General features: G+C 45.5%; 1 protein-coding gene and 2 pseudogenes across 1 annotated transcript; all 3 read left to right on the forward strand.

Annotated features, from left to right (window-relative positions):
• The first annotated feature begins 8,083 nt into the window (after positions 1-8,083).
• On the forward strand, positions 8,084-8,581 carry LOC136489347 (uncharacterized). Its single transcript, XM_066486012.1, has one exon. The coding sequence runs from the start codon at positions 8,084-8,086 to the stop codon at positions 8,579-8,581; it is 498 nt and encodes a 165-aa protein (XP_066342109.1).
• Positions 8,582-31,241: 22,660 nt separating this feature from the next.
• LOC136485721 (uncharacterized) lies at positions 31,242-34,811 on the forward strand (annotated as a pseudogene).
• Positions 34,812-37,394: 2,583 nt separating this feature from the next.
• LOC136485392 (uncharacterized) lies at positions 37,395-40,172 on the forward strand (annotated as a pseudogene).
• Positions 40,173-72,089: the final 31,917 nt, after the last annotated feature.

Genomic DNA, 72,089 nt, shown 5'->3' on the forward strand with positions numbered 1-72,089 from the left:
CGCGTCACCGGAGCGCCGCGGTGCTCCCGTCCTCGTCAGATGCGACACCGGATCGGGCGCTGCCGTCCTCGCCAGGCGCGGCGCGCGTGCCGTTGGTGCATGCGGTCGTTTCCTCTGAGCCGTTGCAGGCACCAGACCTGCGCGGCGGCTCCGTACTCGTCAGTCGCGTTACCGGAGCGGCGCTGCCCTTCCGTCCTCGAACTGTGCGGCACCGAACCGGCAGTGCCGCCCTCGCCAAGCGTGGCGCGCACGCCGTTGGTGTCGGCGCTCCACTCCCCGCTACCACGACAAGCCTCGTCGCCGAGGAGGCTGCCGGGCCGTGTCTGGTGTCTGGTCTCGTCGACATCGTTCCTCACCGCACCGGCGTTTACCTCCCCGGCCCACCGCGACGCTCAGCGAGTCAGCGTAGTGGCCGCTGCCGCCCCATGGCCTATACGTGCGGCGCCGTGCTGATATTGGGCAGAAGCCCAGCGAGCAAAGTAGGGGCAGCGCACATGCTCCTGGAGTCATTTGTCTCCGTTGGATACCCGTGAACAGCCAGATATCCAGCGACTGCAGTCTGCAGAGACAAGTCACTCTGGCCAACTGCAGAGGATCTGGCCGAAGTCCGGGAGGGGCTGGAACGAGGGGGCGCCCCCATAACATTTTTTATTTGAGCCCATGAAAAAAGTCCCACTCTCCAGTGCAGGCTGCAGCACATAGAAATAGTGAACTGCAACTGGGTTGTGCCATCTTTCCCTCAAAAAAAAAAGTGGGTTGTGCCAATATAGGTGAAAATAAAGAGTCATTTCATAGCTGTTTCAAGGGATTGGATCTAGTAGTTGTTTCAAACAAAAAGCTCGTAACTTCTCTAAAAACACATAGCTCGCGGTGGCTTTTTTATAGCTCAGAGCAAACTTTTTAATGGCTCTTAGCTAAACCAAACATACCGAGTTAGCATCACAGCAATAATTGATGGCAGCAGGCCAGGTCCCTGTTGTACGCGAGACGAATAAAACTCGCCAACGTGTAGAACATGAACATCCGGTGGCCCTCCGACATGGTGGCGTTCGGGCCCAGACTGAGTTGAATCTATTGGGCCAGGACCTCTAAGTCAGCTCCTAGGAGGGTAGCAGAGGGTACTACGCTGGGGAGTCCCTGTCCCCCAACGAAGTCTCCTCAAGAGGGCGAAGTTTGCAGCTACGGTCGGCGACATAGTCCAAGCTCCCAAAGCTAAGAACTTGGCCAGGGTGAAGGAGCCGCCTGTGGTGATGATTTCGCCAGAGAAGCGCACGCCACCCTCGGGGACGGCGTCTCCGACTCCGACGGCAAAGCAGGTGGTTCTGGCCACCGCACAGTGCTGGTCACACACGACACACTCCGCTACCTGGTGTGCTAGCTGTGCCCGGGTTCAGAACTACGGCAAACATCAAGTTTGTTCGTCGGAGGTCGATGTGTGGGTCTCCGGTGCCTCGATCACACAACACACGCAAGGGACACAATATGTTTATCCTAGTTTGGAATTCTGAGACCTATGTCCAGCAGTGTGATGTTCTTTGTGTTAATAATGCTCAATTGAGGGTTTACAACATAGCATTGATGAGATAGAGTTTGGTAGGGGATTGCATGGTGCTATCCTAGGGTTCTTCATTTCTTCCTCAGGCTAATCTTTCAGTCATTCGGGTGTCAATGGTTTCGATTGATCTCTCCTTATATAGGAGCCCATGCCTCACCTTATATACCGAGGAGGCCATGGGGCGTACAAATATGATTGGTTCTAACCTATGGCGTCTCCCATAGGTGCTTGTCGTTACTTTGTCTTAGGCGTAGTCTGGTCCTTCTTTGTCATCTTTGGGGCCAACAATGTTGCAACCACTCCCTGACATTGCTGCCATAGTCTGGCGCTACCACCAGGTGCTGCCTATCATTCCGACGCCTCCCCCGATGAGCCGTTCTCAAGGCTTCCTTGGTCCCTAGGGTGCCTCCCCTGCCTAGAGGGGCAGACGAACGGGCCTAGAGCCCTCAGCCCCTAGGGCTTGGGAAGTCCCTTGTCCGGATGCGTATCGCCCCTTGTGTGACCCTACCGATGGAGTGTCCGATAGTGCCTCACACCTGTGGAACGTCTAGATGGTCCAGCACCTCAGCATCTGTCAACCTCTAGGCACCTGACAGATTCTTGAGTCGGCTTCAGATTCTTGAGTCGGCTTTCGGTTCTGGCTCAGGACGTCAATTGGCATCCTGGCGAAAAGCCTGGGCAGCAGCCAGGGTGGAGGTGTGGCTTGGACTCCTAGGGCCATGGCCGAGCCTCTAGGTCCCAAGCGATAGGGAAGGGTGTGCTCAGGTTCGTCCTGGCTCCACCAGAGGGTACGCGCGAGGGTACCCGATGGGTATAGCGCCCGAATGACTCACAGAGTTGGTCAAGGGTTCTGTCAATCTACTATCTCCTTCTTGGGGACTTAATATACTCCTAAGTTGGACTCTTATCACATGGTTTATTATCAATGTTGAGTTGTAGTCCAAGCAGCAACACACTACGCCAAAACAGCACAAAGGAGACACCTTAACCAGTGATGCAGAATTGAAATGTGTCACTAATATTGGATCAGTGATGTCGGTAAACAGAACATGTCACTGAGCCCATGGCCACTAAACAAAACCATCACTAATGGCTAGTTATCAAAGACTCTTGACGCGTCAATTATAAGACGAGTTGTTATCAGTGACTCATTTGGATGAAACAAGTCACTTGTATATGACCTCGGACCCCAAAATTTTATTAAGATTAGTTAAAGCAACAGTACATTGTCCAAGCATTTCTCTATTTTGTTAGTGATGGAACATAGGTATCAAAAGGATAGAGATTCTGGATTGAGATACTAAATTAGCATATATGCAACCTTTTGCTGCAGTGACGGTCCTCGCATTCTCTAATTGACAAAATAATTAGAGGATCAAATTGATTAGACCATTCCAATTTAAAAAGTCAAATCAACATCAATTCACAATCTCAAATCAACATTTAGTGACAGCACATTTTTAGAAAAGGGAATATATTAATATCCCAGCTTCTGCATCGACTAATGCATATGGTTGTTTATTATTACAAGCAAGCGTCACACAATCCAAGGAATCTCAAAAATGAAGTTTCGAGCCATCAAGAAGACAAAGTTTTCACAAGGAAAAACTAAAGAGCAATTCTATTGCTAAATCTCCAGCCGTGTTTTGCAAACACCTCCATCGTGGTTGACTCAATAGTCTTGCAAGTTGCGTTCATCAAATGGCGATCCTCCTCCTCCTTTGAAGTAAGGTCCAGGACCTAGTCCAGTACGTCCTCTTGAAAATAACCTACAAATAATATGGTGCTATGACCTTGTCAAACACAACTTCATTCCGTGTTAACCAAAGTGCCCAGCAAATGGCACTTGCACCCACTAGAATTTGAGACTTCATTTTCCTGTTTAGCCCTTCCAATCAACTTGTAAACAAATTATGTACACTAGTTGGGGGGTTTTAGGTTAAAGAAAACATGAACAATTCTCCAAATCAATTTAGCATAATGACAGTCAAAGAGTAAATGTTGTAAGGTAAAGCCGGTACTCCTAACAAAGCTCTGTACATGAAATTGACTGAAAATAATCCGTTCTGATGCAGCCCCCACACAAATCGATCTCTTTGGTTTCTTTAATTGTACGTTCACCACCATGGCCACGACATTGTGCCATGCTTGCAAGTTAACTCCCATAAGAGATCTCCTGAAAGCTACATTTAACGGTATCGTAGACATCACCGACCTAACAGATGCACCTCTCTTTCTCACAATATTGTACAATGACGGGAAGAGCGTTTTGAGAACATTTAGTGACAGCACTAGCAACTTCTTGTGCGGACATTGGGTCTGTTAGTGACAGCATTCTCTAATTGACACAATAATTAGAGGGTCAAATTGATTAAACCATTCAATTTAAAAAGTCAAAAAAACATCATTTCACAACTTCAAATCAGCATTTAGTGACAACACTAGCAACTTCTAGTGCGTACATTGGCTCTGTTAGTGACAGCACTAGCAACTTCCATATTATATATGCCAGGATCAAACAGCATCAGCATGCTGAGCTCCTTCATGACGTCCATTTTTTTTGTTCTACTTTAAATAGATCTTATCTGTTTTCATGCCGAATAGAGATAAAAATGTCATTCCATTTACTGAATGACTGAATACCTGTTTTCTACTTCCTCCATTCCAAATTATAAGTTATTTCAAATTTCTTGGAGAGTTAAAGAATCTCAAGTTTGACCCAAATTATGGAGGGAAATACAAAGGTTTATATATGACATCAAATAGATATACTATGAAAATACAATTAATAAAGAATCTAATGATATTTATTTGGTATCATAAATTTTATTATTTTTATTCTATAAATTTGGTTAAAATTGAGATTATTTGAGTCTACAAGAAAGTTGGAATGACTTATAATTTAGAATGGAGCGACTAGCTTAATGTATGACTGAATGCACCATGTATTGAATGATCTGTTTTGTATCAATTAGCAACATAATGATATATACAAATGATATTTCATGATTCATCATGATTACATTCAAGCATTAAATAAGTTGTATACAGCCAAATAGACAGTTTCTGTCTATTGATTGTATGAGCTGTCTATTTAGGTGTCTATGTTGTAAAATATAAGAACTTGCAGACAGACTCTGTCTGTGGGCTGTACATGCCCTAGCGCATCAGGTCACCAGAATTAAATTGTATGGCTTGTCTTTTCTAGCTTGTGTAAGGTCGTCAATACTCACTATCTAGGTACAGAGAACGAATCATTTATCAGGGTCATTGTCATCTTGTCTTCATCTTAATCTTCAATTTTCCACATTTAAGCCTTAAATCCTAAACTCTTCTCCGCTTCGTATCAGTTTGCCAGCGCCGAGAGGAGCAGTGCCGTCGCTCAGCGGCCGCCGGCGATGAGCCTCCACGGAAGCCAGCGGCCCTACCGGCGAGGCGGCGAGCTCTTCTTCCTTCTCCCCCGACGGGACAACGCTTCTCCACCGACGGGACAGCGCATGGATCTGGCGACCTTTGCGCTCCGGCGAGGCGGCGACGGCGAGTCGTGACTACTGATAGGTGCGTCCATGGACAATGGTTCCCCTCCCTCCACTCTTGGGCTGACGAGGCCGATGAGGAGCTTCCCTCCCTGAGATCCCTGGGCGCGGGGTCGCCAGGCCTTCTCTCGGATGTGGCCGCGCTCATTGGGAGCCCTCCACCTCCTTCCAGGGGGAACGTGTGTCATTCATAGACTCGGAGAGCTACTTTGACTCGGAGCCCCCTTCACCGCCGCCTCCGGGAGGGGACAATGACGTCGCGGGTGCTTCCGGTCGCCGTCGGCGCGCACGTCGCCGGCGTCGTCGCCCCAGGGTGGTCGATGGGTTCATGGCGGTGGCCAGGCGCACATACCCTCCAGCCACCTCGATGGCCGTCTCTCCGCCTACCTCGCCGCGTCATCGCACTTATCCATCTGCGCACCCCGCTCGTGCCCTCGTGGTGCCGGATGCGGATGGCTTCTACGAGGTTCACAGCCGACGCCGGTGGCGTCGTCGCTCACCGCTGAGGGAGTCGCGGCCGGTCCTCGTTGAGCTACAGGGGCTTTGCTTCAACTGTCTTGCTGCCAATCATGTCAAGCGGGATTGCGTCTTCCCAGCGCGGTGCTTCAATTGCCACCAGGAGGTCCATCGCTCGTTTGCCTGCCCCCATCCGCCGGGCCAAGGCAAGCGGGCCCGCTCGCCGCCACGTGCGGGTCACAGTCGGAGGGTCGCTGCACGCCGACCTGCCCAGCGACATCGGCGTGCGGGGTCCGTGGGCACGACACATCCGCACATTCGGTCTTGATTGGCCGCTCCCCGTCCGTGCCTAGGTGCTGCGCCCCACCGACTCCCTCCCTCGGCCCCCGGTTGAGTCCCCGCCCCCCCTGGGGGGCGGCATGCCCCTGGTAGCCACTGCGGGGGAGCCTCCTGGTGACCGCCCAGGTCACCTACGTCGCACTGAGTTCGTCGTCATCTCACGGTCTGCGGAGTTGCAGGCGGCTGAGGACGCACTCGTCCTTGCCCTCGTCGCTGTTGTCGGTGGCACTAGGCCCGTGCTGTCACCCGCCATGGTCAGTCGCTACCTCCTCGAGCAGTTTGACCTGACAATGTATGACACAGAGGTTAGTCACCATGACCCAGAGGATTTCGTCGTTCGCTTCCGGCGTCGGGGGGACAAGGACCGTGTCCTTGCCGCCCCAGTGATGGGTGCCCCACTTCCTCTAGTCTGGCGGCCATGGAGGCGTACCTTGATGGCCAGTGCGAGCTCCTTCCGATTCACTGTGCTAGTCGGCATGACTCGTGTCCCCCTCCATGCGAGGAGAACCTCCACCGCGCAGACGATCCTCGGCCCTTCTTGCGCGGATGTCGAGGTTATCCGTACGGCGGATGTGCCAGGCAATGATGACCATGAGTTCTTCATCTTAGCTTGGTGCTTGCACCCTCGGTTTATCCCGGACGAGAAAATTATCTTCGTCCCAGAGCCGTGCGTCCACAACCCTGTCGAGGGCGCACCGGAGGAGCTCCCAGGCTTGCGATATCTAGTGCGCATCCGAGTGATCGCATTCAAAGAATGGAACCCCCTGCCGCCGCCACCGGACATGGAGGGGCCGGAGCCTGATGATGACGATGACAACGGCTCCCCTGATAGCAACATCAATCGTTACCACCCAGGCCTAGACGATCGGTCATGGAGGTCCCCTACTGGCGACGGTGATAGCCCCACCGATGATGATGGCAGCTCGTGGGACAGCAATTGCAACCGTTTCCACCCGGGGATGGACTGCTGTCGCGGCGTCGGTTCGCCGTCGGTTCGCGAAGTTGTGCCACGGCTAGGGTCTAACGTCGGTGGCCCTATCCTGGCGCCACTCGTTGGGCCTGCTCGTAAGTCACTCATGTCGCTGATTGTGGGATCCGTCCCCTGTCTGTTGCCGGGGAGCGGACTCGTGGGTACTGGGCCCAAGTACTACACACGTGGTGTGAGTTCGGTGGCCGTGTGTTGCGAGATTCAGGACGTCTCGTCGGGCTCTAACCCTGCACCTGCTCGCACGCCTGTACATGCCGAAAGTCACTTGACACCCTTTTCAGACAGATGGGTCCCTCAGGGGGCGTTGGAGTCCATGCCACGTGTTGGCTCTCCGGTGCCCACCCCGCCGCGCGGGGACCCCATGGAGCTAGAGACGGAATTGGGGGCGCAAACCCCATGCTGGGCTCAGTGTCGGGTATCTGATCTACGTTCCCCCATTCTCGGCCCGTTTCATCTTTCTTGGCTGAGCAGCCCACGTTCGGTGAAGGCCATCATGGACGCAAGCCCAGGTATGAGGGGGGATCGGGCGCTCCTAAGGCCCATCTGCGAGTTGGACCAGACATTATTTGGCAATGCGGCTGCTTCTAACTATGGTGGGCCTGACAGATGGGACGTTATGGCGCTAGAGTTTGCCGGGCCTGGCAATGCGCACGGTCCCAACCCACCGGTGATGCTTCTGAATCTGCCGTTCGACGACGTGCTATGTTCTGGGGAGGCGACGCCAGCTAGGCGCAACCCGCCCCCCGGGCTCTATCGCTGGTGCACACGGCACGTCACAGCCGATTACCAGTCAGTCGCAGGTGGAGCCCGCTGTGACCCTGCCTGACTTCATCAGCTCCCTCCGACTGCCGCTACTGGAGCCTCTTGCGAACTCCACCCCAATCTGCCGCATCTCCTGCCGGGCCAGCCCGACGGTCCCACGGCGGAGCGTCCGCCTCGCGTCCCTCACACACTGCCAGGACCCAAAGCCGGAGGTCCAGGCGAAGCGGGTGTTGTTGAGAAAATGGACGCCTACGGTGGAGCCGCCATCGCCTAAGGTGCCAGATAACTCATACTTCAGGAGGTTCCGCCAAGCCTTCAGAGAACCGCTGACTGCCTCCAAGCGGTCGGCAATGTGGGAGCTGTACCCGGGGCATCGTCGGCGACGGTCCGCAGCGTCGGCCTCTGAGGTCTAGACCCGGGGTCTCCCTAGTCGCGCCATTGTTCTTTATGAGTGGAGAACAATTTCTTATTTGGAACGCCCGTGGCCTCAATAGCCAGGCTCGTCGCATTGCTGTTAGAGATGTCATTGTCTTGGAGCGTGTCTCCGTGGTCTGTCTCCTGGAAACTAAGGTGGCTGTATTCTCTGTAAACATGATCAATGAACTGCTAGGTCCGGATTTTGACTACTCCTATTTGCCTTTGGTGGGGTCTCTGGGGGTGTTCTGGTTGGATGGTGGCAGGGACAAATGGCAGACCTCGCAGGTTGCTTTTGACGTATTCTCTATCACGTTGTGCCTCGCTACGGTGGATCAGAATGGCGATTATATTTGCTGGCTCACAGTTGTGTACGGGCCAATAGATCACGCCCTCAAGGAGGGATTCCTTTCAGAGCTCGAGGGTCTGGCCGCAACCTACACTGGGCCATGGCTTATCTGCGGCGATTTCAACCTAATCTACCAGGCGCAAGACAAGAACAATGCTAAATTGAACCGTCATCTCATGTAGAGCTTCCGGCGGACAATTGATGTGTTACAGCTCGCCGAGCTGCACCTATATGGCCACCTCTACACATGGAGTAATGAACGGACCAGGCCGACGCTGGAGCACATTGACCGGGTATTCGCCACGGTGCCATGGCTAGAGAGTCATGTTAGGATCGATATGAGTACCTCTATGTGTAACCCGTAGATCCGTAGTTAGGCTCCTCGACCTTGCGGAGCTTCACCGCAGCGGCAGCGTGGACGTCGATGCCGCCATGGATGCAGCCTCGCGGACGCCAGTGCTCGGCGTGGTGGTGAGGCAGTGGGGGCGTCTGAGAACCTGCATAGGCGACGGCAGTGGTGGTGACGGGTTCATCCCGTCGCTGGCAGCACGCTTTAGGATCGGATTAGAGTATCTCTGTAGGTGGGTGGCGGCTCCGTTGAACCTCGTAGCCCGAGCCCTCACCCCCACCTTCCTTTTATATGTGTTGTGCGACAGAGGCCTACCAACCGGATTAGGGTTGAGCTCCCCCGATCAGGGAGCAGAGATAAGGGCCCAATAGGCCGTTGGGCCTATTGGTGGAGATCAACTAACATTCTCCCCCCTTGATCTCATTCCATCTTTCACTTTCATATCATTTACTTTTGTTCATTCCATTACAGATTAGCTCATAGAGCATGTCTCATCGTCACGGTCCATTGCCGATAGACTTAACAGCTACAACTCACTACTCTGTTCTGAAATAGATACTTATCTTTGGGCCTTCTTTTGTCCAGGAATATTTTAGGCTTTCCCTTAAACCCAAGCTAGCTACATGTTCTCTGAACACCATGTTCTCTGAACATGTTGGGTGGTAAGCCTTTTGTAAGCAAATCCGCGAGCATCCTTTCTGTTCTTATATGCTCAAGACTTATGACTTGATCCCGGACTTTATCTTTCACAACATAATACTCTATGTCAATGTGTTTGGCAGCACCACTTGACTTATGTTGTGAGCATCCTTACTGCCAGATTATAATCGCAGTATAACTTTAGTGGTCTATAGATGTCGTCAACCACCTTCAAACCGGGTATGAATTTCGTTAGTTAGTTCACCTGCCCATTGCCTCATAGCACGCTACAAACTGTCATACATTGTGGACGATGTAGTGACAGTTTGCTTTGAGCTTTTTCATGAAATAGCTCCCCTTTGCGAGATGATAGAAAATCCACGTCTGGATATGCATTCACTCTCGCATAATCAGAATCTGAATATCCCACCTTGTGGAGTGGATCAGATCTTCTATATGTCGTCATGAGGCCTTTCGTTCCTTGCAAATAATGCAAGACTTTCTTTACTAATTTTAGTGTTCTATTCCAGAATTGCTCTGGAATCTGCCAAGTAAAACCCGGTAACAAATGCCAAGTCAGGGCGCGTACATACTTGAGCATGTTGCAAGCTTCCGACAGCTGAAGCATATGGAACCACTTTCACTTTATCGATTGAGCTCATATTGGTTCCTGGGGCATTTAAAATCCCCATATCTGTCGCCCTTGACTATAGGAGCAGGTGAGGGACTACATTTATGCATACTGAATTTCTTTAAGATCTTTTCCATGTATGCCTTTTGTGATAGTCCTTATACCCTTTTTCTTCTATCTCGGTGAATCTCGATTCCTAGACCGAACGAAGGTTCACCAAGATCTTTCATATCAAATTTTGAGGACAAAACTTCTTTGTCTCCTGTAGTAGATTGACATCACTACTAGCAAGTAAGATATCATCCACTTACAGGACAAGGAAGATAAACTTCATATTCTTAAATTTTGCATAGACACAATTATCCTCTACATTTTCTTTAAATTGTATAGACACAATTGTCCTCTACATTCTCTTTAAAACCCAAAATTCTTTATTGTCTGATCAAACTTCAAGTACCACTGTCTTGAAGCTTCCATAAATGGATTTCTTTAGGCGGCATCACATTCGTTCTTTTCCTTCCATGACAAAACCTTTCGGTTGTGCCATGTAAACATTTTCCTCCAAGTCTCTGTTGAGAAATGCCGTCTTTACATCCATATGATGTAATTCTTAATCGTAATGTGCCACTAATGCCATTATGATTCTGAAGGAAACCTTACATGAGACTGGAGAAAAGGTCTCATTGTAATCAATCCCTTCTCTTTGCATAAATCCTTTTGCCACAAGTCACGCTTTATATGTTTCTATATTCCCTTGAGAGTCAAGTTTGTTCTGTAGACCCATTTACAGCCTACTGTATTGGCTCCTTCAGGAATTATTTTCAAATCCCAAACTCTATAGGCATTCATCGATTTCCAATTCATCTTCCATGGTCTCAAGCCACTTTGATGAATGATCACTTCTCATGGCTTCTTTAAATGAGGTGGGATCATCCTCCATTTGAAAATCCTTAGTGTTATACACTTCATAATCAGCAGAAATAGCTGATTTTCTAACTCTTTGAGACCTTCTAGGGGCCTCCACATTTGGCACAACTTCTGTTTGAGGCTATTGTTGCTCCCCCTCATGTGTGGCAATAGGTTCTATAGGATCCTGAGGAACAGATTCCTCATCGTTATTCATTGTTGCCACAGCTGGGATAACAACAGGTGCTGGCACCACAGTATCTAGCACTGTCGGTGCAGCTATAGCAGGTAGTGAGAAAAATGGCTCATGAATCATTGGAGTAGACGCATACACCCGCTCCACTTCAAGGACAATTTCTCGAGCTACCATGCTCCCCCTCATCTTTTCATCCTCTAGGAAAACAGCGTGTCTCGTTTCCGCAAACTTTGTATGTCTCTCTGGACAGTGGAAAACGAAAACCTTTTGACTTTTCTGTGTTGCCAATGAAATGACACCTTACTGTTTTGGGATCTAACTTCCCAATGTTTGGGTTAAATCCTTTAGCCTCAGCAGGGCTCCCCCACACACACGCAAGTGGTTTAGTGAGGGTATACTTTCTGTCCACAACTCATACGGTGTTTTGGGCACCGATTTACTTGGTACTCTTTTGAGAATATGAATGAGGTTTTTAACGCCTTCATCCACAGGCTCAACTGTAAGGTGGAGTAACTTATCATACTGCCCACCATATCCTTCAGGGTACGATTGATTCTTTTAGCTACTCTATTCTGCTGAGGTTCACCCGGTATAGAATACTGGGCTACTATGCCATTCTTTTAGGGTATGCCGACCGTAATACTCCTCCACGGTCAGACCTAACTATCTTAATCTTTAATATCTAAATTTATCCAATACATCTTTCTTTCTTTGATTGGATAAATATAGCCATAATGGGAGTAATCATCAGGAATGTTATGAATGAATCATTACCATCCACACTCTTTACAGGAAACTGATCACAGATGTTTGTGTGAATAATCTGTAGAATTCCTGCGCTTCGTTTGTTATCTTTTCTTAATTCTTTTTACATACTTTCCTTTGTTCTAAAACTGAGAGCTCTAATAGAGGAAGAATATCATTCTTAACTTGTCTTTCCATTCTCCCCCTCGAAATATGGCCTGAACGATAGTGCCATAATTTCGACAACGCATCGTGAGCTCTCTTATGCCACTATTTTCAGAGTAACACTCTGTCACCAGCTGCTTTATCAGCTGAGTAGCATATGTCTTTGAAGTGTCAGTGAACTGACTTTTTATTCTATCGAGGTACTCGGTGACCGTGTCACATTCTAGGATTAAGCCCACAATTGCGGGTTCAATCATGTTCTTTATCACAGCCAAACATTTCTTGTTGGCAGTGACCCACTTTCAAAAAACATCATTTCACAACTTCAAATCAGCATTTAGTGACAACACTAGCAACTTCTAGTGCGTACATGGCTCTGTTAGTGACAGCACTAGCAACTTCCATAGTATATATGCCAGGATCAAACAGCATCAGCATGCGAGCTCCTTCATGACGTCCATTTTTTTTGTTCTACTTTAAATAGATCTTATCTGTTTTCATGCCGAATAGAGATAAAAATGTCATTCCATTTACTGAATGACTGAATACCTGTTTTCTACTTCCTCCATTCCAAATTATAAGTTATTTCAAATTTCTTGGAGAGTTAAAGAATCTCAAGTTTGACCCAAATTATGGAGGGAAATACAAAGGTTTATATATGACATCAAATAGATATACTATGAAAATACAATTAATAAAGAATCTAATGATATTTATTTGGTATCATAAATTTTATTATTTTTATTCTATAAATTTGGTTAAAATTGAGATTATTTGAGTCTACAAGAAAGTTGGAATGACTTATAATTTAGAATGGAGCGACTAGCTTAATGTATGACTGAATGCACCATGTATTGAATGATCTGTTTTGTATCAATTAGCAACATAATGATATATACAAATGATATTTCATGATTCATCATGATTACATTCAAGCATTAAATAAGTTGTATACAGCCAAATAGACAGTTTCTGTCTATTGATTGTATGAGCTGTCTATTTAGGTGTCTATGTTGTAAAATATAAGAACTTGCAGACAGACTCTGTCTGTGGGCTGTACATGCCCTAGCGCATCAGGTCACCAGAATTAAATTGTATGGCTTGTCTTTTCTAGCTTGTGTAAGGTCGTCAATACTCACTATCTAGGTACAGAGAACGAATCATTTATCAGGGTCATTGTCATCTTGTCTTCATCTTAATCTTCAATTTTCCACATTTAAGCCTTAAATCCTAAACTCTTCTCCGCTTCGTATCAGTTTGCCAGCGCCGAGAGGAGCAGTGCCGTCGCTCAGCGGCCGCCGGCGATGAGCCTCCACGGAAGCCAGCGGCCCTACCGGCGAGGCGGCGAGCTCTTCTTCCTTCTCCCCCGACGGGACAACGCTTCTCCACCGACGGGACAGCGCATGGATCTGGCGACCTTTGCGCTCCGGCGAGGCGGCGACGGCGAGTCGTGACTACTGATAGGTGCGTCCATGGACAATGGTTCCCCTCCCTCCACTCTTGGGCTGACGAGGCCGATGAGGAGCTTCCCTCCCTGAGATCCCTGGCGCGGGTCGCCAGGCCTTCTCTCGGATGTGGCCGCGCTCATTGGGAGCCCTCCACCTCCTTCCAGGGGGAACGTGTGTCATTCATAGACTCGGAGAGCTACTTTGACTCGGAGCCCCCTTCACCGCCGCCTCCGGGAGGGGACAATGACGTCGCGGGTGCTTCCGGTCGCCGTCGGCGCGCACGTCGCCGGCGTCGTCGCCCCAGGGTGGTCGATGGGTTCATGGCGGTGGCCAGGCGCACATACCCTCCAGCCACCTCGATGGCCGTCTCTCGCCTACCTCGCCGCGTCATCGCACTTATCCATCTGCGCACCCCGCTCGTGCCCTCGTGGTGCCGGATGCGGATGGCTTCTACGAGGTTCACAGCCGACGCCGGTGGCGTCGTCGCTCACCGCTGAGGGAGTCGCGGCCGGTCCTCGTTGAGCTACAGGGGCTTTGCTTCAACTGTCTTGCTGCCAATCATGTCAAGCGGGATTGCGTCTTCCCAGCGCGGTGCTTCAATTGCCACCAGGAGGGTCCATCGCTCGTTTGCCTGCCCCCATCCGCCGGGCCAAGGCAAGCGGGCCCGCTCGCCGCCACGTGCGGGTCACAGTCGGAGGGTCGCTGCACGCCGACCTGCCCAGCGACATCGGCGTGCGGGGTCCGTGGGCACGACACATCCGCACATTCGGTCTTGATTGGCCGCTCCCCGTCCGTGCCTAGGTGCTGCGCCCCACCGACTCCCTCCCTCGGCCCCCGGTTGAGTCCCCCGCCCCCCTGGGGGGCGGCATGCCCCTGGTAGCCACTGCGGGGGAGCCTCCTGGTGACCGCCCAGGTCACCTACGTCGCACTGAGTTCGTCGTCATCTCACGGTCTGCGGAGTTGCAGGCGGCTGAGGACGCACTCGTCCTTGCCCTCGTCGCTGTTGTCGGTGGCACTAGGCCCGTGCTGTCACCCGCCATGGTCAGTCGCTACCTCCTCGAGCAGTTTGACCTGACAATGTATGACACAGAGGTTAGTCACCATGACCCAGAGGATTTCGTCGTTCGCTTCCGGCGTCGGGGGGACAAGGACCGTGTCCTTGCCGCCCCAGTGATGGGTGCCCCACTTCCTCTAGTCTGGCGGCCATGGAGGCGTACCTTGATGGCCAGTGCGAGCTCCTTCCGATTCACTGTGCTAGTCGGCATGACTCGTGTCCCCCTCCATGCGAGGAGAACCTCCACCGCGCAGACGATCCTCGGCCCTTCTTGCGCGGATGTCGAGGTTATCCGTACGGCGGATGTGCCAGGCAATGATGACCATGAGTTCTTCATCTTAGCTTGGTGCTTGCACCCTCGGTTTATCCCGGACGAGAAAATTATCTTCGTCCCAGAGCCGTGCGTCCACAACCCTGTCGAGGGCGCACCGGAGGAGCTCCCAGGCTTGCGATATCTAGTGCGCATCCGAGTGATCGCATTCAAAGAATGGAACCCCCTGCCGCCGCCACCGGACATGGAGGGGCCGGAGCCTGATGATGACGATGACAACGGCTCCCCTGATAGCAACATCAATCGTTACCACCCAGGCCTAGACGATCGGTCATGGAGGTCCCCTACTGGCGACGGTGATAGCCCCACCGATGATGATGGCAGCTCGTGGGACAGCAATTGCAACCGTTTCCACCCGGGGATGGACTGCTGTCGCGGCGTCGGTTCGCCGTCGGTTCGCGAAGTTGTGCCACGGCTAGGGTCTAACGTCGGTGGCCCTATCCTGGCGCCACTCGTTGGGCCTGCTCGTAAGTCACTCATGTCGCTGATTGTGGGATCCGTCCCCTGTCTGTTGCCGGGGAGCGGACTCGTGGGTACTGGGCCCAAGTACTACACACGTGGTGTGAGTTCGGTGGCCGTGTGTTGCGAGATTCAGGACGTCTCGTCGGGCTCTAACCCTGCACCTGCTCGCACGCCTGTACATGCCGAAAGTCACTTGACACCCTTTTCAGACAGATGGGTCCCTCAGGGGGCGTTGGAGTCCATGCCACGTGTTGGCTCTCCGGTGCCCACCCCGCCGCGCGGGGACCCCATGGAGCTAGAGACGGAATTGGGGGCGCAAACCCCATGCTGGGCTCAGTGTCGGGTATCTGATCTACGTTCCCCCATTCTCGGCCCGTTTCATCTTTCTTGGCTGAGCAGCCCACGTTCGGTGAAGGCCATCATGGACGCAAGCCCAGGTATGAGGGGGGATCGGGCGCTCCTAAGGCCCATCTGCGAGTTGGACCAGACATTATTTGGCAATGCGGCTGCTTCTAACTATGGTGGGCCTGACAGATGGGACGTTATGGCGCTAGAGTTTGCCGGGCCTGGCAATGCGCACGGTCCCAACCCACCGGTGATGCTTCTGAATCTGCCGTTCGACGACGTGCTATGTTCTGGGGAGGCGACGCCAGCTAGGCGCAACCCGCCCCCCGGGCTCTATCGCTGGTGCACACGGCACGTCACAGCCGATTACCAGTCAGTCGCAGGTGGAGCCCGCTGTGACCCTGCCTGACTTCATCAGCTCCCTCCGACTGCCGCTACTGGAGCCTCTTGCGAACTCCACCCCAATCTGCCGCATCTCCTGCCGGGCCAGCCCGACGGTCCCACGGCGGAGCGTCCGCCTCGCGTCCCTCACACACTGCCAGGACCCAAAGCCGGAGGTCCAGGCGAAGCGGGTGTTGTTGAGAAAATGGACGCCTACGGTGGAGCCGCCATCGCCTAAGGTGCCAGATAACTCATACTTCAGGAGGTTCCGCCAAGCCTTCAGAGAACCGCTGACTGCCTCCAAGCGGTCGGCAATGTGGGAGCTGTACCCGGGGCATCGTCGGCGACGGTCCGCAGCGTCGGCCTCTGAGGTCTAGACCCGGGGTCTCCCTAGTCGCGCCATTGTTCTTTATGAGTGGAGAACAATTTCTTATTTGGAACGCCCGTGGCCTCAATAGCCAGGCTCGTCGCATTGCTGTTAGAGATGTCATTGTCTTGGAGCGTGTCTCCGTGGTCTGTCTCCTGGAAACTAAGGTGGCTGTATTCTCTGTAAACATGATCAATGAACTGCTAGGTCCGGATTTTGACTACTCCTATTTGCCTTTGGTGGGGTCTCTGGGGGTGTTCTGGTTGGATGGTGCAGGGACAAATGGCAGACCTCGCAGGTTGCTTTTGACGTATTCTCTATCACGTTGTGCCTCGCTACGGTGGATCAGAATGGCGATTATATTTGCTGGCTCACAGTTGTGTACGGGCCAATAGATCACGCCCTCAAGGAGGGATTCCTTTCAGAGCTCGAGGGTCTGGCCGCAACCTACACTGGGCCATGGCTTATCTGCGGCGATTTCAACCTAATCTACCAGGCGCAAGACAAGAACAATGCTAAATTGAACCGTCATCTCATGTAGAGCTTCCGGCGGACAATTGATGTGTTACAGCTCGCCGAGCTGCACCTATATGGCCACCTCTACACATGGAGTAATGAACGGACCAGGCCGACGCTGGAGCACATTGACCGGGTATTCGCCACGGTGCCATGGCTAGAGAGTCATGTTAGGATCGATATGAGTACCTCTATGTGTAACCCGTAGATCCGTAGTTAGGCTCCTCGACCTTGCGGAGCTTCACCGCAGCGGCAGCGTGGACGTCGATGCCGCCATGGATGCAGCCTCGCGGACGCCAGTGCTCGGCGTGGTGGTGAGGCAGTGGGGCGTCTGAGAACCTGCATAGGCGACGGCAGTGGTGGTGACGGGTTCATCCCGTCGCTGGCAGCACGCTTTAGGATCGGATTAGAGTATCTCTGTAGGTGGGTGGCGGCTCCGTTGAACCTCGTAGCCCGAGCCCTCACCCCCACCTTCCTTTTATATGTGTTGTGCGACAGAGGCCTACCAACCGGATTAGGGTTGAGCTCCCCCGATCAGGGAGCAGAGATAAGGGCCCAATAGGCCGTTGGGCCTATTGGTGGAGATCAACTAACATTCTCCCCCTTGATCTCATTCCATCTTTCACTTTCATATCATTTACTTTTGTTCATTCCATTACAGATTAGCTCATAGAGCATGTCTCATCGTCACGGTCCATTGCCGATAGACTTAACAGCTACAACTCACTACTCTGTTCTGAAATAGATACTTATCTTTGGGCCTTCTTTTGTCCAGGAATATTTTAGGCTTTCCCTTAAACCCAAGCTAGCTACATGTTCTCTGAACACCATGTTCTCTGAACATGTTGGGTGGTAAGCCTTTTGTAAGCAGATCCGCGAGCATCCTTTCTGTTCTTATATGCTCAAGACTTATGACTTGATCCCGGACTTTATCTTTCACAACATAATACTCTATGTCAATGTGTTTGGCAGCACCACTTGACTTATGTTGTGAGCATCCTTTACTGCCAGATTATAATCGCAGTATAACTTTAGTGGTCTATAGATGTCGTCAACCACCTTCAAACCGGGTATGAATTTCGTTAGTTAGTTCACCTGCCCATTGCCTCATAAGCACGCTACAAACTGTCATACATTGTGGACGATGTAGTGACAGTTTGCTTTGAGCTTTTCATGAAATAGCTCCCCTTTGCGAGATGATAGAAAATCCACGTCTGGATATGCATTCACTCTCGCATAATCAGAATCTGAATATCCCACCTTGTGGAGTGGATCAGATCTTCTATATGTCGTCATGAGGCCTTTCGTTCCTTGCAAATAATGCAAGACTTTCTTTACTAATTTTAGTGTTCTATTCCAGAATTGCTCTGGAATCTGCCAAGTAAAACCCGGTAACAAATGCCAAGTCAGGGCGCGTACATACTTGAGCATGTTGCAAGCTTCCGACAGCTGAAGCATATGGAACCACTTTCACTTTATCGATTGAGCTCATATTGGTTCCTGGGGCATTTAAAATCCCCATATCTGTCGCCCTTGACTATAGGAGCAGGTGAGGGACTACATTTATGCATACTGAATTTCTTTAAGATCTTTTCCATGTATGCCTTTTGTGATAGTCCTTATACCCTTTTTCTTCTATCTCGGTGAATCTCGATTCCTAGACCGAACGAAGGTTCACCAAGATCTTTCATATCAAATTTTGAGGACAAAACTTCTTTGTCTCCTGTAGTAGATTGACATCACTACTAGCAAGTAAGATATCATCCACTTACAGGACAAGGAAGATAAACTTCATATTCTTAAATTTTGCATAGACACAATTATCCTCTACATTTTCTTTAAATTGTATAGACACAATTGTCCTCTACATTCTCTTTAAAACCCAAAATTCTTTATTGTCTGATCAAACTTCAAGTACCACTGTCTTGAAGCTTCCATAAATGGATTTCTTTAGGCGGCATCACATTCGTTCTTTTCCTTCCATGACAAAACCTTTCGGTTGTGCCATGTAAACATTTTCCTCCAAGTCTCTGTTGAGAAATGCCGTCTTTACATCCATATGATGTAATTCTTAATCGTAATGTGCCACTAATGCCATTATGATTCTGAAGGAAACCTTACATGAGACTGGAGAAAAGGTCTCATTGTAATCAATCCCTTCTCTTTGCATAAATCCTTTTGCCACAAGTCACGCTTTATATGTTTCTATATTCCCTTGAGAGTCAAGTTTTGTTCTGTAGACCCATTTACAGCCTACTGTATTGGCTCCTTCAGGAATTATTTTCAAATCCCAAACTCTATAGGCATTCATCGATTTCCAATTCATCTTCCATGGTCTCAAGCCACTTTGATGAATGATCACTTCTCATGGCTTCTTTAAATGAGGTGGGATCATCCTCCATTTGAAAATCCTTAGTGTTATACACTTCATAATCAGCAGAAATAGCTGATTTTCTAACTCTTTGAGACCTTCTAGGGGCCTCCACATTTGGCACAACTTCTGTTTGAGGCTATTGTTGCTCCCCCTCATGTGTGGCAATAGGTTCTATAGGATCCTGAGGAACAGATTCCTCATCGTTATTCATTGTTGCCACAGCTGGGATAACAACAGGTGCTGGCACCACAGTATCTAGCACTGTCGGTGCAGCTATAGCAGGTAGTGAGAAAAATGGCTCATGAATCATTGGAGTAGACGCATACACCCGCTCCACTTCAAGGACAATTTCTCGAGCTACCATGCTCCCCCTCATCTTTTCATCCTCTAGGAAAACAGCGTGTCTCGTTTCCGCAAACTTTGTATGTCTCTCTGGACAGTGGAAAACGAAAACCTTTTGACTTTTCTGTGTTGCCAATGAAATGACACCTTACTGTTTTGGGATCTAACTTCCCAATGTTTGGGTTAAATCCTTTAGCCTCAGCAGGGCTCCCCCACACACACGCAAGTGGTTTAGTGAGGGTATACTTTCTGTCCACAACTCATACGGTGTTTTGGGCACCGATTTACTTGGTACTCTTTTGAGAATATGAATGAGGTTTTTAACGCCTTCATCCACAGGCTCAACTGTAAGGTGGAGTAACTTATCATACTGCCCACCATATCCTTCAGGGTACGATTGATTCTTTTAGCTACTCTATTCTGCTGAGGTTCACCCGGTATAGAATACTGGGCTACTATGCCATTCTTTTAGGGTATGCCGACCGTAATACTCCTCCACGGTCAGACCTAACTATCTTAATCTTTAATATCTTAAATTTATCCAATACATCTTTTCTTTCTTTGATTGGATAAATATAGCCATAATGGGAGTAATCATCAGGAATGTTATGAATGAATCATTACCATCCACACTCTTTACAGGAAACTGATCACAGATGTTTGTGTGAATAATCTGTAGAATTCCTGCGCTTCGTTTGTTATCTTTTCTTAATTCTTTTTACATACTTTCCTTTGTTCTAAAACTGAGAGCTCTAATAGAGGAAGAATATCATTCTTAACTTGTCTTTCCATTCTCCCCCTCGAAATATGGCCTGAACGATAGTGCCATAATTTCGACAACGCATCGTGAGCTCTCTTATGCCACTATTTTCAGAGTAACACTCTGTCACCAGCTGCTTTATCAGCTGAGTAGCATATGTCTTTGAAGTGTCAGTGAACTGACTTTTTATTCTATCGAGGTACTCGGTGACCGTGTCACATTCTAGGATTAAGCCCACAATTGCGGGTTCAATCATGTTCTTTATCACAGCCAAACATTTCTTGTTGGCAGTGACCCACTTTCTATGCTCAAAAGCCATAGGATATCTTTTGGGATTCAAAATCCCTTTCTTTAATTGCCCAAGTGGCATCATTCTCTTTTGTCTCCCTCGTCGGTGCCACAATCTCAGTGCAACACGGTGAGGTGACTACTCAGTCCACCTTAGACAGGATGAAAACCAGATCATAACTTTTCTTAACATAAAATTAACACCATTTGCATGCCTTGATTCCAATGTTGGTCAAAATCAAAACATACAACTATTCTTATACACTAATTCTACATCACCGTTGGGCAGAAATAGAATTAATGCATAAATCATTAACTTTCACAATTGTTCTTACACACTAATTCTACATCACCGTTGGGCAGAAATAGAATTAATGCATAAATTATTTACTGTTACAACTGTTCTCATACACTAATTCTACATCACCGTTGGGCAGAAGTAGAATCAATGAATAAATCATTAACATTACGATATTGTTATTAACAACGTTGGTCAGAAAATAACAACATCATAATCCATGACAAATCTCTTTTTCTCCAATTAAATACCACTTTGGTTCAAAATAACTAGAGAATCAATAATTTCTTTAGCTGTGGAAAAACTCTCTTTTTCTTGAGTTTTACTCACAGGGAAAATTGATTTTCCTATTTTCTTTAATCTATTAATCATTTTCTAGGAAATAAACATTTACTGGAAAAACTTTCTTTTTCTCCAGTTAAATACCATGTCGGTTCAAAAACACTGGAGAACTTACTTTTCTTTAGCAGCGGAAAAAAACTTTCATTCAATTTCTTGAATTTTACCCACAGGTAAAATCACTTTTCATATTTTCTTTGATATATTTTTCATTTTCCAGAAATTAGCAATTACTAGAAAAGAAAAAAACTGATCTTGATTCTTTCCCTTTTTTCGGCCCAACCGGTAAAACCAGCTCGGCCCGCCTCTCTCCGCGCGCGCAGGCCGCACCCAGGCCGCAACCTGGGCCTGGGCCGGCAAACTGCCGCGGCGCGCTCCCCCTGCCTGGGCCGCTCGCGGGCCCGTGCATCCGGCGCCGTTGGATCTGATCCGACGGTCGTCCGATTGTTTCGGCCGAATAAAAAACGACTCCGGCCGCGGGCCCCGAAACCCTAGTCTCATTCGGCACTTGCCCTTCTCTCTCTTCGCTCGCCGCTCTCTCTTCTCTCTACCTCAGTGCAGCCGCGAGCGACCGACGACGAGCGAGCGGGCGGTGGAGCGAGCCTTGGCGCCGTCGCCGGCCCCTTCGCCGGCGCGCGTGCTCCCCAACGGGTGAGCACGCCGCCGTCGAGCGGCCTGGCCACGGCGCCCCCGGCTCGGCTCTTCTCCTACACCGGCGAAAGGCTGTCCCGGCTCTTCTTTTCCCGCACCGGTGAGGGTGGATCCGTCCCCTTCCCTTTCTCCTTTCCTACCCCCTTCTTTTCGATTTGGATCTCGCTTTCCTCTTATTCGAACCGAACCGAAGGAGGGGATTAGGGTTAGGGTTTCTTTGATTCCTTTCTTTTCTTTTCTTTGATTTCTTTTGTTTCTTCTCGGATTCAACCGGTTAGGGATGATGATCCGTCTAGGGTTAGGTTTAGGGTTCGTATGCCGACCCTGTTCTTTTCCCCTTTCTTTTCTGTTTTTCCTTTCTTTTCTTTGACATCCGAATGGATCTAGGGTTAGGTTCTGTTTTCTTTTATTTCTTTTCTTTTCCCTTGTTTACCCGAACAGATTATCCCCGTTCTAGGGTTAGGGTTTTGGCTCTGTGAGCCTAGGGCCCTATTTCTTCTCTGATCCGAAAGGATCTGTTCTTTTCTTTACTTTTGCCGTGCGCCGTCGAACGGTGCGGCTCCTTTCCCCCACGCGCGGTGGCGGTGATGACCGGTAGACCGTGAGCCGGTCTCTCTTTCTTTTGCTTTTACCCGGTTAGGGTTAGGGATACATAGGAATACACAGAGGTAACCTGCTCTGGTACCATTGTTAGGATCGATGTGAGTACCTCTGTGTGTAACCCGTAGATCCGTAGTTAGGCTCCTCGACCTTGCGGAGCTTCACCACAGCGGCAGCGTGGACGTCGATGCCGCCATGGATGTAGCCTCGCGGACGCCAGTGCTCGGCGTGGTGGTGAGGCAGTGGGGCGTCGGAGAACCTGCATAGGCGACGACAGTGGTGGTGATGGGCTCATCCCGTCGCTGGCAGCACGCTTTAGGATCGGATTAGAGTATCTCTGTAGGTGGGTGGCGGCTCCGTTGAACCTCGTAGCCCGAGCCCTCACCCCCACCTTCCTTTTATGTGTGTTGTGTGACAGGGGCCCACCAACTGGATTAGGGTTGAGCTCCCCCGATCAGGGAGCAGAGATGAGGGCCCAATAGGCCGTTGGGCCTATTGGTGGAGATCAACTAAGAAGTCACCCATTCCACCACTTGCACTGTCGCTCCACCGAATGCTCCAACCACGCGCCGCTGCTGCTCATGTTGTGCATGGAGCCTTGGGCGTTGCCCCGGTTCCACTTTGAGGCCTTCTAGCCATCTGGCCAAGGCTTTGCCAAGGTGGTCACGGGCGCCTGGACCTGTCCGCCTAGGCTTGACGCCTGCAGGTCCATCGACTACAAGCTGCGCAACGGGGCCAAAGCTTTGAAAGCATGGAGCGCACAGAGGATCGGGAGTGTACGGTTTCAGTTGGTTGCGGCTCGGGTCATCATTTTCGAACTCAATGTCGCATAGGAGACCAGACAGCTCTCGCCGAAGGAGCTCGACCTGCGCCCTGATCTCAAGGAAGCCATGCTGGGCTTATCATCACTATCTAGGACCATCGCGCAACGGCGGTCGTGGCACCGCTACCTAAAGGATGGGGACGCAAACACCAAATTCTTCCATCTCCAAGCCTGCCATCGAAAGTAGAAGAACTATATTCCCACGTTGGTGTATGAGGGCCACACCTTCACCTCTAAGGAGGCTAAGTCTAAGGCGGTGTTCAACTATTACAACGCCCTTCTAGGTACGCGTTTTCGTCGCAGTCAACGGATCGACCTGGAATGCCTCAACCTACCAAGACTCGACTTACAGGCGCTGGCCGAACCATTCTCGGAGGCTGAGGTCACCACGATCGTCCTAGAGTCCCCACCAGACCATGCGCCTGGCTAGGACGGGTTCACCGGCAGATTCTATCGGGCTGCATGGGCTATCATCAAGGATGATATTTGCAATGCCTTTAACTGCATTTGGCAGCAGGAATGGAGGAGCTTCTACCTCCTCAATGATGCGTCTATGGTTCTACTGAGGAAGAACGATGGGACGAACAGATTGAGGGACTATCGGCCCATTAGCCGGATCCATAGCTTCATCAAGCTGGTATCCAAGGGCCTGGTGCTGCGCCTAGCTCTGTTTATGGGCTTGCTGGTCCGGCCGAACCAGACGACATTCATCAAGGGGAGGCGAATCCACGACCACTTCCGCTCTGTGCAACTCTACTGCCGCTGGCTGCATGTTAAGCGCCACTCCTGCATCTTATTAAAAGTTGATATTGCCAAGGCATTTGACTCGGTGGCCTGGCCTTTCCTCTTGGAGGTCTTGGAGCATATGGGTTTCCCATAGTCTTGGCAAGACTAGACAGCAATGATTCTATCATTGGCAAGCACGAAGGTGCTCGTCAACGGGCGCCTCGGCTGGAGGATCTGTCATGCACGGGGCTTGCGTCTGGGCGACCTGCTTTCCCCGTTACTGTTTGTGCTCAATATGGAGGTACTCAAAGCCATGGTTGTAGAGGCAGACCAGCGGGGTTTGCTACCCCCCCTACCTGGGAGCCACTTTGGCCAACGTATGTCGCTCTACGCGGATGACTTGGTGCTGTTCCAAGCCCCTACACTGTCTCATCTTGCCAATCCGGTGCTCCGAGGAGGACATCGCACTCATTCATCAGGCGTTCCCCTATCAGCTTTCGCCCCTACCCTGCCGCTACCTGGGCGCGCCCCTCTGCGTCAGGAGGCTGCGGCGCTCGAATGAGCAGAAGCTAGTGGACGCCATCGCTAGCCGTATCCATACCTAGAAGGGCAAGCTGCTGAATGTGGCAGGAAGGACGATGCTGACCCGCGCCACACTATCTACCATACCAGTGCACCTGTCCATCATGTGCTCCCTTTCGGCGTGGGCAATCAGGCAGATCGACAGGCGTCGGCATGCCTTCCTTTGGAGCGGCACTGATGCGGTCTCCGATGGAAGCTACAAGGTGGCTTGGCCGGTGGTGTGTACCCCCAAATGCTATGGTGGGCTGGGGGTCCCGGACCTTCAAATTCTCGGGTTTGCACTCTGCACTACCAGAGACTGTGTAGTTACCGAGTGCCCCGACAATTACCGAGTGTCAAAAGTCGGGGCAGTTTTCCGAGTGCCAACACTCGGAAAACAGTACTTACCGAGTGCCAACACTCGGAAAACATAAACACCCGGTAGTCGACCGCTTTACCGAGTCAGCACACTCGGTAACTTCAGACACTCGGTAAAACTACAAGTTTACCGAAGGGGCGCACTCGGTAAAAACAGTCACTCGGTATTGAGGTGCCACGTCACCTAGGATAGCAACCGTGCGCCAAACGGCGTCACGGCATGACATGTTTACCGAGTGTTATGAGCATACACTCGGCAAACATCACGGTAACAACAGCTCCGCCCATCAAGCGCTCATAGCAAATAAAAAAGACCGAAAATGTTTACCGAGTGTCACACTCGGTAGAAGTATTTGCACTCGGTAATAATAAAGTTTTACCGAGTGTAAGTGCACAACACTCGGTAAACACTATCTTTTGCCGAGTGTATTGGCGCGACACTCGGTGACCAAATTTCTTGTTTTTCCCTTCATTCTTTTTCCTCTATCCACATATGATATTTAGTACTCCATTCCAAAATATGGTGTTTATTTCGATTTATTTACTATATTTCACAAAATTTTCATTCTTTATGAAAATTAGGTACATATCGTGTAAATTTAATTGTAATAATTAAAATCGAACTCGATAAATCACGAGATTGGAAGAATTAACATTGAAGCATACATCTATGTTATAGAAAAATTTTCATAACGTTTTGGAAGTATTTTTACATTCGTCGCTGCCGAACTGGTACATCTCCCAAAGAGACGCTAAACATTCACAATGACGAGTAGGATTTCTATTAAGAGTGAAATTCAACATTATGATTTGAACTTGGAATTTTTTAGATAGTAAATAGATGACATGAAATAGTTCATGTGAAAGTTTGGTGAATTTTAGGATTAAATTGGCATTTTTTCTTTTTTATTTTGCATGAAATAATGGATACTTTTACCGAGTGTGACCTCAAACACTTGGTAAAGGTTAGCCACGGCCCACCTGTCTGCCACAGTGGGCTGCCATGCTTCTGTTTACCGAGTGCCGTAGATCTGGGCACTCGGTAAACATGTACCAGGCCCATATGTCATTGGGCTGCGGTGCTTCTGTTTACCGAGTGCCGTAGATCTGGGCACTCGGTAAACATGTACTAGGCCCACATGTCATTGGGCTGCGGTGCTTCTGTTTACCGAGTGCCGTAGATCTGCGCACTCGGTAAACATGTACCAGGCCTACATGTCATTGGGCTGCGGTGCTTGAGTTTACCGAGTGCCGTACATCTAGGCACTCGGTAAACAGAAGCATTCAACACTTAGCCGTTTCTCCCTCCAATCGTGCACAGACACACACACACACACCGCACACGCCCGCGCATCCCTGCCGCACCGCCGCCATCCCCCGCGCCGGTGCCTCCCGCCGTCCCCCGCACTTGCGCCCGCGCCTCCCCGCGCCCGCGCCCGCGCCCCGCGCGCTCCCCGCCATCGCCCGCTCCTCGGCCTCACCCACCGACGCGGGCCACCTCCTCCCCTCCACGGCCATCGCCAGCGCCCTCCCCGCTTGTCGCCGGCGCCTCCCCACCGCCGCGGCCGCGTCCTCCCCTCCACCCACCGCCCGCCACCGGGCGGTCCCCCACAGCCGTCCGCCCACCGGGGGAGGCGCGGTCACCCGCCGCACACCGTGGGACTGCCGCCGCCGCGGCCGCCTCCTCCCCTCCACCACCGCCGCCACCGGGCGGTCCTCCACCGCCGCCGCCACCGGTAAATGCCCTAAGCCACTGGAACTTCATGCATACACTCTTTCATGAGTTTGGTTGTGACAATACATGAAGTTTCATGTAGCATCATTGTTTGTTCAGCTCAAATATTAAAATGAGTTGATGACTTTCATGTTTAGAGTTGATGACTTTAGTTGTGAAAGATGAGAAAATGACTAGACGTGAGTAAGGATGAGCGTTCTCTATATTGTTAGCCCTATGTTTCTATAAAGATTTAGATTCTTGTGGTATGGCTCGTGGATTGTATATGGATGGTTGTGGTTTGGAAATTTTAGCAAGCACAATTTCTTTATGTTATATGTTATACTTATGTTTTAATTTTACAATATCACATCTAAGTCAAGATAAGAAAATAAAGTAGTCTCTCATACTGAAATTTCTAACAAAACAATGGCCATATATATTGTTGTTTTCCTTGATTCAAACTTTATGCCTTTTTGCTTTAATTAAAAAGAGTTTTATTTTGGTAGTGAGCTTGTTGAAATTATTGGTAAATGACGAATGTGAGAACAACGTATAGTTAGGATTGCAGTATTTTAGTCATCCTCATGTTGCTGCATATGTATATGTGTTGTGATAATAATTTTCATAAGCATACATGTTTATATATTGGTTGCCTTTCTGTCCAAAATATATGGAAATTATCCAATCTTTTGTTAATTTTTTTCCACATGATCCAGTCCAAGTTTCTCATGCTATCAACAAGTATGTACCTATCTCATCAACATGTATTCCACTTGCTAAATATATCACTCTTGTTGTCCAAAATCTTTGAACAATCTATTCATTAGTAACTAGGGCTTGTCATCGGTGATTTGTTTGTGGTAGTGTCATGCCATGTGACCTATAGTGCTGCGACAGAACCTAGTGCCCCTTTGTGTGCTAGCCACATGGTTGTGCTGCTAGGCGCGCGCTGGTGCTCGGGTATATGGTTGAGACACGCTACAAAACCTGCTGATGCTCTACCTCAATCTTCGATAAATCTTGCTAGTGATGTTTGTGGCTACAAAAAAATTGGTTCCATGTATTCCTCCATCTACAAGTGACATAGCGGCCTTTCAACCTTAGGTAAAATCTCATCATCCAATCTAGCAAACATCTTCTATGTGAATCGACAAAGAACATGAATGTCTCTTTATCATCTCATATGGTTTTTCTCTAGCACTACTACTCTATTGCTCTAAACTGCAATATCGTCTATATGTTAGGATGGATGACCGTCAGTGGATGTACACAGGCTATCAGAAGAGGGGTCAATACACAAATGAATGGATTGAGAAGGCCAATGATTTCATGACGAAGGCATTTGCAAACGGACGACGACATGCCTGGTGTCCCTGTAGGAAGTGTAAGAACAAGGCAATGAAAACATATGAGGAGATGACTAAAGATCTTGTCAACAATGGATTTGTAGAGAACTATACCCGGTGGACCATGCATGGTGAACGCCATCGTGCGAGAGAAGAGGTCGTGAGACAACGGATCGAGGAGTTTGATTCTGAAGCCGGGGTGGCAGAAATGTTAAATGACCATGACATGGCTTTCGATGAAGGAAGTGCAGAGCAGGAGCCAGAGCAAACTGCAAAGGCGTTTTACGCCATGTTGGATGCGGCACAACAACCCCTTCACGGGCGCACCAATGTTTCTAAACTGGATGCCATTGCACGTCTAATGGCTGTGAAGTCCCAGTTTAGCTGGAGTAGAGAATCCTTCGATCAACTGTTGACAGTAGTTGGCACCCTACTTCCGGATGATCATGTTCTGCCAAAGAACACGTATGAGTCAAATAAAATCCTTCGTGCACTCAAGATGTCGTACGAGCAGATACATGCTTGTCCGAACGGATGCATCTTATTCAGGGGAGAACATGCTGACGATAAGTATTGTCCGAAGTGTAAGGCATCTAGGTACATTGAGTTAGAATCTGGTGATGGTCGGAAGACGCAAACAAAAGTCGGCGCAAAGATCCTGAGGTACCTTCCTTTCATACCGAGGATCCAACGGCTTTTCATGAGCGAGGAATCCGCAAAACAGATGACGTGGCACAAAACTGGACGCCGATACACTGACAAGATGATACATCCGTCCGATGGTGAATCATGGAAAAGCTTCGATCGGAAGCATACCGACAAAGCTGACGAGGCTCGTAATGTACGCATTGCACTGGCAACTGATGGGTTCAATCCTTATGGAATGGGTTCTTCACCATACACATGTTGGCCCATATTCGTCATCCCTCTCAACCTCCCACCTGGCGTCGCCTTTCAACGGCAAAATATTTTCTTGTCACTTATAATTCCAGGACACCCGGGGGCTAATATGAGTGTGTACATGGAGCCTTTGATAGACGATTTGGTCCGTGCATGGGACGAAGGGGTAGTGACATACGACCGATTCACAAAGACAAACTTCAGAATGCATATTTGGTACCATTATTCCATGCATGACTTCCTGGCTTATGGGTTATTTTGTGGCCGGTGTGTTCACACGAAGATGCCATGCCCGATATGCAAGTCAGCTGTGGAGTTCTTTCGGTTGGAGAAGGGGGGCAAGTTTTCTTCGTTTGACAAACATCGACAATTCCTCCCTCTTGACCACCCATTCAGGAGAGACAAGAAGAACTTTTGAAAAGGTGTCACAGTGGAAGACTCTGCACTGGAAATGATGACAGGTGCCCAGGTTCTTGAGATGTTAGATGGTCTTGTGGTCGACAATAAAAAGGGGGCTTCGTGGGATACGGAAAAGAGCATGCCTGGACACACAAGTCGTGCTTGTGGAAGCTTCCTTACTTTAAGGACCTCCTTCTTCCACATAACATTGATGTAATGCACACTGAAAAGAATTTCGCCGAGGCGGTCCTTCACACAATCATGGACTGGGAAAAGTCAAAGGGCAATGTCAAGGCTAGATTGGATCAAGCAACGCTGTGCGATAGACCAAAGCTAAACATGTTGCCTCCCTTACGCGGGAAGTCATGGAAGAAGCCTACTACAAGAAACTTGTTAATCCGTGACGATTTCTTGCTGATGGATTTACAAACCGTCACTGACAGCCACTGACAGACGTAATCGGTGATGATATTCATTTTTTCGTCATGGATGAGCCCACTGGATATTCCCAGCCCGTTAACTCGTGACGGTTTTATCAGGATCGTCACAGTGTATGATTTTGAATTCGTCATACGCTAGTTAGCCCAAGACAGTTGGCCCGCTATCAATATTTAGTGTAAAGAAAAGTAGAAAATGTGATTGCAAAAAAGTATCAAACCCAAAAGACAATTTGTTAAATTATTTGAACAAAATAATTTTGTTACTTTGTTACATGTTTTTTTTTGGCAAAATTAAAAATGTTCTCCATTTATTGTGGATGGGAACAAAAAACTTTACACCTATAACTATATATATGGGATTTGAACACAAGACTTGCAAAAAAATAGAAACATGTCTTACCATTTGAGGTACTTACACTACGTGTCTAAATGTGCACTTAAGTATTTTTATTTATTTACCGGCCCAGCATCACAGTAGGCCTGGGTCATTCACTCGCCTGGGTCATTCCCGCACACGGCGTGGCAAAATGACAAAAAAAGGAATCTCCAGGAATTGAACCCAGATGCTAGGTGTTGAAAACAATATGCCTTACCATTGCGCTAGCTGCTCCAGTGTGACAGAACATGATTCTATTAGCCTTTTGTTGGCGGGAGTGGCCCAACATTAGGTAAATAGGGAAAATAGAAAAAAAGAGTGGAGTCCGTGGGAATCGATCCCACAACCTGCGAGTTGACAACAGTCCGCCTCACCACTGTGCTAGCAACTTGTGTGTGACCGAGTACAATTCTGTTTCTTTTTGTTGATGAATGTAGGAGTAAGTTTCCCCTTTCCTCAATTCCTTCACGGACTCAGTTAGACACCAGCCGCGATTCAGAGACTCAGCCACCGCCGCTGGACTCAAACACTGCCGCCGATGGCGAGATTAGGCAAGAGCCGCGCCGTTGCCCACCGCCGCCGCGCCGTCCAGCACCGTCGCCTCCTCGTTTGCCGCGTCCTCCCGCATCACCACTGCACACCAGCAACATCTCGCATCACCGCCGCCCTTCAAGGCTCCAACCCTATCTTGTAGCTCCGCAGCGCCGCTGCCCTCCATTGCCGCACCAATGAGAGATGCCGAGTGCGGCCATGCATCCACCTGGTGACAAATCCAACTATTGAGTGGACTCCTACGGCCTCGAGCACGCCTGAAATCGTCAAACGCTAAGCAGCTACCTCCTCTCCGAGGGGATCCCCATCTGCCTCACCTGAACACCTACTGACAGCCAAGGTATATATCTCTTCTCTTTTTTTTTGTTGATTTTGTTGGATGTAGCATTTGAATTATAGCAGTTAGCTCATTGTGGTTTATCTACGACGTTTGATTAGATGGATAGAAGTTGGGTGCATAGCAAACTATTTTCCCCTGAATACATTGACGGTGTGAAAGAATTTATGAATTTCATTCAGGGAAAATTCAATGAGAATGTTGAAATTCTATGCCCCTGTAGCAGATGCCTTAATCAGAAGTACCGAAAACAGGATGTTGTGAGGAAGCATATACTGATGAATGGCATGGAAACTACTTATACTCAGTGGATTCATCACGGAGAGAGCTTAGATGTCAATGTTATTGAGCATCCTATTGATATGCATGAAGATGATGATGGTTCCACACATGGGGTCGGTGTGACAGAGGATGACAACTATGGTGATCATTTGGAAGGGATTTTAGGAGACCTACAGAATGCAGTGGCACAGGCAAGGCTGGATGTAGAAAATGAAGTTGGTGCTGAAGAACCTTGTGATAAAGAGTCATTTTTGAAAACTGTCATGAGAGAGGCAAAGCGCCAACTTTATCTTGGATGTTCCAAATTTTCAAGATTCTCTTTGGTGGTAAGGCTTCTACATATGAAGTCATTATATAGAATTAGCAATTCTGCTTTTACTGCACACATGAAGGTATTGGCTGATGCTTTCCCAGAACACAATACACTCCCAAAATCATATGATGAAGCAAAGGGTATTCTAAAGGAACTAGGTCTAGGGTATGAATCAATACATGTGTGCTACAATAATTGTGTGTTGTTCAGAAAGGAATATGACAAGCATGACAATTGCCCGGTTTGTGGTCTCTCGAGATGGAAAGATGCAGAAAGAAAGAAGATTCCACAAAAAGTGTTGCGGCATTTTCCATTGGCACCTAGGCTAAAGAGGATGTTTTCGACCAAAGAAGCATCAGAAGCGGCACAATGGCACAAGTTAAAGCGGCAGCCCAATGAGAAGAATATGAGCCACCCAGCTGATGGTGAGGCATGGCAAGATTTCGACCTCGAATATCTAGATTTTGCAAAGGATCCAAGAAACCTTAGACTTGGCCTAGCTACTGATGGGTTCAATCCTTTTTCAGAAAAGAACACAAAATATAGCATGTGGCCTGTGCTTGTTGTGCCATACAACCTAGCACCGTGGGAGTGCATGGAGGAATCAAACTTTATGATGGCTTTGCTTATTCCAGGTCCGAAATCACCCGGGAAGGACTTCGATGTATTTCTACAGCCTCTTGTAGAGGATTTACTTGAGCTTTGGACAGGTGTCGATACTTATGATGCTATTACTGGCAAATCATTTAAACTTCGTGCTGCAGTTTTGTGGTGCATCCATGATTACCCAGCGTTGAGCACTCTCTCAGGGCGTACAACAAAGGGCTATTTTGCTTGTCTCCATTGTGACAAGCATCCTCTTTCATATGCCCTAAGAAGCAAAATTGGTTATTTTGGGCACTTCCATTTCCTTCCAAAGGAACATTCTTTGAGGAGAAACAATGAGTTTATCGGACTTCATGAAAGCAACGATCCACCGGGTAAATTCTGTACGGAAGAGCTACTTGCTGAATTGGAGAGAGTTAAAGACGTCAGACCTGGGAAGCCACAAGGAACTGGGAAAAGGAAGCGTTCCAACTCTGAAGGCGGTCATGTGGAAATTTGGAGCCGGATGGTTAGTTTTTGGAAGTTACCATATTGGAAAAAGCTAAAGGTGAGACATAATCTTGATGTGATGCACATTGAAAAAAACATATGTGAGAACCTAATTGGGACAATTCTCAATGTAAAGGGCAAGACAAAAGACACAGCTAAAGCTAGGCTTGATTTGAAAGATTTGGGTATTAAAAAGGAGCTGCAATTTAGAGAGGATGGAGAGATGCCTCATGCTAGATATACCTTGTCCACTGAACAGAAGAAGGCTTTCTGTGCTTTTTTACAGGAGGTAAAGTTTCCAGATGGATTTGCGTCCAACATCTCAAGATGTTTAAATGCTGAGGGAACAACGGTACAAGGGCTAAAAACACATGATTGTCACATTCTTTTGCAAAGAATTTTGCCAGCTGCCATGAGAGGATTTCTGGACAGGGATATTTATGAAGCAATAGCTGAGTTAGGGAGGTTTTTTAGGGAATTGTGCAGCAGAACGCTTAACAAGGATGTGCTAGTTCAAATGAAGAAAGAAATCCCTATAATTTTGGTGAAGCTTGAGAAAATTTTCCCTCCAGCTTTCTTTGATGTGATGATACACCTTGCTGTACATTTACCTGTGAGGCATTGCTCAGGGGTCCTGTGCAATATGGGTGGATGTACCCAATTGAAAGGCGGCTATATACTTTGAAGCGATATGTGAGGAATAGGTCACGACCAGAAGGTTCAATTGCCGAGGCATATATTGCTGATGAGTGTCTGACATTTTGCTCTAAATACATGGACGATGTTGAAACAAGATTTAATCGGGAGCCAAGAAATAAAGGTTTCTCCAATGAAGAAGCTTATGGTGTTGATGTTTTTGGGCATGGAGTTAATTTTACTTCTACACCTGAATATGTATATGATGAAAATGGCATTGATCAAATGGTGTGGTTTGTGCTGAACAACTGTGCCCAAGTTGAGGATTACGTCAAGTATGTTCTATAAACTTACTTCTAGACATCTATATGATACTTTTGTGTTGTACAGTAATTTATAATTTTTCTGCAGTCTGTTCAGAGAAGAGTTAGAGACACAGGGGGTGCCTAACATTGAAAGAATGCTTCGACAAGGATTTCAGACCTGGTTTAGGAACCATGTTAGTGTTCATTGTCAAGTTATATATTGCATAATTTAACTTCTATTTTTCTAATATATGTGTGTTGCATGCATGTGGCAGATTTTGAAGAAGTATAGTACAAATCCAGAAGAGGTGGATGTTGATATCTTCTCCTTGGCATGCGGTCCTGATTTGAGAGTTAGAAAATACTCCTCGTGCATAGTGAATGGTGTGCGGTTTAACACTGTTAACCGAGACAAGAACAAGAAGACACAAAACAGTGGAGTAATGTCACAAGCTACACATAATGGACAGATAATTGATTTTTTTGGAAACATAAAACAGATAATTCAGTTGGACTATAACTTAGAGGAGAGGTCCGTAGTTTTGTTTAAGTGTGACTGGTTCAAACTAGATGGGAAGAGGACTGCACTTAAAGATGATGGCTTTTTTAGAAGCATCAATGTTGGAAGTCTGTGGTACAAGAATGATTGTTTTATATTGGCCACTCATTCTACAAAGGTTTTCTATTTGCCAGATACAAGGCTGGGTGAAAATTGGCAAGTTGTACAGACATTTGACCATAGGCATCTTTACAATGTAAGTCAGACTGAGGTTAATGCTGCTGCATATCAAGAGGACGAGTGCTATGATGAGGAGGGTCCGCGACAACCGGTTTCTAACATTATATATGATAAGCCTTTAAATAGAGAGGATGAGCCAGGCCCTGTTTTTGAAGCTGCTGAAATTGCCCGGTTGATGAAAGCGTCCAGCAAAGAAGTGAATGTCGTCATTGGTGATGAAGATGAAGAAGACGACACACTTATGGAGTATTTTAACGAAGAAGACGACACACTTATGGAGGTCGACAGTGACGATGAATAGTTGTTCTGCTGCAAGGCTCTGTTGGAATTTTATGTTTTAATATTCTGTTGTAAGGCACAATTTGTATTTGAGACCCCAATTAGTATTTGAGACCATGTTTTAATATTCTTGAAAATAGTGAGAAGTGTTTGCTGGCTGGCGCCCGTGGTTTTTACCTTCCGCATTGGGAGGGTTTTCCACGTTAAATCTTGTGTCTCGCTGTGGTTTGATTTTGCGTTCTTCCTCGTTTGATCGTCGTCATTCACAACATTATGAACCCTTATAGTTTTATCAATTATTATTTTACATAATAGCAAATCTCAAATATAGCCTTCCTATGAAACATATACTTATGTAGAAGGTTCCAAATATAAAAGGCAATGTTCAGCTTCAGGAAAAAAGAAAGTTCCCGCGCGCCCAAGCGGCTCAGCGCGCCTTGAAGTGAAATGTGCGCCAGCCCCAAATGTTTTGTGGTTCGAATTGACCTTACTACCCTAAGTTGTATACAGATTAAAAATATATAGGCAATGCTATTACAGATTTTATCAGGGGTACCTTGGCCTTCCCAATTCCACTCCCCACCCACATATATGTGTCGACACTCTCTTGCTCCAAAACCTAATTCCCAGCTGCCACCCACCTCCAGCCGCCACCCACCCTCCAGGAGCAGGAGGCCGCCACCCACCTCAGTTCGGCCTCCAGCCACCTCCAGGAGCAAGAGCAGGAGGCCGCCACACACCTCCAGGAGCAGGGTGCCTGGGTTCGGCCTCCAAGTCACATCCTGCCGGCCACCTGCTGGAGCAGCCGTTCCTGGATGGCCGCAGGCGCCCCGGGAGATCCACTGCCATCATCATCTTCAAGCCCCGCCGGCCGCCGTCATCGACTTCAAGCTCAACCCGCCGCCGTCGCTGTTGGAAGGACTGCTCCACCGCCACGCCCATCGTTGCGGCTGGGAGGATCAGAACGCTGCCACCAGCATCCCAGGCCGCAAAAAGTTGTTATGGCGCCAAAGGGTGTGCCAAATAAACCGAAAGGAGGCCGGATAGCAGGTATAGTCCTAACATCACCTCTTTAGTTGCTGGTTTGAGGAACCAATGGTACTTTGGAAGCCTTGTCTTGCCCAGGCTGGAAATTTTTTTGACATTTTACATCTGGATGTGTTTCACTATTGTTAATTTTAGATATCATGTCTGTAGCATGTGTACTTGTTTGGCAAATGCTTTCCTGAATAAAATCCTTGTTGAAAGATCTGAGTGCACTCCAGATTGATATATCAATTCTTCTCTTCTTTTGTATGTCAGCATGTATCATAGATATCCCAAATATTTAGGGGGCTTCAGTTCTAGTTTGTTTTACAGAAATGTTAATGTGAATCCCTGCTGTAGAGTATTCAGCATAGTTTGGGATGCTTTGATTCAGTCATTCTGGTGTTCCAAAATTATTTCTTGTTACACAAACTTTCACTGAAGTACTGATGCTTTGATTCTGTCATTTTGGTTGTGAACTATATAATATTATTGATATGTTGGTCTTGTTTTTTTTCATCTTGTTACCAGGGCTGCTTCCAATTGAAATGGAGCGCCTGAGAGAATGCATGAAGAACAGTGCAAGGATGAAGGAACTTGGACTTGCTGATCCCTATGCCAAAATGTTGGCCGAGTACGGCCTGCAGGATAATACTGATGAAGGAGATTTGATCGACGATGAGAATTCTAAGGTCCTAATTCCTCCATGTTGTCAAGTCTTAACTTGTTCTTCTTCCCTTCCTAATTCAATCTAACTCTAATGCTATGTGGACTAATACATGCTTTCATTTCTAACAGTGCTCTAAGGAGAAGACTCACAAGAAAACTAACAACCAACCTTCAAGAATCCACCCTGGTGGAGTCAAGTTTCAGTCTCGCAAGAGAGTTTTTGCAGACCAAACATCTCCTAGAGTTACAAGGACAAAGAAAAACAATGCCCAGCAAGATGCAAGGCTAACACCAAGTGAAATTTCTGTGCCACCTCCATCGCAAGCTAATGAGAGCCACGCTGGAGAACTTGTTGGCAACTTAGATGACCAAGCACAGGATGCTGTTGAAGGCCAGTTCTACTGCCACATTACTTAGTCTCACTCCATTACCATGACTCAGCTATGAAAAATGTTTAACTTGATCTATGAAGTTTGTCTATGTGTTGTACCTGTTTATCCAAGTTTAATGCTTGTTTAGCTTGTGAAAATGTTAACTAGAGTTTTAGGTATAAAAGATTCATGAAACCAATTTTCACTATTTTTTGATATCTGTTGTTTGACACTAAAAAGTGGGCTGAACTTGTTTAAGTGGGTCTAAACTTGTTTTGTTTCTCCTTTTTGTATGATGCTTTATATATCCAAATCTGATTCCCCTCAAAAAAATATATATATGTATCCAAATCTGATGTAATTTATGCAATGTGCTATTTATAGCATGTATGTACTTCTTAATTTGTCTGGGCATCAGATTTGTATAGCAGATGACCTTTTCCTTTGTGTGCCTTGTTTACTAGGTAACATGATGAACTAACCTTTAATTATTGCCAATAATTTTAGGTAATAACTCTGCTCTACTTGACAACACACACATGACCACTGGGGCTGATGCAATTGACTGGCCTAATCAGCATAGCCGAATGGATGATGGAGGTGGTGGTTTCTTACTGTCATTCTATAAGTTAGGTTTGTATGATGAATGCATTCTTACTGGCTGCCCTTTTTAGATGGCTTTGCCAAGCATGATGACAACACCATCGTGGCTGGTATAGCTGATGGCATTACCCAACATGGTGACGACAACCAGATTGCCAACAAAGGTGATAGTTTGTTCCTCTATTTTTCATATTCCATATTGCCTCAATGGATCAATGTTTGCTTCACCTACTTAATTTTAATTTCAATGTACATTTACAACTAGGGGGAGAGGAGAGAAGAGACCGGGGACATAATATGGGACTTGGTCTCCAAAGGTTAAACCGAGCGCGCCGTGGCAAGCTGCAAGTTGTCATAACTGAAGGGCATATAAGGCCGGTGGTTCCTCTTGTTGCTGCAAAGTTTGCAAGTGAATGCAACATCATAGTTAGGAACCATGTGCCTATACTCCCACATTGGAAGCTGTACAAGAAAAAACCTGCATCAAGTTCAAAGGAGAAAGAACCAAAAGAGAAAGAACCAAACGAGAAAGAACCAAAAGAGAAAGAACCTGCATCTGCGTATGTTGATTTATTCTTAGGAAAACTAAAGGTACATACATTCTTTGGCCCCTTCCACATTTAGTCTCAATATAAGAACCATTGTTTGTTGTTTTATGCCATAAGTTACTGAATTGATATTCTTTTCTGCACATGTTCTTCCATTCAATTAGGCCAAGTTTGACATAAACACAGAGGATAACACAGTTAAAAAGGGTTGTATTGAGATGATGCAATCTGCGGTCCGCCAACAAAGATACAGGCTGAAGGCAGAATATTTTGATCCTTTTCCACTACATTTGGTTACAAAAACTTCTCCTGTCAAATGCATGACTGATGAACAGTGGCTTAAACTTTTAGAATCATGGAAGAGTCCCAAAAAGATGGTATGTTTTCTCTGAAAAACCAAAATGATGCCTTGTACATGCTAATCTATCACCAACCTTACATGCATTTTTTGTCTTTGATGTAGGAGATGTGTCAAAAGAACAAAGACAACCGAGGGAAAGTCAAGTACCATCACACAACCGGATCCCGTGCCTACATGGTTCATGTTGAGAATTTGGTAAGTGAGCCATGTTAAACACCTTATAAATAAATGTATGCAACTGTTACTTAAGCATGCTGGGGGATAAAGCTCTCTATATGAAGCTCATCAATAATTTTCATATTGCTGAAATGTTTTCTCACTTTACATAAGGGAATTTGAGATGTATTGATTTATGTAAGAACACAACTACTTGTCATGCTGCTGCTCTAATGTAAGGATAAGTTTACAGAATATTGTGTTTTTAACATGCTGTGCTCTTGTGATGATAATATTAAGCATATTTTATCTTCCCAAGCCTTTAGAGCCTCACCAGATAATTGTAGCCTTGCTGTTTTCACATGTATCAGTTCCGAACATATTTGTAGATGTCCTCTTCATGAGGCTTTGTATGATGTAAACCAGGAGTGGTTCTCCCTTGTTGCAGCAGCTTGCCGCTAATCAATAAAGGTTCCTTTGTCATAAAAAAAATATTAAGCTTCTGCTGCTATTAACCACCATATTAAGCTATTTGTAACATGCTGCTGCATATGCTATTGTAACAAGCTACTGCTGCTATTTTTTAGATTTGTCTTTGTATAATTTGGTACAAGCTACTGGTGCTATTGTAATAAGCTCCTGCTGTTATTGTAACCGCAACTGTCTTTTTTTTAGTTGGACATGTTCTTCCAGATTTTTAGTTGAACAGTAACTATTCAGGTTAATCATATTTATAGTTGAACATGTTCTTCTAGATTTTTAGTTGAATAGTAGCTGTCCAAAATTTTGTAACATCTTAATTCATGCCGGACCTAATGCATATATGTTGTTCTCAGGATGACAAATATAATGATGAAGAACCTAATGCATTTGATTTGTTCAAGGAGTGCCACTACAGCAAAAAAAAATGCTACACCCCTATTGTACAAGAGGCTATTGTAAGATAATTTTCAGACTTTGATCTTTGTATTTTTAATTCTCTCAACATCAACCATCTTTGCTACTTGTTTGCTAGACTCAGATGGAAAACAAGCTATCTACAACAACAGAAGGTGAAGAACTTAAGTCTGCGGCTCAAGTTGTTGTTGATGTGCTTGCTGAGAACACCAAGAAGAATCAGTTCTTGCAGAATGTGGGGTACCAGAATGCCCGGCGTATTTCCAATGAGCAGAGCGCTGAACTGGAAGCGGAGAAAAAGACCAATGCTGAGCTTCGTGTACAAGTGGTTGATTTGTCAAATAAAGTGCAAGAATCTGAGCAGGCAAGGATTATTGTCCGAGAGGAGATGAAGAGGAGTCAATCTGAGATGGAAGCAAAACTTAACCTTTTACTTAGTCAAATTCGACCAAGTTAAGACGTGCATGGTGCATATCTTTTGCCACTAACTTGATGCATTTTGCTGCTGCTAACTTGTGTCAAGTCAATTTCGACCAAGTTAAGCGATACATGGTGGTATATATTTTGTTGCTGCTGCTCGCATTTTGCTGTTGCTGCTACATGCATCAAGCTGCTGGGCTTCTATGCATTCTGTGTTGTTGGCTTGTGCCATGGTAAACTATATGGTTGTATGCACTTCTGTATGTTAACTATTGTTGGATGAATACTTGTAATCTGATGTTGGTTGCAAATTTATGTGATATATTGTTGGATGGAAATATGAGTTATTTTATTTAATGTGTGGGCTGTGTATTATTTTATTTAATGTGTGGGCTGTGTATATTGTTGCAACAGTAATTATTTGAGCTGTGTGTGGGCTGTGTATATGGGCTGAATGTTCAAAAATGGGCTGTGTATATGGGCTATATGTGCTGTAGTAGTGGACTAAAAAGTGGGCTAAAAATTAGTGATGAATTTGGGTTGCAATATGCTGAAATGGGCCTGTGAAAATGGCTGAAAATTTGATGCGAAAATGGCTGAAATTGGGCCAAACTTGGCCCATCTTTGATTCTGGCCTGTTAACAAATGAGCTGGTGTATCTTTGATGTGGCAATTGATTCGTGACGGTTATTTTTCGTCATAGGAAATGGGTTCGGGCTTGACTAACTAGGCCTCGGGCTCTATTGTGACGGTTTAAAACCGTCACCGTTTATGTTAATCCGTGATGGTTTTCGACAAACCGTCACGCATGTCAATCCATGATGCTCAATCCGTGATGATTTCTGAAACCATCACAGATGCTGTTTACTGACGGTTTTTCAGTGATCTGTGACGAAAATTTTCCATCATGGATTAACAGGATTCTTGTAGAGGCCGACTTCGTCCTAACGAGGGCCCAAAAGAAAGAAGTTCTTCAATGGTTCCAATCGTTGATGTTCCCTGACGGGTATGCAGCGAATTGGAGGAGGGGTGTGAACTTAAGTACCATGCGAATCACAGGGCTCAAGAGTCATGATTACCACATATGGATTGAGCGCCTTCTTCCGGTGATGGTTCGTGGCTATTTCCCTGATCACATCTGGCGAGTGATGGCAGAGTTGAGCATGTTCTTCCGCAAGCTATGTGCTAAGGAGATATCTCGGACCGAGATTGAAGAAATGGAAAGAATGGCCCCGGTGTTGCTCTGCAAGTTGGAGAAGATCTTTCCCCCCGGCTTCTTCAATCCGATGCAACATTTGCTCTTGCACCTACCATATGAGGCAAAAATGGGGGGGGGGGGGCCTGTGCATGCCCGTTGGTGCTATCCAATTGAGCGATGCCTAAAGGTTCTTAGAACAAAATGCAAAAATAAATGCAAAATTGAAGCTTCCTGTGCAGAGGCATCCATTGTGGAGTCTTCTTTCTTTTGGGCCCTCGTTAGGACAAAGTCGGCCTTAGGCTTCTTCCATGACTTCCCGCGTAAGGGAGGCAACATGTTTAGCTTTGGTCTATCGCACAGCGTTGCTTGATCCAATCTAGCCTTGACATTGTCCTTTGACTTTTCCCAGTCCATGATTGTGTGAAGGACCGCCTCGGCGAAATTCTTTTCAGTGTGCATTACATCAATGTTATGTGGAAGAAGGAGGTCCTTAAAGTAAGGAAGCTTCCACAAGCACGACTTGTGTGTCCAGGCATGCTCTTTTCCGTATCCCACAAAGCCCCCCTTTTCATTGTCGACCACAAGACCATCTAACATCTCAAGAACCTGGGCACCTGTCATCATTTCCGGTGCAGAGTCTTCCACTGTGACACCTTTTCGAAAGTTCTTCTTGTCTCTCCTGAATGGGTGGTCAAGAGGGAGGAATTGTCGATGTTTGTCAAACGAAGAAAACCTGCCCCCCTTCTCTAACCGAAAGAACTCCACAGCTAACTTGCATATCGGGCATGGCATCTTCATGTGAACACACCAGCCACAAAATAACTCATAAGCCAGGAAGTCATGCATGGAATAATGGTCCAGCCAGGGTGGAGGAGGAGGGCGTGCACAGACTGAGGGTGGAGGGCGTGCCTAGGGAGGAGGAGGAGGACGACGACGAGGGCGTGCCCAGGGAGGTGGAGCCCAGGGTGGAGGTGGAGCCCAGTGTGGAGGAGGAGCCCAGGGTGGAGGAGGAGGATGGCGACGACGAGGGCGTCGAGAGCCGACACCTCCTCCACAGGACGACGACGACGAGTTCGTAGCGGCCACGGAGGAGGATGAGGAGGAGGAGGAGACCAGGGAGGAGATAGCGGAGGCGGTGGAGGAGGCACGGAGGGAGTATGAGGCCGAGCGGGCTGAGCGCGAGGAGGATGCCGACTTGCTGGCAGAGGAAAATGGGGTGCCTACGGTTTGGCTGCGAGGGTCGTCGCGCCTCCCAGACTTACCCATACAGAGACGGCCAGTGATTCGACCCTCCAGAACTAAGTAAGTAATTTTTGCATGTTAACACTACTTCACAGGTTTTTAAGTTATAACAGAAATTAATATTCAATCTCAATAACTTTGTGCAGGGATTGGGAAATGGTGATCCCAGGGAGTCACTCTCGCCGAGTAAACGGGATCCTGGGTCTTCTGTGCAGGGCAAACTACCCCGGGATGGTGAGGATCGATGGTGTTGTGCAGCCCGCCATGAAGTGGTCCCACTGGCACGCCGCCAGCGATCAGACTGATCGAGCTGGCAGGTGTTATAACAGCAAGGCCGACCGGGTGATGAAAGAGCTGTGGGTACATGTTCATCGCACTATGCTGATAATAACATCACATTAATTGTATATTACTGACTGTATTTGCTTGTAGGATTACTACACCTTGGTGGAGGGAGTACGTAGGGAGGACGCGGATGACGTGGTGAACAGAGTTTGTGTTCACTGAGTGCAGGGCCTCTTCTACGAGACAAAGCTCCTGTGTAGAAGAATTTACCATGCCCGCAGAGGACACAGAGTCACCAGAGCGCAGGCAGTGCACCTGCCCCTGACTAAGGAGCAATACTTGACGGTAAACATGAGATTATATCATCTGCGATTAATTGCACTGAAATTGATTTATGATTTGTCATGTGCTCGTGTACGTGCAGGTGCCTCCTGCTTGGTGTGCGGGGATGGACAACTGCTGAGAGGCCATTGTGGACAAGTGGTTGAGTGAGGAGTACGAGCAATATCACGCCGTACGCTCACGTTGCCGTGTGATGATGCAGGGTTCCTCGCACAAACAAGGCCCCACTACCCTCAAGGAATATGCAGCCAGATATGTACACGGATTTCATTTCGTTGTTGCTATGCTAACTTCTGAATGCATAATATCTTATTATTGTGCTTCTTCCTGCAGACGCGGTTCCACCCCGGCCAGGAGTGCGCCTCGTTCAAGGCATATGCCTTGGCACACAAGGGCAAGGCAAAGGACCCTGACCTCATCTACAACCTGGAGGACCCGCCCGAGGCATACAGCAACCCGAGCGTGCACAGGCACCTCAGCGAGTACACAGCGATGGCGAGAGAGATCCATGGGTCAGAATTTGATCCGAGCACCGCTGACCTCGAGGGTGACATCGTCATGAGGTTGGGACCAGTTAAGCCACACGGGCGGTACTATATGGGCAACAGCACCATAGACACGGCCAACACTCAGACACTCGCCCAGATTAGAGCCCGGAGCATGAGTTCAAGTCCGGCCATACGCCCACGCTCACAGCCCCAGGTGGTAGCACTCCAGGTTAGTTCTGTTGCATTCGTTGTCCATTCATTTTCTACTCATTCTTTATTTGCATTCTAACTATGTGATAAATAATTGTAGGCCCAGATTGAAGCCCTGCAGGAGTCACAACAGGCCTCACAGAGCCAGCTTCAGGCCCTCGAGCTGTCGCACCAGGCTGAGTTGGCACAGGAGAGGGCGCGAGTGCAGGCCCAGCTTGAGGCCTTCCAGCAGGCGCACAAGGACTGGTACGAGTACATGGCCCGTTTTTCTCAGAGCATGGGCCAGCCTCCACCGCCTCCGCCGCCGCCGATGATACCGTTGGTGCCTCCACCTCTGCGCGACGGCACTCCTGTGAGTCACTTAGATGCACTCTTCACTTTCGTGTCATATAGAGCTACCTTCGACTTATACCTTAGTTTGACCTACCATAGCTTAGACCTTAGAATTTGCTTTGATCCAGATAACTCACATGTGCAATCTCATTCTAGGGACCTTCTACAGCTGGATCGAACAACGATATGTAGGGTGATCAAGACCTGGACTTGACTCCGTTTCTCCGCAGGCCTACGACCTTGTTTGATAGGTTTGTATGTTGAACTGTGGACTTGGTTGAACTTTATGGACTTTGGACATATGTTGATGGTGTTTGTGGACTTTGCATGGTGCTTGTCGACATATGTTGGTTATTGTGAGTGGATGTGACATTTGTGGACATATATGTGATATATATTGCCTATCTGTCATGTTATTATAATTTCCTATGATTTTGTTGCTTATTGTGACTGGATATGCACTGAAACAAATAAAAAAAATTTGTGGACATATTTTACCGAGTGTAGCACTCGGTAAAACAGAGATTCTGTCAGTTTTACCGAGTGTAGCACTCGGTAAAACAGTGAACAGAACCAAATTGGTTCTGATTCTGTGAATTTTGCCGAGTGTGCCATTTTTTACCGAGTGCCGCGTCCCCACTCGGAAATATTTGACTACTTTTTACCGAGTGGGAACACTCAGTAAACATTATTCCTGAAGTTTATTTGCGGAATTGTTTTAATCACGAAAATGGTTATTCTTTTACCGAGTGTTAGGAGCTACACTCGGTAAACATTATTCAAAAAATTTATTTGCGGAATTGTTTTAATCACGAAATGCTAATTTATTTACCGAGTGCTGCTAGTGACACTCGGTAAATGTCGCCGTTAACGGTCAGTTTGGAGGCTGACGACCGTCAAGTCATAATTGTTTACCGAGTGTCGTTGTAGCACTCGGTAACGCTCTGCTCCGAGTGCGCCGATATTAGACACTCGGTAAAATAACTTCACCTAGTCGTTGTTTGCCGAGTCCACTTTACCGAGTGTGGCACTCGGTAAAGAGTTTGCCGAGTGTGTAGCACTATTTGCTGAGTGTTACTCACACTCGGTAAATACACAGTATCCCGTAGTGCAGGCTGAGATGGGAGTGGCAGAAGAGAGAGCCCGGTGCACCAGCCTGGACGCAATTGCCCTCTAAGCCTGAGAGGTTGGTGGACGCCATGTTAAGTTGCTCGATACGTGTTGAGCTGGGGGATGGGGTCTCAGCTCGCTTGTAGACAGATGCATGGTTGTCGGCTGGACAGATCAAGGCTTTTGCCCTGCACCTGTTCCAGGCCGTGGGCAAACGTTTCTGCAAGACTTCGGTGAAGGACGCCATCTTCCAGCATAGATGGGTGCGCCACATCTCTGGAGGTCACACTACGCCAGTGCTGTATGAGTACCCGGACCTTTGGGAGAAACTTGAGTCCGTTCGGCTTAGGCCGCTCGTGGGCGACCACTTCGTATGGCGCTGGACTCCGGACGGCGTCTATTCGGCTTCGTCGTCCTACCGATCGTTCTTCCTCGGCTTATCATCCCTCTTGGGCGCCAGGGAGGTATGAAAGGCCTCGGCGCCACTGAAGGTGAAATTCTATTTCTGGCTCGCGCTCCATCGACGCATTTGGACGGCGGATCGCAGGAAGAGGCATGGGCTTCAGGATTCTGCGGAGTGCGTCCTCTGCGGCCAGGAGGATGAGACAGTGGACCATCTGCTCGCTTCCTGCGTTTTCACAAGGCAACTCTGGTGTCGCTTGCTTCGCCCTAGCGGTTGGGAGCAGTTGTCGCCTTCTGCTCACTCTCCTCTGTCGACCTGGTGGATGGATGGTCGGTATTCTGTGCCCGCGCAGCTTCGAAGGGGATTCGATTCCACCGTCCTCCTGGTCTCGTGGTGGCGGAAGGTGCGTAATTCACGTACCTTTGACAACTCCGCGTCCACGGTCCAGCAGGTTGCGAAGCTGGTGTTGAAGGAGACCGACGAGTGGATCGCCGCTGGGTTTGTGGCGATCACTGAGTTCTTGGTCGTTTCTTCTGTTGTCTAGTGTTTTCGTCACTCGTCGCACTGTGCTTTTGAGATGTAATCCGCTATGCCTGTGTCTGTCTGGTTGCTCGTTTCGGTAAGACTGTGAACTTTCCTGTCTTGGCAGCTACCGGGATAGCTGCTGTTTGTTTTGTTTACCCTTCTTAATGAAATACACGTGAAGTCGTGTTCTAGAAAAAAAAATTATAGAGGGATCTTAGGTATCTACAACATCTGCTTTAGGCCTTGTTTAGTTCCCTTCAAAATTCCAAGTTTTTTCACTCTCTCTCCATCACATCAATTTTTAGCCGCTTGCATGAAGTATTAAATGTAGATAAAAAAAATAACTAATTACACAGTTTAGTTGGAAATCACGAGATGAATCTTTTGAGCCTAGTTGGTCCACGATTGGACAATATTTGCCAAATAAGACGAAAGTGGTACTATTCATCAGGTTGAAAAAACTTTCAATCTAAACGTGGCCTTAGTAAAAGTAGCCAATGAGTTGCCTAGGAGGACAATCATGATCAAGACGGACCTTTAATTATTGCCTTCGAGTCAGGCGCTGTCCACATCGGAATTGGCATCGCCTGCCAAATTGCACTGTTGTGCTGGCAAGCGCAACTTTTCATGCACCAATGGCTATCCTAAGGGCGTCTCCATCGGATGACTCCGAGCTATCTGACAGCCAACCTGGGTTTGAGAGAATAACGAAAAATCCCATCGCTAGCGACGAGTTCCGCGCTAGTGTCGCACAGTTCAAATGTGTTGGCCTCTTCTTGCCTGTGCTCACCTCACGGCTATCTTGTTCTTCTTTTTTTAGCTGGCTCCGTGGCATATCAGCCGGCGATTTCAGGAGCTCATCGGGGACGCCTAATGTTGGAGTTGTTCTAAATTCATTCCAGGATATAGGCCGTGCTTCTGACGGAGCGAAGCGGAGGTCCGTCACCGGAGGCTTGGGTCGGAACGTAGCGGAGTCTGAAGCCGGCCCATCAGGTCTCGCCCCTGTGCTCGGGGGATGCGGGAGGCGGAGCCCCCCGCGGTACGGTACGGTATATACACCCTTGCTAGGGTTTCGTGGAGACTTGATTCTCTTGTAAGCCGCCATAGGCGTGTAACCCAAAACTCTTGAGATAGTGAGATTGTTGCTGGCTGGTGCCCGTGGTTTTTCCCGTTCACATCGAAGGGGTTTTCCACGTTAAATCATGTATCTCCTCTGTGGCTTGATTCTTTACTTCATATTCCTATACGTCGTTCATAACACCTAAGGGCATGTACAATCTACAGACAGGTGTTCGTCTCTAAGCGCCTTGAATGTATCGTATAGACAGGTATAAAGATAGGTGATACAACCCACAGACAGGGGTGGGTCTCTAAACTGTTTAATGCTTTGCATGTAGTTAGGATTAACTATAAATAAATTTTTGTATTGTCTATTTGATAGAAAATGTATTAAGGATAAATAAGAGCAACATGATTACAATATTTTTAAAAACCATCAATATAATAATTATATTTCAACGACAAGTTGCAACGCCTTTTGTCTAATTTCCTTTGTTTTCATAGTGTTGCCATATGTACTCGATTAGATCCTTCTTGAGTTTCCTTTGTGTTGGCCGAGCTTTGATATATTTTATGGGCAAGATAGTAACTCATGTCATATTGTGTTCCGTTTACATTACAGTGTACCGAAAGAGCTTCCCCTTTTATTGCTTGAATGAACAGCAGTGACTTACGTAGCAAAATTTCCCAAACTTCAGTTTTCAGATAGCATATTTGGCTTCAGTTTTCAGACCACATCCAAGCTTGCAACAGTGATTTAATTTGATATAAGAAAAGCGGCTATATTGTAAATTAGCATGCACTATGCTGTGCACTCGGTCCATGAACCGTGGACCGGGGTGGAGATGTGAGAGCGGTGCACCATGAACCGTGTCCATGACAAAGGTGTATTTGGAGTGTATTTCTGGATTTGTTTTTTTAAAGAAAAACGGCCATAATGCAAGCATGACGTCGGAGATGATGTCAACTAGCTAATAAGAGAAAGTTCGGCACGGGCGGCTGCTTGTTCCATGCGGAGGAGCTCACGGTGCCATGGCTTGCTCGCCGGCGCTGCTCAGAACTTGAGCTACAGGGCGCGGGGCTGGTGAGAAGGGGTGGAAAATACGGAGGAGCTCACCGCGATTCCGATGCGGGGTGTCTCGGCGTCGATTACTGCACGGAGAGGTAGGGAGCCGAGGCGAGGCGGGCGGCAGCTCCGGCGAGGTTGCGGGAAAAGGCGTTGCGGGTGCGGACTGATGCGAAGGAGCGGTGTCGCGGCATCTTCGTGTCTCTGCGGACTTGACGAAGGAGCAAACGAGACCACGAGCGCCCGCGTGGGATCTGAGGTCCGAGCACGCCGTCGACTCGGGGGGGGGGAGGGGGGGGGGGGCGAGATCGTACAGCGCAGCTGATCCTGTCGATTGGGCCTCGGAGCACGGGTCTTTGTCGTCGCTTCGCGAGACGACGGGGAGACCATCTCTAAGCAGAACGGAGTTTAAATTTATCGAGATAGAGACGGGAAAGGACGACTGCTGTACGCGCCCTAAGGGCATCCGCAATGGGCTGAAGAAATCGTTGACTGATGTGACGCTGAGAAAGTAAAAAATGAAAAAGCTTGTAGCACTTGTGGGCCTCAGTATTAAAGTTTGGAAGAGCAGAGACAGTAAGCACATTGGGAAGCGAGCGAGCCTAGCTAGTGATTTCTTAGGGCCTGTTCCCAAAAAATTTTACGCAGTACCTATCACATCGAATCTTGCGGCATATGTATGGAGTACTAAATGTAGACGAAAAAAAATTAATTGCACAGTTGGGTGAGAAATGGCAAGACGAAACTTTCGAACCTAATTAGTCCATAATTAGACACTAATTACCAAATACTCCCTCCGTATCGGAAAAAGTAGTCGTTCTACGCACCGGTGTCATTTGCGCAAAGGAAGTCGTTTTCCTTCGCTAACTTTGTTTTGGACGCGAATACCCCTGACCCTTCAGGCTCATTTATTTAGTTACCAGAGTAAATCACGCCGTGGTCCCCTCCGCTTCTCTCCTTGCTTGCTCGCTCGCACGCACGGCCGCGCAAAATCCAAAATTCGCGGCATGCAAGCATCAGCCGCAGCAGCTGCATGCATAGACGAAGATCCAAAATTGGCGGCATGCAAGCATCTGCACAAAAATCGCACCGCTAGGGAGATGCGTCCATGCAAAAATCTGCCGCCAGGAGCCCAAACGAGCAGAAATCTTGCTCCAGGGAGCCCAAACGAGCAGGCCATGATCCAAAATTCGCAGCAAAACATCTGCGCAAAAATCTCGCCGCCAGTAGATGCATCTGTGCAAAAATTGTGCGAGCAGGCCATACAAAAAAATGTGCACGCCAGGGCATCGAACCCGGGACCTCAGGACACTTGCCTCGCTGCGCTAGCCATTTGAACTGTGGTGGTTTTTCGTATGAAAGGCACCCGCAGCCGTATTTAATAGGGGTAGACAGGGGAAAATACCCCTTAATTAATGACTTCTTGGTAAGTACAATCATGTCCTAAACGACTTCTAAATCCGATATGGAGGGAGTATAAACGAAAGTGCTACATTAACTAAAACCCAAAATTTTTGGATCTAAACGCGCCCTTAGTCACTAGCGAGTTGGTTTTGGTCAACATCTTTCCTCCACGTCGGACGCATGGTGATGTCAGCCGACGACGTCGCCAGCCCATCAGTATAATAGCAGGCTGTAAGCTGACTAAATACTGATGTGGAGGAGAGAGGGGAGGAGAGAGAGGAGAAGCGGGTTGTAAGCTTACAGCCGGCTTAAGCATAAGAACCAAAAAAGTCTGTGAGAAAGACAAGTGGACCATGTATTAACTATAAAGAGCTAACTACTACATGAGTGGACTAAGACAAGGCTGCAAAAAATCTTATAGCCAGCAAGTCAGATGTATTACTCTAAAGATGTCCTCAAGGAGCAGGTCTGCACTAGCTATTCTCTGATGTGGATAAGAGAGAAGTGCTAGAAGCTCATCTGTAGCGAGGAACACGTTGCTGAGCTCGCACAGTTTCCCATGAAACGGTAGTCTGTGCCTTTCGGACCCACATTCATTAGCTGTGCCGCAAGCAAATTTTTTAATGTTACAAGTCAGTTGGCGATTTAGGGCCTGTCCAAAAAAATTTTACGCAGTACCTGTCACATTAAATCTTACGGCACATGCATGTAGTATTAAATATAGACGAAAAAAACTAATTGCACAGTTGGGTGAGAAATCGCGAGACGAAACTTTCGAACCTAATTAGTCCATAATTAGACACTAATTGCTAAATATTAACGAAAATACTACAGTAGCCAAAACCCAAAAGAAATTTAGATCTAAACGCGCCCTTAGATTTACGAGGTGTCGTTGGAGACTCCAGGGCTCGTTTGGAGACTTAAATCCCCTTAGGATGGCTGACATTTCCCGGGGTGAGCAATCTATGGAGATGTTATTTGAATAACACTTTTAGTTTTTCGTAGGAGGTTTTGGCTCCCTGGGTTTGGCTTCTATTTTGCTTCCAAATTACGCCTAAGGTGGATGGCACAAAACTAATAGCAAAATAAAAGACAGACAAAAAAGGATGGAAGGACCCATCGGCCACTTGACAACGACCAATGCCCAATGGGAAAGCCAGACCAGTTTTGACTGTGTGCTCTGTATAAACATCACGGAAGAAACTCTGGATCATGTCTTCTTCCATGGTTCTTTGGCTAGTAGCTGCTTGAACATTGTAAACTTCCGCTTACAGTGGATTGCTGTCATGTTCAAGCATTTGATATCTCAAAAACCAGTTTAGCTTGGCTGCAATTCTTCATGGATATTTCCATTCCGCTGTGTTCGTAAGTGTTCTGGTTAGAAAGAATCGACTTCATCTTCAAAGCAACATGATGGTGCAAGTATGGGTTCATCAAGGTAATTTCTCTGTTGTTACACACAGTTAAGGAAAAGTCTGCACCCCTTTTAGTCTAGTGGATAGAGTCTTTTTTTAACTTTTTTTTTAATTTCATATCTCCTTTTTTTTACTCTTAAACTTTGCATTGTCACTACTACAAAAAAAAAGGTTTGTAGCAACGGCTCAATTTTTTTATAGGGGCGGCTGGGGATGGAGCCGCCCCTACAGTGGGCGTGCTCGGGACCCACGAGACCAGCCGCCCCTACTGTGTCATTTGTTGAGGTGGATAAATTTGTTGAAGCCGCAGAGAAGCATGCAATGACGTTGACAGAGAATAAGGATACAATTATTTGTCCATGTAAAGATTGCAAGAACCGTATGGCATGGACAGATATGACTATCATCAGATCACATTTGATTATGTGAGGATTTGTTGAGGACTACACAGTGTGGATTCATCATGGTGAAACGGTTATTGTTAACGACGAGGATGAGGAGGAATACGATGACGAAACCCTAGAATCCCTGTCCCAATATTCAGCAGAGCTTGATACACGAATGGATCCCGAGTTTGGCAATGAACAAGGTGGTGATGCTAGTGGTTGGGATGGTAACGACGAAGGTGGTGCCAATAATGATGGCGGAGCACGTGTCGGGGATGAAGATGATTTGAAGGATATGATTCGAGCCCTTGGACCAGAGATTTTACTAAAGAGCCCGAAAGGTCTAGAAAATTTTGAAAGGGTGAAAAAAAACATCAAAGGAGGCTATGTATGGTGTTGGAAAGGGTTGCCCGACACACTGGACATTGCTACGTTTTGTGCTTGAGCTACTCCTCCTAAAGGCTAAGTACGGCTGGTCAGACTATAGTTTCAATGATCTATTGCGTCTCCTGTCATAGGTGCTGCCACAACCAAACTCAGTTCCTACCAACACATACCTAGTGAAGAAGGTCATAAGTCCATTGACAATGGGGGTTCAAAAATCCATACATGTCCCAACCACTGTATCCTTTTTTGTGGCGAAATGTTCAAGTCACTAGATAAATGTCCTCGGTGTAGGGACAGCCGGTACAAGAACAATGACCTTTATGGTGGGGACGAAGCCTCCATAGGGAAAAAGAGGAATAAGAAGGGTACGAAAAAGGTGGTACAAGAATCTCAGCCCCCAGAGGACACTCCATTAGGCAATGATGCAAAGCAGAGAAGAATTCCTGTCTTTGTAATGTGGTACCTGCCAGTGACCGACCGCTTGAGACGTATCTTCCTAAACCCTAAAGAAGCCACACTCTTGACATGGTGGGATGATGAGCGCAAGGTGGATGATGATAAGATTGCACACCCGGCTGATTGTAGTTAGTGGCAAAGGATCGATGAGAAGCATAAAGAATTCAGCGATGACCCAAGGAAAGTACGATTTGGCTTGAGCACCGATGGAATGAATCCCTTCAATGAGAGGATGAGTGACCACAACACTTGGCCAATGATCTTGACCATGTACAACATCCCAACGTGGTTGTGTCAGAAGAGAAAGTACCTTCTCCTCACTATTTTTATTTCTGGCCCTAAACAACCAGGCATTGATATAGACATGTTCCTTGAGCCTTTGATGCAAGAAATGGAGTGACTATGGAGGCATGGGGAGCCGATGGACGATGCGTTTCGAAAGGAGGACTTCATATGTAGGGCAATGATATTTGTTACTACCAATGATTACCCCGCACTATTTGCTTTGTCTGGACAGATCAAAGAGAAGACGGGATACTTAGTTTGCTTGGATGGTACTACATGGGCGTTCCTGGATGCATCCAAGAAGATAGTTTACCTAAGGAACCGGCGCTTCTTAAAGACAAGTCACAAGTACCACAGCAAATTGTTCTTTAGATTTTATGACAACACCCCGAAGATTGAACCCCCTCTAGAGAGACGTCATAACGGAGAACACGTGTACAGAATGGTGAAAAACATACGTGTCGTCTATGGAAAGAAGAATCCGGATGGGACGAGCAGAGATAGAAGCACACCTCCTGTCGAAGGCGTACCTTTCAAGAAACAATCGATCTTCTTGCAGTATATGCCTTATTGGCCAGACTTGGAGGTCCCCCATGCCATTGATGTCATGCACGTGTAGAAGAATGTCTTTGAGAGTCTCATTGCTACCTTGATGGACACAGGCAAGTCAAAGGATGGTCTGAAATCACGGAAAGACATGGTGCAGCCAAACGTGATGCCACAACTTCATCTGGTACCTGAGGCTAATGGAAAATACACTCTACCAGCGGCGTGCTTCAACCTAACACCAGAAGAGAAGAGAGCTATATGCACTTTCCTGAGGGGGGTCAAAGTCCCAACTGGGTTTTCAGCGAATGTGAAGAAACTAGTGTTGATGAAGGACTTGTCAATAACATACTGCAAGGCTCACGATTGTCATGTGATGCTGATAGTGTTTCTACCTATTGCAATCAGGGCTATATAGCTAGAGTTCTTAAAAATGGCCATCACCTACATGTGCTACTTCTTTTTGAAGATATCATAGAAGACAATTGGTAAGAAAGAGCTGAGTGACCTACATGAATTTGTGGTGGAGACACAAAACCAACTAGAGATGTGTTTATCTCCTGCTTTTTTTGATATAATGCCACATCTCATAATTCACATGGTTCATCAGATACAGGCGCTGGGCCCTTGCTACTTGCATTAAATGTGGTCCTACGAGCGGTTCATGTTGGTTCTAAGCCGATATGTGCATAATCAAGCATATCTAGAGGGCTACATGATAAAGGGTTACAGTACTGAAGAAGTCATCGAGTGTTGTCAAGAGTACCTAAAAGTATAGAAAGGGATTGGTAAACCCAATTCTCATCACAAGGGTAGGCTGGCTGGGAAGGGCATCAGTGGTAGAAAAGTGTTCATCGACCATGATTACAAAGAAGTGAGTCGGGCGCATTATAGTGTCTTGCAGAGTACACAACTGATGCAACCGTACATTGATGAACACTTGGCTATCATTATGGCAGAGAGAAATGGTCGTTCAGATGATGGGGTCATGAAACAGCACAAGCAACGACTAACTACATGGTTGAAGGACCAAAACATACCGCCTGGAGAAACCATAGACTCTATTATCATCAGTAGGTTGGCGGAGGGGCCATCGACACAAGTGACATCTTGGAAAGCTTATGACATCAATGGGTACACATACTATATCAACGCAAAGGATAGTAAATATATGAACCAAAATAGCGGTGTTCGAATAGAAGCTCTTGATGGAGTGGGGGTGAAAGATCCAATACTTTGGCTTCATTGAAGAGATATGGGAACTTGACTATGGAAGGGATATAACAGTAGCCCTGTTTTGATGTCGTTGGATCAAACAACACCAACTAAACGAGATCGGATTAAGAGTCCTGGACCTCAAGAATCTAGGCTACCAAGATGACCCTTGGGTGCTCGCTTCACGTGTCGCACAAGTTTTCTATATGCCTGACCCACAAAGTAAACTCCCCCGAAGAAGAAGACAAAGCACGTGGTTGCCTCCAAGAAACAACACATTATCGGAGTTGATGGCGTGGACGATGTTGAAGCTTACAATAACTACGATGAGATGCCTCTATTCATAGACTTTTCTAAGAAGATCAGTGTTGTGGAAAAGAACCTACCCAAAGACATATTGCCATGGGAACGAAAAGGTGTGAAGGGAAAAGTTGTTACAACGGGCTAGCTAGTTGTTGAACGTGGAGTGTTTATGTAAGTGTGTGTGTTTGTAAGACTTCATTTATGCATGTGTGTAAGACTATATATTTATGTATGTGTGTGAGACTATATATTTATGTATGTGTGTAAGACTACATTTATGCATATGTGTGAGACTACCCTTTGCAACATCAAGATGAACCTATTGCAACATCTACTCTATTACTACTAAAACAGTTGTAACTCGTAGACACTTGAAACATGCACTTATTACTACTGCAACATGTTCGGACTACTATTGAAACAATTAAAACAAGCACTTAACACTTTATGAAATGAAGAAATGACCAAAATAAAAGTTGGAGATCTTGACGAGTTATACAACTTTTATATTCATCACTTTTATAGCTGAAATCATTTAGTGGTTGAAAATCAGGTTTGAAGTTGTCATTTTCTGAAATTCAAAATTTGAATTGTCTAAAATTAGTGACAAAGATAGATGACCAAACTAAAATGATAGAGCATGATTTTAGAAAATTATAGGAAAAAAAACCTATCACATTTGAAGTTAGTATGAGGGAGAAAAACTAGTTACAAGTTTCAGCCACAGATTAAAAAGAGAAATCACACTTGTTCATCATTGATCATCATGAACAGTTATGAATTTTCTTTTTAATCTCTAGGTAAAATTTGTAACTAGTCTTTCTCCCTCATACTAACTCCAAATGTGATGATTTTTTCCTAAAATTTTCTAAAATCATGCCCTATCAAGTTACTATGTTGATTTGGCCATTCTTTTCGTTTGACAAAGTTTGAGCAATTCAAATTTTCAAATTTAAAAAAATGATAAGTTCTAACAAGATTTTGAAACACCAAATGATTTCAGCTGAAAAAGTGAGGAATACCAAAGTTGTATAACTCATCAAGATCTACAACTTTTATTTTGGTCATTTCTTCATCTAACAAAGTGATAGTAAACATTGTTCACAAATCAACATATCTCTAATATAGTTTATGAAACTACGAGTGATATGTGGATTTGTGAACAATGTTTACTAACACTTTGTTAAATAAAGAAATGACTAAAATAAAAGTTGTAGATTGTGATGAGTTCAACAACTTTTATGTTCATGACATTTCTAGTTGAAATCATTTAAGGTTTCAAAATCTTGTTTGAAGTTGCCATTTATTAAAATTCAAAATTTGAACTATTTAAATTTAGTCAAATGAAAAGATGACCAAAATAAAAGTTGTAGATAGTGATGTGTTCAACAACTTTTATGTTCATGACTTTCTTATTTGAAATCATTTAAGGTTTCAAAATCTTGTTTGAAGTTGTCATTTATTGAAATTCAAAATTTGAACTTTTCAAATTTTGTCAAATGAAAAGAAGACCAAAATATAAGTTGTACATCTTGATGAATTCTACAACTTTGCTGTTTACAAAATTCTCATTTGAGGTCATTTAGTGTCCTAAAATTCTATTAGTTGTTTTGAAATTCAAATTTTCAATTTTTAAAATATTGTTTTTGTAAAGAAGAAAATATAGAATTATATCTATATATATAATAAAATTGTTTATATATACATATATATAGAATAATAAAAAAACTAATATATAAATTTACATTGTGTTCTTTATATATGAATGAATTACAGAATTAGTAATTAAAATAAATTAAAAAATATTTGTAGGGGCGGCTAACTCAGGAACTGCCCCTACAAATCGATTTGTAGGGGTGGCTAACTCAGGAGCCGCCACTACAAATGAACTTCGGTATATAAACCAGAGCCCGAGGGCAGGCAAAAATTTTTCTAAGTCTAGGCGCTATTCTCCTCCATGACGCCGGCAGGCTGCCGCCTCTGTGCCCCACCTCCACCGCCTCCGTGACCTACCTTCACCGCGCCCTACCTCCTCTGATCCGCCTCCAACCCCTGGTCTGTCTCCTACCCTGCGCGCCGCAGTTCCCCCTCCCACGGCGGCTAGGGTTTCCGCTGCCGATGCCCGTGCTCCCTCACCCCGACGGCCCTGGTGCCCTGGTGCCAGTGGGCTCTCCTTCCGCCGGCGGCCCCGGTGCCGGTGCGCCCTGGCGTCCCTGCTCCCTCCCCGGCGGCTCTAGTACCCGCCATGCGCTCCGGTGTCCGCGCTCCCTCCGCTGACGGTCCCGGTGCTAGTGCACCCCAGCGTCTCTGCTCCCTCCCCCGGCGACTCTGGTACCCGTTCGCTCCGGTGTCCACCACCCTTTTTTTGGCTCTGATAGTTTCATGTTTTGTTTTTTGATTTGATTGCTTCGGTGGTAGCCATTGATTTGATTGCTGCGGTTGACATTCATCAAGATTGCAATGTAGTCTTCGGTGTTAATGAATTAAGCCATAAATTGGTAACTTAAGACATGGACCATAAGGAAGTGATTGTTATTGGCACTTTTGAAAATCTAGACAGTACGATAGTTGCTTGTTATGTTTCATATTTCTCAGAATCACTAGTGCTAACAAGCACTAAAAGTGCATGCTCTAGGTATGAGCTGCTAGCAGCTTTGTTAGGTTGTAGTAAACTCTGTGAGGTGTTCGGTCTCTGCTTGGGTGTATTCCATCTTGTGTGTTTGACCAATTAGTACTACAAAGCTTGTTGAGACATTTATATAGTGTATCTTCATGGACATTACGTACGCCAAAACTAAATAGCTAGCTAGCTAGGGGAACTAGCAAGCTAATAGTAAGTACATCTGAACATTGGGATCTTGCATATCTTGACTTGCATTGGGATCTTTCCGTGCATGCCGTGTTCATTGGCACCTAGCTCTCTCAAAGAGGGCCATGCATGCATGAAATGCAGCACTAGCTAATAGCTGTACTTTGATACTACTAGATTAGTAGCTGTCTGGCCATTTGGCTTTAATTTCATGCTTTGATAGAATATAGAAGACGATCTTGCTTGCTAACGGCTCCATCATTCTTGTTGCATCACGGCCACTGCATTATTTGGTTGGATGAAAAGGGAGAGCAAAAAGGCGACAATCATATTGTCTCCCTTCTGCTTTTGAATGCTATTTAGTTCGAACAATATATAGCTGACAATTGCATCCTTTCTTTTTCTTTGAAACGAAAGAGACTAATGGAGTTTGCTCTAGGCGGCAAAATACACTTATGTTACTTAATTAGAACATTGGAACTTTCCTTTATTAATTCATGTTAGATATTTTGTAGATGTTTCAAGCATCATTTCTTCACCCGAATCAGTCCACTAGCAAACTTTCAAGTTCCTGGAATAGAAGTTCCAAATTTTATCAAAATTCCAAGATCGGGTCATGTTACATTCTTCTTCATGATAATGAAATAGAAAATAGGGAAATCTCAGTTTATTGCTGTCTTCCATCAATGTCGCTTTAGTTGGTTTAAAGGCATCACCAACTTAATTAGTTTAACAGAAATTGATTACTGGCTAGTAGCTAGATATCGTATATAATATCAGAAAGACCGGGGAGATGATTCTAGCTGGTTGCTATGATTCTGATCTCACCTATTAATATCTTTTTTCATGATTCTTTTTCATTTCTTTTGTAGTGCCCCAGCAGGCCAGCACTAGTAGGTAACATTGATATATTTGCAGTGCACTTTCTGGATTGTGCATGCATTAGCAAACATCATATTTACCTTGTTCTTTTTGTTTGATTGATGCATGGTTTGCTCCACAGATTTTCGCTTATGAGTTACTGCATGCTTTGACTTTTTAGGATGTATTTTAGGAATTCATTATGTTTGCTCTGGTTCTTTTTCATGTACTTCATATATAAGATTCAGTAGGCCTTTTCATATCGAGCTTATTAACTTGAATTTCTCCTAGCAAAACAAGTCAACAATGTTGTTCGCTTTAAAGGTTATATATATAAGTGATAATACAGAACCATATGCAAATATATATGTCCCTATCATCAGTAAGTCATGAGGCATGCAGATCTTGTTGGTTTGTATACTTTATTACTTGATTGTGTATTATATTTTGAAAACATACCTAGTATAGCTATACATGTATTTAAACCAAAGAGTACGGCACGAGAAAATGACGGGAGAAAACGAAAGCAGCATACATACAGTTAGCACAGTACTTACTATTAGCTTGCTAGTTCCCCTAACTAGCTAGCTATTCAGTTTTGGCGTACGTAATGTTCAGATGTAATATAGGGAGGAGCTGGGATGTCGAATAAATATATTATTGTTAGATAATTGTTTTGCTGGTGCTTGGATGTATCCCTTATGATGCTTAGGTTCAACTGATACTGCAAGCTAGTTGAGACATAATCCATGGAAGCTAGCTTTATGCCATGTTCTACTAGCTTCTTTGCAGCTGCTTGGTGTTTTGTATTGTAACTGCAGTTATCAATTTCAGTTATCAATTTTAGTTAGCAATTGCAGTTAGTAATTTCATTTTGTATTTTTAGTTTCTAATTTCAGGTAGTGCTACTTTTAGTTTTCAGTTTCAGTTAGCAATTACAGTTAGTAATTTCATTTTTTAATTTTAGATTCTAATTGCAGGTAGACTTTTAGTTTTCAACTTCAGTTTGCAATTGCAGTTAGTAACTTCAGCTCAGAAATTGAAATTCCACGTAGTATTTCAATTTTATTTTCTTTTTTGTATTTGTTAGTATTTTCGGTTTGTAATTTCAATGTGTTTTTAGTTAGCTTGCAGTTTTGTAATATCAGTTAGTTTTAGTTTTTGGTAGCTATGTTGTCATTTTCAATTGTATTTTCTGTCAGGCATTTGTTAGTAATCTCAGTTTTTAATTTGATGTGCTTTCCGTTAGCTTGCAGATTGCAATATCAGTTAGTAATTTCAGTTAGCAATATAATTTCTATGATGTGTTGTCTCGATTGTTTCTAGACTTCTAGTAGAATCAGCAAGAATCGCGGTGGAATTAGAATGGTGAATTTGAACTGCAGGCGTTTGGTTTAATCATTTCAGTTTCAACCCCATGGTGCTTGCTTTCTTTTGGAAATTCTGAGAGCTCCGACTGATCCTGTGACCCGTTGATTTTTTGTTTTTTACAGCAAGAAGCCTAAAAGTTCTCCCCTCTCCTTTCTTTTGGGAACTGCATGATTTTTTGGCCAAATCTCCCCTCTCCTCTTCTCTCCTTTGTTTTGCCGATGATGAAATAATCCAAGTCCATACATTATATGGAATATGAGCTGATGATCGAGAACTTGTGAGGAACTTGGCATCATTACCAGCCGCCCTTACATTACCTTCTCCTCTCTTCTCTGTTATGATGCCTTGATGCTCCAAGTTCATGATCAAATGATGATTGACATGTTTCTGAGGCCTCTACTACTGCTACTACTCGTTTTTTATATATTATTGTTTTATAGGACTACTTTGGTTTATAGACCTTTTTGATTTCTTATACCTTCTCGCGTACCTAAAGCACACTTTCTTGCATCTATTAGAACAAAGCGTGAAATAATGTCGTGGACACCAGACAGTGTAGCCCGATGCCCCGAGCATGATGAGCAGCCAACCTATGAGAAGCACGCACTAGAGGACCAGCTTACTCAGGAGCAGTTTGATAACGAGTTAGAAAAGGATCTAGATGTGATGCTTACTCAGGAGTAGTGTGACAAGGAGGAAGGGGGAGTAGAAGGAAGAGCAGGAGAGGCTGCTGAAGGCAAAGAAGAAGAGGATGATGATGATGTGGACTCAGAAGAGGGATATGTAAGGCCCAAGGATCCTTTCCCACGTGAAGCCCGAAGGAGGCCAACGGAGGAAGATTTGGACAAGGATTTTGACCCGAACGAGGAGGTAGGGATAAAGCCTTAGCTTGTAAATTTTGATAAAGCTTTGGCTGTGTTACCTCTGCTAACACTTTGACCTGTCGTATATATAGGTCTCTCCTGAAACTCGAAAAAGACGACGTCGACGTCCGCGACATCTCGCCAGACAAGATGGAGTAGAGGAAAGGAGAGCAGAGGCAACAGCCACAGAGACGGACATTGAGGCCTCTGCTCCACAACCTCAAGACACAACCACGAACACGACTACCAAGCCAAAGAGGAAACGAGGGGATAGAAAAGCAAACTAATATCCAGATAAAGCATGCTATGTGATAACGAAGGTCGGGCTGGCAGAGGAGATCCTTGAGCTGAAGGAATTCAGAGGATGATTCCATAATGCGATCGGGGCCCTAGTAAGAGATAAATTGAACCCATCAATCCCTAACAAGAAAGAGGTACCAGAGAAGAAAAAGGATGAACTATGGGATAAGCAGCTGAAGCTCAATTTTAGATTTTCAGAGGGTAAGCACAAATTGGTAAAAAAATGCTTTCAAGATCATGGGAGAGTCATTCCGACGTTGGAGGTCGGAGCTCAACAATAAGTATATCCAAAAGGGGTTAACTCCCTTCAACGAGTTCGGCAACATAACTCCTAGTCAATGGGAGGAGCTCGTGGCTTAGAAGACTTCACCGGAGGCATTGGAGCTCAGTGCCCGTAACACCGAGCTAGTGAAGAGGAACAAACACCACCATCATCTAGGCCCCGGTGGCTACTATGCAAAGAAAGAGCAGTTTAGGAAGATGGATTAAGAGGCCGCATCTTCTAGTAATATCGATGTGAAGAATTTGAAGGTATGCTCAAGGAATTAGATATATGCGAGGAGTACAGAATCATCCGGCGGTAATCTTAAGTTTGATAAGCCAAAGACCCAAGAGGCAGTATCAAGGATACTGAAATATGCTGAAGACAAGGAGAAGGGCTCATTCAATCCTTCCAGAGAGAGGGACGAGCTTAGCCTTGGCTTGGGAAAGAACGAGCACACAGGCCGCACCAGGGGGTTAGGGAAAAGAACGACCTGGAAGCACGGATTCGAAGAGGACATGCACATGTACAAAAAACATGGCAGAGACCGGGAGGCTAATCTTGAGCTCCAAGTGAAGGCTCTAGTTGTGAAGGCGCTCGAGGAGCAAGGACTGTCTATGGAGCCATGGACATTAATGACGCCGCCGGGAGAAATGGCATTAGTTGGCAGCCCTCTGAAAGTTCCTAGCAGCAAAGGTTCCACTGCAGCCACAACCCCTATCGATCACATACGGAAACCAACTAGTTGCACCTTGGTGTTTCTCAGCGGCCGACAGAACATTGTGATGGAGGTGGCAACGGGTGTGGCACATCCTCCCGGTGGCTTACACCACAATAATAAGAAACCACCGGATTACACTAGGGTCGAGGTGCATACCGTGAAGCCCGAATTCATGTAGTGGAGGATAGACTATGCAACTCCCGAGGGGCTAGTGTTACTCGGAGACGTAATGGGGCAGTTCATCCTCTGACACAAACGGGACATTATATTGACTGCTTCTTCGCCGCCTCCCCGTCTCTCAAATTTGGAGCGAGTTGTTGAGGACGGGGAGATATTTTCACCGTCTTGTGACCACCACATTCCTGAGATGCCACATTCTTCCCTACCTCCTAGCGAGCATGTGCCTGATAAGCCACAACCTTCTCTAGCTCATATCGAGCAAGTGCATGATGAGATGCCACAGTCTTCTCAACAAGCGCAGCCGATACATGAACAATGAGTGCCTCCTAAAGAAGGTGATGCACAAGAAGATGAGGGCGTACCTAAATGGGAACTTCGAAAGAAGCATCCAATCACCATAAGGCCAATTTATGTTCTGATGAAAGACGTCTCATCGGTGCACAAGTGGTATGTCCATGACTAGTTCAAGCCTGAGAACCAAGTTAAAAAAGTCCCATCACGGGCTTCTGAGGAGGCCGTCACTAGCAAACTCCACCAAACAGCAAAGCAGTATCCAAATGTTGTTGCCATCAAATAGTCAAAGGATTGCCCGAAAACATATGAAAGAGGCAAACCCTTTCTACCAAACCAGGACATCCAGCGCCTACTACTTGGAATGATGAGAAGGTTCCATGATTGGTACTTGCATGTTATCCTAACGAGCATAGACCTCGTACAAGCATGCCTCCCCACTGGCACATTTGGAAGCCCAGTCGGGAAATTATATTTGACTTTAATGACATGCAGACATGCTTTCACCTCGGAGTAGTGGAAATGAATCTAATTTGCACGTGGTGCCTGTAAGTCCTTGTCCTCCCGATATGATATGAATGTAATCTTAGGATTTTGTTGTAACTAACCCACGCCGTGATTTGTAGAATGCAAGTGCACATTGTAAAACAAATGCCAAGTGTGAAAGCCAGGTATATAGACCCTCAAGCTATAGCACAAACAAATTTTAATTACTCTAGACAGTGAAAACTGGATGCCAAAGAGCTAGCTGCTGGAAAGACCTTCGAGAGAAAGAGGACATCTGTGCGAAGAAACTAAGGCAAGAGTCACTTAAGGTTTCGGCATACATTGCCGTAGCTTTTAAAAATCTCCAACAGCACTCTATTATACGGCTACCATACAACTTCGAGTAAGTTCAACTCTATACTTAAAGCTTTGTTCGATATATTTTATTCGATGCAAAAGAGCTTATCTAGTTCTACGATTAAATCCATGCAGCAACCACTGGATTTGTATAGGCATCGATGTCGGGAGGAGCATGGCATGGGTCTTTGATTCAATAGATAGGGACCCAGTGACATACAAAGACTTCATATCGATTCTCAAGACGTATACATATCGACAATCCTCATTAGCTTATATGTTTGTATACATACTTGTAACGTTCACTTTTGGATACTAACAAGTTGTATTTGCTAAAATAATTCAAACAGGGCATTTAGGTTCTATGTCAATCAACATCACGGAAGGCATGATCTAGTAAGGAAGGAAAGGCTGGCTATAAAAACACTATATGCGGTAAGTGTAACTTACTTTAGTACTCCATTACATGGCTGTCAAAAGCATTACTTAACATTTCTATATGCAAAACACGCAGTGCCCCAGGCAGAAGCCTGGGAGTGTACATTGTGGATATTATGTATGTTCTATGATGAGTAACACCGGTGCCTACAGGAGACACCTCTTAAGGGTAAGTTTGAACCTCTTCACCCGTAGTATAAAAACTTCGCACATGATATGAAATACTAAACCGAAACTTGTTCTCTTGTAGTGGAAAGAAGAGAAAGAAATAAAAAAAGACCCATATAAGATGACCAACTCTTAGAGCTCGTCGGCGACCTTTGTAACTTCATATTGGACCAAATTATACACGTCAAAGGCACCTACCATGACCGAGATTCTGACTTAGGTAGAAATCCTCAGTACCAACACCTTCGTGAGACCGAAAGGCTAGCTCTAGGCCGTTGATAAAAATGTGTATGGAATTTGATATTGGTCTTACCTTGTGGGACGGTTTAGACTTGTGAAACGAACTATACTTGTGAATTATATCTATTTAATGATGAATTGTATATATTCCTGTGAATTGGACTTGTAATGGTAGTTTATATAATGCTCTTGTGCTTGTGGTCAGATTTGAATTATAAATTTGAATTTTTTTACGGAAAAATATACTGTAGGTATTATAGGGGCGGCTGGTACTACGGCTGCCCCTACAAATAGATTTTGTAGAGGCGGCTGGTGTTACCAGCCGCCCCTACAAATCGATTTGTAGGCGCGGCTAATAACTACAAATCGATTTGTAGGGGCGGTCTGGGAACTGACCCTACAAATCGATTTGTAGAGAAGGTATGGTAAGGGCGGCTGATCGAGCCGCCTCTACAAACCATCGTCATCCGCCCCTACAAATGCTTATTGTAGTAGTGTGTTGTCCTATCCTTTCATTGGTTTCTGTGCTGTACCCGCTGGACGACTAGCACCGTGATCGCCATGAAGGTGCTCTAGCCTGCGGCCGTAGAGGCAACAACGAAGGCTGGGCGTTTCCCATTTCCCAGGGCCTCCAAGGGTGTTCCGAAATATGCCCGGGAATCACGAAAAGCCAGGAGTGGTACTGTTTGCGAGAAGGAACGTGTCATCATCTTCTGAAATTTGGGGAGCTCGATGTCAAACAAAGTGGGACTGCATCCGTGTGAACATACAGTTACACCACCGTTTTCTGCCGGGGACCTCCGCAGCGGAGGTCATTTTCCTCGCCAACATTTCAATGGGGAATTGACATGACGACGAGCAGTACCTACCCCTTTATTTTCTGTTGGATTCCCTCTATATGCACAGATTTATCCAAGCTGCTGTTGCTGCTCACATGGCATATATAGCAAAGGCCCTCTTTGGATACAAAGTATTTTTAAAGTATTGAAGAAATACTATGGTTTTACAAAATACTTTGATTTTTAAAAGATAATATGTGTTTCAGTGCAACAAATCTTATAGTCTCTAAAACCATGGTTTTATCAAAACTATAGTCTTTTTGAAGTTTTAGAAACCCCACTCATAACCTCTTTTTTTTTTAAAAAACCACACGGTTTTGTGTTTCTTTGGCTTATAAAACCACAGTTTTGTGATACTACAGTTTTCAAAAACCGCATCATCCAAACAAGCCCTAAATCTCCTGTCCTTTTCACCCCAAATTTCCAGTTTTGTCGTGTGTTGAGCATGATCATATCAGGCATTTCTTTCCCGTCTTGCTCTGCTTTAGTATCCTCGTCCCAATAATTGGTGTTCATCCAGTGATCTGATCCTACCATACTTGTTACCAATTTACGGTCGATACAATGCAATTTTAGGAGAGATGGAACCTGTTTTATTTAAACAGACAGTAAAAAATTCACCATGTCACAAAAAAATATTCAGCAATTCTTAGAGACAGATGGTATATTTACCAAGACAACAAAGAAACTCCCATATCTGCAAAATAAATTCTTAGAGGGGGCATCTTAGACGTCACATGCAAAAACGGATCCCACCTAAGCATGGGATCAACCCATTTATATTAGGATTAAGTCTATTTTGATCCCTAAAATATCATTAGTAAAAGTTTTAATTATCATTAATTATAATATGATCCATTATAACTTTAAAATTATCATTAATTAAAAGCTTTTAATAGTATGAACTAGTATAATATCATAGATGGCTCGAACCGCGCACCAGCACTGATATAATAAAATTGCCAGCTAAATTTAAGAACCGACAATGATATTACAATACCGGGTCTTGGCTTCACCCACCATTGGCAAAACAATATCACTGCTGGTTATTTGTTGGAGCAAGCAATATAAGGTAAAATTTGTAGCTTGTTTTGTTCATTATATTGTCTTTGATTCTCATGCTTGTTCTTTGTCATTTTAGAGAGTATTCCACATAAATATTTTAATAACCTAATATATAAAAATCCAATTAAAGTGTAGATAAATAATTCATTACATACAGATATTTATGAACAAGTCAATCTAATATTACAACCTCAAACAAATCTAAATATATAAATTTTTACACAAACATACTAAAGTAATTGATTATGTCCATTTTTGGCGCCTCAACTCTTGCCTTTGTCTAACTTTGGCACCTCAATTATCAAAACCATTCAATATTGACCTCGGAGACAGTTATGAGTGGTTTTCAGATGGCTCTAGCAGCAAAATTGAACCATTTTGATTGTTGATTTGTAAAAGTTAGATAGTTTTGTTGTTGGGGATCAAAATTAGAAAAAGGCAAGAGTTGAGGGGCCCAAAATGGATATAATAGTCCTTTATATTACTAACCCTAACATGCCTCCTCCCCACCTACCCATTCCACTGCCCAAACCACATGCGGACGGAATTGCCCTCTGCAAATCATGCTTTTTAGAGGGGTTTTGACACGTGCATACGGAATTGCCCTGTGGAAACACCGGGGGTGTCTCCAAAAACTTTGCCTGTGCTAGTGCTCAGTTAATGTGATATGCGCACCTGTAAAGTTAATTTCTGTGGTAGTGACCGATCATGATGAATGAAAACAAGGTGATTGAAGTTAATTTTTCTAGTAGTGATTGATCACGCATGTTTGTACTTTGGCAGGCAAATGACAATATTACACTGCAGTGCTACGCACACGATTTTGGGCTGGGTCACTCTGTAGACGGCCCCCTCCAGCGATAGGGCATCAGTTCATGTCGTCTTTGCTTTGGGGCTGCTGAGAGGTATTGACATTGTAACCGTGCTAGCAATTAATCAGTTACCCATGGTTTAATTGTGGACACATATATAGCTCCGTGTAGGGGCCAAATGGCCCGAGAGCGTGGGGTTTGGGGTTATATTTACATGTGTAGATACCAGAGATCTGAGACGGATAATATTAGCATAAGGCATCGTTCGGTTGAGCTCGAATGTTTGCCTAATATAATTCCCACCAAGAATGCTTGACTAATTTACATAGGCTTTGATGAGCTAGAATGATTCCTGACCATATTCCTAACTAACCGAACACGTCCTAAGGATTTATGAAAAAAAGTATCTATTATCTTTCATAATGGCATATATGGGTAATTTGAATGTATAGTTAGGGGTACTTTACATTATGGCTCATAATGTCATTAGTAGATAATTCATAAAAAAATATTATGAGGTTGTTTTAAATTATTAATTATAACAGCAGATATGGTAGAGATGGGTAGTTTAGATGCAAATTTAGAGGGTTTTTTATTTGACTTTCACATTGAAAAATGTATGAAATTTAGATACAAATTCATAGGATTATTTTGAATTGTCATATCATTAATTATGGCATGTGGTTAATTTAGATGTAAAATTATGAGGTTATTTTATGTGATTTTCATATTGGCTGAGGTGGGTAACTTTTTTATATAAAAATATATCCAATGACTATTATTGGCGATAATGATTAGAGTATACCAAATTAAAGTCTGGATGTTCTAGTTATTGTTAGAGTGTTTAGAGTTTATCTTTCACTACTACAGAATGGACTTGTTGTCCCGGGCGGTAACAGCCTTTAGTCCCGGTTACCGCGCCGGGACAACGATCCCGGGACTAAAGGTGGAACCTTCAGTCCCGGGTCATCGAGCCGGGATTAAAGAGGGACCTTTAGTCCCGGTTGGCAACACCAACCGGGACTAAAGGCCCTCCAGCCGAGCGAACCTGGCGCACCCTTTAGTCCCGGTTGGGGTTACCAACCGGGACTAATGGTTCACCCTTTAGTCCCGGTTGGTAACCCCAACCGGGACTAAAGGTTCCTTTTTTTTTTGTTTAATTTGTTTTCAGTTCAGTTACACATATTTGTTTAATATATAATATGTTTTTATGTACGTATTCTACGTTGCTAATATAAATACACGCATGCATATAATTACATCTAATTCTCATCTTGAGCATTATTATATTCGAATAAAGTATGAAACTATATATATTATAGATATATATATATATATGTATATATACAACACTTTCATAATCTTGTTCTCGAAAATAACGATATCAATAAACATTTAATTTACATCATTTATTCCTTAAGATCAAAGTAGAACTCACCGTTGGGATTTAGCACTTTTTCTAGAAGATATCCTGCTATTGACTCTTGAACTGCTTTCAGATGGTCTTTTTGCATGACCCTTCGTTTCAACCATTCAGTCTTGCATTTGAAATAAAAGGAAAAGTATTAATACACATATATGTATATATATTCATTTAAAAATAAATAAAAATTGATATATACGTACTCTGAGGACATCTTCAGGAGTTCTTCTTATGTGCGCAGTGATAAATTCACAAACGTAGTATCCACACAAGTTATTACCTGGTTCCTGCCGCAAACACCACTGTACGAGAAGAAGATTATTCTCATCATCTCACACGTAAATTGAAGTACGATATAGTAATTAAACACGTGGGGAAGTGTATATAGTACAACTTACTGGTATTTCAACTACATTAAGTGGTGCCTTGCAATCCTTGCGATGTTGCCGAATAAACTCTTTCCAAACCCTGTGCGACCAATAATGTACGATCGTTAATAAATTATGGCAAAGTCTATTCAATAATAGTTGTGCGCGAGAGATCGAAATTACCCTTGGATAATGTCTATCATATCTTGGTATAGTGCCCGTTCTTTTCTCAACGAGTCAAAGATTAGTAACCGACTTGAGTTTAACTCAATGACAATGAGTATCCAGTGAAAACTGCATTGGTTTATACACACACGTACATGCATATAAGTTGTATTGATATTACATAAAATGTGTAGACTACATTATTATTAACACTTACTCAAAGTTGTACGGGAAAAGTATTGTTGTCTTGTCGTGCTGCTTCATGAAGAACATCATGATATTCTCCTGTGCTCCAGATACCCATTGCTCCTTGATAATAATACCGGTTTTGAATACGATATAAGGATCAATGAAGCCAACACTGATGTCTTGTATTCTTTGGAGCTCTGACATCTGGAATCTGTATATAAATATAAGTTACATATGAGGATAATTATATACACGTACGCATGGAAGTGAGTTTATTAAATAAAAGTAAGAATCACTTACAAACAAAAGGAGCTAATGATTGATTTGTCCAGAGCGTCCAAGTGGAATAGTTGATGCAATTCTTCGAAACTAATATGTAAGATGTCATCGCCACGGAAGTAATGATGATCTCTAAATCTGACAAAGATCCACTGCTCACCCCTGCCACACGCCTGCATGTACCACTTGTTGAGCAAGTACATTTGCGTACCCAATTCATTCATAGCCGCAGGGTTGTACAGACTTTTGCCATATTTATAAGTCTTCCAGGTATCAACTTCCAGGTTCTGGATTGGAGCTTTGCCCGTCAATTGATCCAAGGTTAAACCAGTATCTTTAAAAAAAGCATTAAGGGCTTGAACCGACACTTCTCCAGAGTTGTCTGGTCGATAGACTTCTATGTTGGAACCATATTCATTAGCAACAACAAGATTTTGCATTGGTTGCTTCTGTTGTCCGAGCTGTGGGACATCCTTCCCTGATGCTCTTTTCCTTTTCTTATCTGCATCATGTGACTTTACGAGGGAGCGATCATAGTCTGATAGTGGCGAAGGCTTACAAAGTTCAATCATCTTTTTCTTGTGAGCATCGACCTTCTGCCTCAGCACATCTCGTGGTATGTAAAAGTACGGCTTCTCCTTAAGCTTTGCTTGACTCTTGTTTTTGATATTTATAAAAAAATCTTTTACTTTTTTGTCTTCTTCAGCTGCTATTTGCTCATCAGTCTTTTCAGGAAGTATTTCTTGAGAAATAACTCTTTTTCTCGGGGTCTTCTTTGCCGCCGGGACCTTAGACGTCTTTGTAGTGCGTCGCTGTGGAGGGGGTGGGGGCGGTGTTGGAGATCGGCGTGGAGGCGATGAGGCCGGTGTTGGTGGAGACCGGCGTGGAGATGTTGGAGATCGTTGTGGAGGCGGTGGGGCCGGTGTAGGAGTTGGAGATCGTTGTGGAGGCGATGGGGCCGGTGTAGGAGTTGGCGATCGCCGTGGGGATGAAGTCGTCTCGCCCCCCGCGACGCTGTGATGAGATGGGGAATGAATGATTAGGCTAGGCTGGGGAGAGACCCTGCTATAAAAACAATTTGTGTGTCAATTATTTTTGAAGCCAATAGAAAATTAATAGAAAATAATATTTCATTCACTTTCATTCGTACCTAGGGTGAGGTAGGGGAAGCGGTGGCGCCCCAGGAATGATGATGAAGCGTTTGCGCCATTGAATAAATGTCTTCTCTGTTTCTCCTAGTGTCTTCTCCCCATCACCACCTTCAATGTCAAGAGGAACATTGCTGTAACCTTTGAGCACTCTATCGACCGAGACGCTAGCATATCCAGGTTGAATAACTGACCCATGGATTCTTGGTGTCTTCGTTCGGTCTATTGGAGATACAACCCCGACAGCCACCATGATTGATGCATTACCATCTGGAATGTGCAGCTCACATTTTGTTAGAGGCTCGGTAATGTCATCAACAGGGAAGCGCAACCCAGCGTCGTCTTGAATAACTGGCAGCTCCGTAGAAGCACAACTGCTTTTCATCTGACCAACGGGGCTAATGGTGACTCCCGGCATTGATTGCGATTGCATTTGACTCATTGCTAGCTGCACTTGCCTCTTGATCTCCTCCTGCATTCTTGCCTCAAGAGATTTTTCTCGTTCATGTGATTCAAGCAATGCTTGTCGTGACTCATCAACAAATTGCTCCAATGCACGAATTCGTTCTGCCTCCTCATCCTTCTTTCTCTGGCGGCTTCTGTAGGTATCCTTGTCTGCTGGGAATGCGTGTAGCCACGGAACCGCCCCATAGCCTCTTGTTCGACCACCGTGTTCGGGATTCTCTAGGGCATATGTCAATTCATCCTTCTCTCTGTTGGGCTTGAAAACACCACTATCAGCTTCTTCCCTAGCACGAGCTAGTCTCTGTGTTGCTCTCTCAATTTTTTGGCCGAAAATTAGCTTGCCAGTGTCTGGGTCTAGGCTTCCCCCATGAGCTTAGAACCAATTCTTCGCGCGTTGAGGCCAGTTCTTTTCTATTGTTTCAGGTATGATTCCCTTGGCAGTAATCTCTGCTTCTAGGTTCTGCCACTTGGGAATAGTACTCCTATAACCACCTGATCCCATGCGATGATGGTATTGCTTCTGTCGGGCATTCTGCCGATTCCTCATCACACGTTCCTCACTGTCTTGAGATGTCTTGTATTCTACGAAGGCATCCCAATGGGACTCCAACTTGACAAACGCCTTAGCATTGAAATTCGGCGTAGCATTCTTCAAGATAAACTTTTTATACAATGTCTTCTTCCAACTCTGGAACAATGTTGCCATCTTCTTCATTGTCCAATCCCTCACTAGCTCCTTCAAAGCATCATCTGCTTGTAATGTGAAATGCTGAGTGATATCTCTCCAAGCTAGGTTCTTATCACGATCAGATACAAAACTAACATTAGGAGCGGATATCTTCTGCTTCCATTCACGAGCACTAACTGGGATCCTATCCCTTACAATGAACCCACATTGATTGACATATGTCTGAGCATGTGGTCCCAATGGTTTGCCGGTGTCGGTGTCGAATTCTGATATTATGAAACGGCCCTCTAATGGCTTTTTTGGCCCTCGGACTTTCCTACTTTTGTCGGTGGTTGATGTAGATCCAGAGACCGGCTACATGAGTAGAAACACAACGATTAACAACAAATATACGTACGCATGCATCTATAAGAGATGATAGATAATCGAATATACCTCGCTAGTATTTTCTTGCGCGACAATTTGTTGATCTTCAACCACCGGCATATTCAGGATATCCTCATAATCAGCAAAGTACTGACTCGTGTCATCTACATCCACATTGGTGCCGGCGTTGATAATATCCGCCATTATGTCATCACTCAAGTTATCATCCGGAGCAGCCATTTGTATCTTCAAGATAACACATAGATAGAATTATTATGGTACATAACATAAGTACATGTGATAATACATATAGAATTACTAAATCCAATTAAATATAATAACACATAATATTTCATAAGGATAAACATAAGAATTACATAAGGTATAGGCTTTGGAATCGAATCAAAAACACTTTCGATCCAAAAACATGGAAATAA

This window comes from Miscanthus floridulus, chromosome 10, assembly GCF_019320115.1.
Source record: "Miscanthus floridulus cultivar M001 chromosome 10, ASM1932011v1, whole genome shotgun sequence".
Lineage (NCBI taxonomy): Eukaryota > Viridiplantae > Streptophyta > Magnoliopsida > Poales > Poaceae > Miscanthus > Miscanthus floridulus.

Coding starts and splice junctions, on each gene's coding strand:
- LOC136489347 (XM_066486012.1), top strand. CDS start 8,084: ATGAGTGGAGAACAATTTCTTATTTGGAACGCCCGTGGCCTCAATAGC.